The following is a 72,089-nucleotide window of genomic DNA, read 5'->3' on the forward strand; positions in this document are numbered from 1 at the left end:
CAGAAAGTAAACTAAAATCTCTCCACCAGGGGTGACGTACTGCTGAGGATTAATGTACTGAATTTTGTCCCTGAGCTTTTGACTCACAGTGGAATGACCCAGTCCTCGCCATTCCTTCAACTGGACTTTCTGACCAAATCAAGAACATGTTAGTGCCGTTCCCGTCTCCTGTTTCCCTTATTACAGCCATGTCCCTGACAATTCGCCTGGATCCACCTAAGTCGTTCATGTTTATATCCCTTACTGAGTCAATTTGGTGGGACTCACACCCATCAACAACAAGGGGTCAAGCGACAAAAACTAGATCATTGTTACACCTGTGGAGAGTCTGGAAGTCAGATGCATGTGTGCCCAAGACAACCACCACTAGAAAGACGTTGGCGCCAAGGTGAGTCCGAGGATGCCCATTATTGCTTTGTTTGGCTTATCTAGAAAAGTCTGTGTTGCTTCAGGCCTTTAATCGTGGTTCTTTAGAGATTGTTGTTCATGCCAACTTGGTAAAATTTGTTTTTCGATGGAAGATGTTCCTATTGATGATGCTCCTGTCACCTATGGTGCAGTGGAGTTGTCACTCAAGAGGTGTCCCTACTTGGTGGAGCTTTTCCATTCTTAATCTGTTATTTTTTTCGTCCTTGAAAACATGTCGACAACTGTGGTCTTGAGCATGCCATGGTAATGTAAACATAACCCAATCATTGATGGAAACCAGGGGGATAGTGTACACTGGATCCCTGAGGGTCGGGACAAATGTAATTACAGTCATATGAAAAAGTTTGGGCACCCCTATTAATGTTATCCTTTTTTCTTTATAACAATTTGGGTTTTTTTCAACAGCTATTTCAGTCTCATATATCTAATAACTGATGGACTGAGTAATATTTCTGGATTGGAATGAGCTTTATTGTACTAACAGAAAATGTGCAATCCGCATTTAAACAAAATTTGACCTGTACAAAAATATGGGCACCCTTATCAATTTCTTGATTTGAACCCTCCTAACTACTTTTTACTGACTTACTAAAGCACTAAATTGGTTTTGTAACCTCATTGAGCTTTGCACTTCATAGGCAGGTGCATCCAATCATGAGAAAAGGTATTTAAGGTGGCCACTTGCAAGTTGTTCTCCTATTTGAATCTCCTATGAAGAGTGGCATCATGGGCTCCTCAAAACAACTCTCAAATTATCTGAAAACAAAGATTATTCAGCATAGTTGTTCAGGGGAAGGTACAAAAAGTTGTCTCAGAGATTTACACTGTCAGTTTCCACTGTGAGGAACATAGTAAGGAAATGGAAGAACACAGGTACAGTTCTTGTTAAGCCCAGAAGTGGCAGGCCAAGAAAAATATCAGAAAGGCAGAGAAGAAGAATGGTGAGAACAGTCAAGCACAATCCACAGACCACCTCCAAAGACCTGCAGCATCATCTTGCTGCAGATGGTGTCAATGTGCATCGGGCAACAATACAGCGCACGTTGCACAAGGAGAAGCTGTATGGAAAAGTGATGCGAAAGAAGCCGTTTCTGCAAGCACGCCACAAACAGAGTCGCCTGAGGTGTGCAAAAGCACATTTGGACAAGCCAGTTACATTTTGGTAGAAGGTCCTGTGGACTGATGAAACAAAGACTGAGTTGTTTGGTCATACAAAAAGGCGTTCTGCATGGAGGCAAAAAAACACGGCATTCCAAGAAAAGCACTTGCTATCCACAGTAAAATTTGGTGGAGGTTCCATCATGCTTTGGGGCTGTGTGGCCAATGCCGGCACCGGGAATCTTGTTAAAGTTGAGGGTCGCATGGATGCAACTCAGTATCAGTAGATTCTTGACAATAATGTGCAAGAATCAGTGATGAAGTTGAAGTTACGCAGGGGATGGATATTTCAGCAAGACAATGATCCAAACCACCTGAATATCATTGAACATCTGTGGGATGATTTGAAGCGGCTGTCCATGCTCGGCAACCATCAAACTTACCTGAACTGGAATTGTTTTGGAATGGTCAAATCTACCTTCATCCAGGATCCAGGAACTCATTAAAAGCTACAGGAAGCCACTAGAGGCTGTTATTTCTGCAAAAGGAGGATCTACAAAATATTAATGTCACTTTTATGTTGAGGTGCCCATACTTTTGCACCGGTCAAATTTTGTTTAATTGCGGATTGCACATTTTCTGTTAGTAAAATAAACCTCATTCCAATCCAGAAATATTACTCAGTCCATCAGTTATTAGATATATGCAACTGAAATAGCAAAAACCCAAATTGTTATAAAGAAAAAAAGGTTCACATTAATAGGGGTGCCCAAACTTTTTCATATGACTGTATATGTGAATCTGGCTAAAACCACACCCTTAAGGTTTTGCAGCATTTGCAAGGGTTCTCCAATCACTAGCGTAAATTTACTGTAAAATATTCTAAGATTATAAAATAGCTCACTGACTTGACTAAAAAGGGGGCAAAATGTGAAGCATGGGGCTATCTATGCCTGCACTCGAGTTAAGTGTTGGTTCACTTAGCCTAGCATTGCTTCACCGGACCTAGCGTTGCTTCACCAGACCTAGCGTTGCTTTGCCGGACCTAGCGTTGCTTCACCGGACCTAGCGTTGCTTTGCCGGACCTAGCGTTGCTTCACCGGACCTAGCGTTGCTTCACCAGACCTAACGTTGGTGCACCGGCTCTAGCATTAGTTTACCGGACCTAGCATTGGATTACCGGCCCTAGTATTGCTTTACCAGACCTAGTATTGCTTTACCGGCCCTAGTATTGCTTTACCAGACCTAATATTGGTTTACCGGATCTAGGATTGGTTTATCAGACCTACAATTGGTTTACTGGACCTAGAACATTCTTAATTTGTGGATGTCGATGCCTCAGACATTGGAATGGGAACCGTTTTGTCACACGGATCACTGTCTCTAACTCAATTCCATCTCTTGTGTCTTCTTTTCACAAAAGCTTTCGGCTGCCGAAAGAAATGATGATATAGGCAACTGTGAATTGTTAGACGTCAAGTGAGCCTCCAATCTGCCCACCGACAGAGCCCTGTAACACAAAGTACAATCCTGCAAATGTTGATTAGGAACTACGTCACTCTGTCCGCACATAAAACCGCAAAACCTGCTCATTGGAAAGCAAAATGACCAACAAGTTGAGTAAGGCTCAAGCTGTCCCCACCATCCTCTCCTCACCCGCGAGTAGGGCCTGGTTGTGATCAGCCCCATCATCTTCAGCTACGTTTACAGCTACTGTTCTTTCATCCATATTCTGTCTTCCATTTTATGGAGATTGCTCTCCCACGTCTCCATGTTCCTACAATTGATGCCGGACCTCCTGGATTGTATTCCCCCTTGCAAAAGTATCAAATACACTCAGCCCCATTAGAAGACGTTTTTGCACAAAATCTATTTTGTTCCTTGCAGCAGTTTTTCTATGCAACTTTCTATATCATTTTCGTAAAATTTAATTTTTTTGTGTCTACATTTGAGGCTCAATTGGGACCCAGCGCAGAAAGGACAATTTTTTTATTTTTTGACAATTATTTAGAAAAAATGTCTTGGAATTCTATAATTGTAGGTTTTTTTACACAATTTTTTTTTTTCTAAATTGTAATAATTTTTGGGGCCGGTGAGTTGGCATATTCCCAAGATAACGTGTTCCTTGGTCGTGTCTGACCTCGTGAACCCTTTTGTCTCGGTGCCACCGACATTTCCTCACGTGTCTGGAACCTGTGCAGGGCAGAAGTGGGGGAAAAAATAATTTTTAATTTTTTATTTTATTTTTTTTACAAAATTGTAGCCATTTTTTGCAATTAGTGGATTGCTGTTTTAGCAGGAAAAACGTTTCTGCTTAGTTTTTCGCAGCATACAGGTGCTGTCCCCATGTCTGACCAGGAGACTCTCTGCTCCCTGCAGGGATATGTTTTGCACCTCACTATGTGAACCACCCTTGTATAAACCTCAACAAGGCAGGCATATGCTGTCCCTAAAAAAATGGATAATTTTTGGACCGTTTATACAATTTAAGTGACCTAATAAGTTTTGTACTGCCGTCTATCATTAAATAGGCTGTTATGAGGCACCGGTTACTTTTTGATTTCCCCCACCTAATAGGTTGGGGTTACTTGGACATTAAGGAGACTGCATTTGCTTTAAAGAGCTCAAAGGGGGTTCAATCCAGTCCTAGGAGACCTCTGAGTTATAAACTTACAGTATTTGTGGAGTAATTAGGAGCTTTGCAGAACCGAGTGACTAATCAATTTTTAGGTGAAAATTCTGCCAATCCAGCAAATTCGACTTTCAAGCAGGTTGACCGTTTCTCATAACCCCCTTTACCTTCAAAACGGCATCAATTTTAAAGCAATATGGGGTTTCAAGATGTGCAATTCAAGCTCTTTCGAAGAAACACTAAGGCTAGGTTCACATTTCCGTTGTTTTGCATCAGTTACATGCGTCGCTTGACGCATGTGACTGATGCGCTGTACAACGGATGACAAAGAACAGAATTCTTTGTCGGACTCCGTTGTGTGCGGGGGGCGGAGCGTGAGGGGGCGGAGTTTGGGGTGGGTGGAGCCGAGCGGGGCCGTGGCACTGAGGACATCAGTGCTGCGGGGACTACAGGGCTGGGGACAGGTGAGTGTGTGTGTGTATGCTGAGTGCGGGAGGGGGCGGAGCTGAGCGGGGAAGTGTCTGGCTCCGTGCACAGCCAGGGTAGATATCGGGTATAAGCAAAGCATTTTTTGCTTGGTTACCCGATATTTATCTTGGTTACCAGCATACATCGCTCAGCGCTGGCTCCCTGCACACGTAACCAGTGTAAATATCGGGTAACTAACCAAAGTGCATTGCTTAGCAACCCGATGTGTATCCTGGTTACGTGTGCAGGGAGCCAGAGAGAGCATGCGCAGCAAAATCCTACGGATCGCGCTGCTCAAAAAACGTTACATGCTGCGTTCCTTCCGCCCCGCGGTCAGTCGTTCCACGACTGATCAGTCGGGCGGAGGGTGCAACGCAGCATCATCAGTCACAATCCGCCACTCATACAAGTCTATGGGAACAACGGAATCCACCAAACGGATTCCATTGTTTACCAGAGCGGCGGATTGTGACTGATACAATTTAACGGAAGTGTGAACCTAGCCTTAGAAGTGGGCAACTTTTGAGGACCATAGATGCAGTAGATGGTGAAGAAAACTTGGTGCAGCAGATGAGACACGTTACTTCCCTTACATTGGAAGATGACTAGCAGCGACATCAGCTCAGAATCGGAGGGAACCAGTGGGATCCATCTACTGTTGGAGACGTTCAGGGCAAAAGTGGTCTTCATGGACGAATCGCACACATTTGACATGGATACAAGGAATTGAAGGCAACGGGTGCTCACCGGATACTTATGGGATTTAAATTTCTTCATTCACTTTTTATTTTGTGAATTGATGAAGTTAAACCATTAACGCTTCTATTTTTGGACGCTTCGCACGTTGCAGCATTGTTATCTACAGCTGCCGAAATTGTAAATTGTGCAGATGTGCAGGACACGTGGTCTGGGTTATAGAGGACATTTTGGGGGTGCAGTTCTTCACGCCTTCCTCCTTGTATTCCTCAGCGGGCACTACGTGTGCGATGTAACACGTGTGTTTGTCTTCTGTCTTCCTGGTTGTCGTGATGTGTTGAGTTCTCTGAATCCTCGTGTTTGGGAATGTGAGCAGGAAACAAGCAGAAATTAGAAGTGACAGGAGCATTGAACCGATGCGACTACGGCCTGGAGCAAAGTGGGGGTGCTGTACCAGAATGTAGGCATGATGGAGGGGTGAGGGTTTGTATCTCCCTGAAAAAAGGGAAATTAGGGGCAACTGACTTAGTCCTGGGTCCTCGAAAGCTGGAGCCATCATGGGCAGTAACATTGATATGGACTGACCACGTTCCATCCTCCACCGATGGACAAGTCTCAGCTGTGAGGACGATGAGTCAGTGTAATACTGGGAATACGTGGAGATGGTCATTGTGCTATGAGGCGAGTGGTCTTTCCCGTGTGATGGGGATGTCGTCATCCCTCCTGCACCTGGCTCGTTCCGCACTCACCATTCATCGGGGGCCTTTGAAGTGGGAGAGCATTAATAATAGCAGCTCCACCGTTACCAGGAGCGACAAAGTCATCGAGATGGAGGTATTATTGTGCGAGCCGGAGAGGTACAACCCTCAGTATAAGTGTAATCGGCCATGAAAGGGCTAGGAGAAAATAGGAAATGCAATGAAGGGCTTCTATTCATCGTGATATGAAGAATTATTGCTGGCCATGACATTGCGTGCTCGAGCCTAAGAGGAAAATCTCCTCTGCATCTGGTGATGTGTAGAATGGTATGATAGTTACTTATATCACAGGGTAACGTTGGATCCGATTCCCCCGACCGCCCAAATGGCATGTTTGAAAAACTCAGATAAGACTAATGTGTTTACGTTTTACCGGAAATTGCCGACCGGGTGCGATCGCTTGCGCCTTTTTTGTGTCTGAAAACATTTGACATAAATCCTAACAAAGAAGACGCAGGATTGTACCGGCTTCTAACACTCCAGAAGAAAAAGGAAAAACGCTCCTGGGGCAAGGCTTAATGTAAAGTAAGAGGGGGCGGAGGACGTCGGGGTTCCCCGAGGAAATCTCAGAGATGGGGCTGATCCGGTGGCTGTGCCAGATGAGGGAGAGACAATGACTTCAAGGAGGTGGATCAACAAGTGACGTCGTAGAGGGACTATAGAAGGTGGCGAGGATCACACCGAGCACAGAGACTTGTCAGACGGAGGACGCAAGGATACACAGGTGAGGAGGGCACATGGGGGATACCACTACAGAGGACCACCGGATGGCATATATCTGGGGGAAAACGGGGGACACCACTACAGAGAGACCATCGGATGGCATATATGTGGGGGCAAACGGGGGACACCACTACAGAGAGACCATCGGATGGCATATATGTGGGGGCACATGGGGGATACCACTACAGAGAGACCATTGGATGGCATATATGTGGGGGCAAACGGGGGACACCACTACAGAGAGACCATCGGATGGCATATATGTGGGGGCACATGGGGGATACCACTACAGAGAGACCATTGGATGGCATATATGTGGGGGCAAACGGCGGACACCACTACAGAGAGACCATCGGATGGCATATATGTGGGGGCAAACGGGGGACACCACTACAGAGAGACCATCGGATGGCATATATGTGGGGGCAAACGGGGGACACCACTACAGAGAGACCATCGGATGGCATATATGTGGGGGCACATGGGGGATCCACTACAGAGAGACCATCGGATGTGGGGGGCACATGGGGGGCAGCACTACAGAGAGACCATCAGATGGCATATATGTGGGGGCACATGGGGGATACCCCTACAGAGAGACCATCGGACGGCATATATGTGGGGGCACATGGGGGATACCACTACAGAGAGACCATCGGATGGCATATATGTGGGGGCACATGGGGGATACCACTACAGAGAGACCATCGGACGGCATATATGTGGGGGCACATGGGGGACATCACTACAGAGGGACCATGGAATGGCATATATGTGGGGGCACATGGGGAACAGCTCTACAGAGAGACCATCAGACGGCATATATGTGGGGATGTGGGGGCACATGGGGGACACCACTACAGAGGGACCATCAAATGGCATATATGTGGGCGCACATGGGGGATACCACTACAGAGAGACCATCGGATGGCATATATATGGAGGGCACATGGGGGGACAGTACTACAGAGAGAACATCGGATGGCATATATGTAGGGACACATAGGGGATACCACTACAGAGAGACCATCGGATGGCATATATGTGGGAGCACATGGGGGATACCATTACAGAGAGACCATCGGATGGCATATATATGGAGGGCACATGGGGGGACAGTACTACACAGAGACATTCGGATGGCATATATGTGGGGGCACATGGGGGGACACCAGTATAGAGAGACCATTGGAAGGCATATATGTGGGTGTACACGGGGAGCAGCACTATAGAGGGACCATCGGATGGCATATATCTGGGGGCACACGGGGAACACCACTACAGAGAGACCATCGGATGGTATATATATGGGGGCACATGTTTTGTTTTTCTGGTAAACTGTCCATAAAAAAAACAGAAGTCAAGTTGGCTAAACTGCAAAGAAAGAGAAAACTGTATACTGCAGGATATAGATCATTATACTACAGAGGATACAGGGTACGGGGAGAATTATACTACAGAGGATACAGGGTGCGGGGAGCGTTATACTACAGAAGATACAGGGTGCGGGGAGTGTTATACTACAGAAGATACAGGGTGCGGGGACTGTTATACTACAGGGGATACAGGGTGCGGGGAGCATTATACTACAGAGGATACAGGGTGCGGGGAGCGTTATACTACAGAGGATACAGGGTGCGGGGAGCATTATACTACAGAGGATACAGGGTGCGGGGAGTGTTATACTACAGAGGATACAGGGTGCGGGGAGCGTTATACTACAGAAGATACAGGGTGCGGGGAGCGTTATACTACAGGGGATACAGGGTGCGGGGAGCGTTATACTACAGAGGATACAGGGTGCGGGGAGTGTTATACTACAGAGGATACAGGGTGCGGGGAGCGTTATACTACAGAGGATACAGGGTACGGGGAGTGTTATACTACAGGGGATACAGGGTACGGGGAGTGTTATACTACAGAGGATACAGGGTTCGGGGAGTGTTATACTACAGGGGATACAGGGTGCGGGGAGTGTTATACTACAGAGGATACAGGGTGCGGGGAGTGTTATACTACAAAGGATACAGGGTGCGGGGAGTGTTATACTACAGAGGATACAGGGTGCGGGGAGTGTTATACTACAGAGGATACAGGGTGCAGAGAGTGTTATACTACAGAGGATACAGGGTGCGGGGAGCGTTATACTACAGAGGATACAGGGTGCGGGGAGTGTTATACTACAGAGGATACAGGGTGCGGGGAGCGTTATACTACAGGGGATACAGGGTGCGGGGAGCGTTATACTACAGAGGATACAGGGTGCGGGGAGTGTTATACTACAGAGGATACAGGGTGCGGGGAGCGTTATACTACAGAGGATACAGGGTACGGGGAGTGTTATACTACAGGGGATACAGGGTACGGGGAGTGTTATACTACAGAGGATACAGGGTTCGGGGAGTGTTATACTACAGGGGATACAGGGTGCGGGGAGTGTTATACTACAGAGGATACAGGGTGCGGGGAGTGTTATACTACAAAGGATACAGGGTGCGGGGAGTGTTATACTACAGAGGATACAGGGTGCGGGGAGTGTTATACTACAGAGGATACAGGGTGCAGAGAGTGTTATACTACAGAGGATACAGGGTGCGGGGAGCGTTATACTACAGAGGATACAGGGTGCGGGGAGTGTTATACTACAGAGGATACAGGGTGCGGGGAGTGTTATACTACAGGGGATACAGGGTGCGGGGAGCGTTATACTACAGAGGATACAGGGTGCGGGGAGTGTTATACTACAGAGGATACAGGGTGCGGGGAGAATTATACTACAGAGGATACAGGGTGCAGAGAGTGTTATACTACAGAGGATACAGGGTGCGGGGAGCGTTATACTACAGAGGATACAGGGTACGGGGAGTGTTATACTACAGGGGATACAGGGTACGGGGAGTGTTATACTACAGAGGATACAGGGTGCGGGGAGTGTTATACTACAGGGGATACAGGGTGCGGGGAGTGTTATACTACAGAGGATACAGGGTGCGGGGAGTGTTATACTACAGAGGATACACGGTGCAGAGAGTGTTATACTACAAAGGATACAGGGTGCGGGGAGTGTTATACTACAGAGGATACAGGGTGCGGGGAGTGTTATACTACAGAGGATACAGGGTGCGGGGAGCGTTATACTACAGAGGATACAGGGTGCGGGGAGTGTTATACTACAGAGGATACAGGGTGCAGAGAGTGTTATACTACAGAGGATACAGGGTGCGGGGAGCGTTATACTACAGAAGATACAGGGTGCGGGGAGTGTTATACTACAGAAGATACAGGGTGCGGGGAGCGTTATACTACAGAGGATACAGGGTGCGGGGAGTGTTATACTACAGAGGATACAGGGTGCGGGGAGCATTATACTACAGAGGATACACGGTGCAGAGAGTGTTATACTACAAAGGATACAGGGTGCGGGGAGTGTTATACTACAGAGGATACAGGGTGCGGGGAGTGTTATACTACAGAGGATACAGGGTGCAGAGAGTGTTATACTACAGAGGATACAGGGTGCGGGGAGCGTTATACTACAGAGGATACAGGGTGCGGGGAGTGTTATACTACAGAGGATACAGGGTGCAGAGAGTGTTATACTACAGAGGATACAGGGTGCGGGGAGCGTTATACTACAGAAGATACAGGGTGCGGGGAGTGTTATACTACAGAAGATACAGGGTGCGGGGAGCGTTATACTACAGGGGATACAGGGTGCGGGGAGCGTTATACTACAGAGGATACAGGGTGCGGGGAGTGTTATACTACAGAGGATACAGGGTGCGGGGAGTGTTATACTACAGGGGATACAGGGTGCGGGGAGTGTTATACTACAGAGGATACAGGGTGCGGGGAGTGTTATACTACAGAGGATACAGGGTGCGGGGAGCATTATACTACAGAGGATACACGGTGCAGAGAGTGTTATACTACAAAGGATACAGGGTGCGGGGAGTGTTATACTACAGAGGATACAGGGTGCGGGGAGTGTTATACTACAGAGGATACAGGGTGCAGAGAGTGTTATACTACAGAGGATACAGGGTGCGGGGAGTGTTATATTACAGAGGATACAGGGTGCGGGGAGTGTTATACTACAGAGGATACAGGGTGCGGGGAGCATTATACTACAGAGGATACACGGTGCAGAGAGTGTTATACTACAGAGGATACAGGGTGCGGGGAGTGTTATACTACAGAGGATACAGGGTGCGGGGAGTGTTATACTACAGAGGATACAGGGTACGGGGAGAATTATACTACAGAGGATACAGGGTGCAGAGAGTGTTATACTACAGAGGATACAGGGTGCGGGGAGTGTTATACTACAGAGGATACAGGGTACGGGGAGTGTTATACTACAGAGGATACAGGGTGCGGGGAGTGTTATACTACAGAGGATACAGGGTGCGGGGAGCGTTATACTACAGAGGATACAGGGTGCGGGGAGCGTTATACTACAGGGGATACAGGGTGCGGGGAGCGTTATACTAAAGAGGATACAGGGTGCGGGGAGCATTATACTACAGAGGATACAGGGTGCGGGGAATGTTATACTACAGAGGATACAGGGTGCGGGGAGCGTTATACTACAGAGGATACAGGGTGCGGGGAGTGTTATATTACAGAAGATACAGGGTGCGGGGAGCATTATACTACAGAGGATACAGGGTGCGGGGAGCGTTATACTACAGAGGATACAGGGTGCGGGGAGTGTTATACTACAGAGGATACAGGGTGCGGGGAGCGTTATATTACAGAGGATACAGGGTGCGGGGAGTGTTATACTACAGAGGATACAGGGTGCGGGGAGCATTATACTACAGAGGATATATGGTGCAGAGAGTGTTATACTATAGAGGATACAGGGTGCGGGGAGTGTTATACTACAGAGGATACAGGGTGCGGGGAGTGTTATACTACAGAGGATACAGGGTGTGGGGAGTGTTATACTACAGAGGATACAGGGTGCGGGGAGTGTTATACTACAGAGGATACAGGGTGCGGGGAGCGTTATACTACAGGGGATACAGGGTGCGGGGAGCGTTATACTACAGAGGATACAGGGTGCGGGGAGCATTATACTACAGAGGATACAGGGTGCGGGGAATGTTATACTACAGAGGATACAGGGTGCGGGGAGCGTTATACTACAGAGGATACAGGGTGCGGGGAGTGTTATATTACAGAAGATGCAGGGTGCGGGGAGCATTATACTACAGAGGATACAGGGTGCGGGGAGCGTTATACTACAGAGGATACAGGGTGCGGGGAGTGTTATATTACAGAAGATACAGGGTGCGGGGAGCGTTATACTACAGAGGATACAGGGTGCGGGGAGCGTTATACTATAGAGGATACAGGGTGCGGGGAGCGTTATACTACAGAGGATACAGGGTGCGGGGAGCGTTATACTACAGAGGATACAGGGTGCGGGGAGCGTTATACTACAGAGGATACAGGGTGCGGGGAGCGTTATACTACAGAGGATACAGGGTGCGGGGAGCGGTATACTACAGGGGATACAGGGTGCGGGGAGCGTTATACTACAGAGGATACAGGGTGCGGGGAGCGTTATACTACAGAGGATACAGGGTGCGGGGAGTGTTATATTACAGAAGATACAGGGTTCAGGGAGTGTTATACTACAGAGGATACAGGGTACGGGGAGCGTTATACTACAGGGGATACAGGGTGCGGGGAGCGTTATACTACAGGGGATACAGGGTGCGGGGAGTGTTATACTACAGAGGATACAGGGTGCGGGGAACGTTATACTACAGAGGATACAGGGTGCGGGGAGTGTTATACTACAGAGGATACAGGGTGCGGGGAGTGTTATACTACAGGGGATACAGGGTGCGGGGAGCGTTATACTACAGGGGATACAGGGTGCGGGGAGTGTTATATTACAGAGGATACAGGGTGCGGGGAGTGTTATACTACAGAGGATACAGGGTGCGGGGAGCGTTATACTACAGAGGATACAGGGTGCGGGGAGTGTTATACTACAGAGGATACAGGGTGCGGGGAGCGTTATACTACAGAGGATACAGGGTGCGGGGAGCGTTATACTACAGAGGATACAGGGTGCAGGGAGTGTTATACTACAGGGGATACAGGGTGCGGGGAGTGTTATACTACAGAGGATACAGGGTGCGGGGAGTGTTATATTACAGAGGATACACAGTGCGGGGAGCGTTATACTACAGGGGATACAGGGTGCGGGGAGCGTTATACTACAGGGGATACAGGGTGCGGGGAGTGTTATACTACAGGGGATACAGGGTGCGGGGAGTGTTATACTACAGGGGATACAGGGTGCGGGGAGTGTTATACTACAGAGGGTACAGGGTGTGGGGAGTGTTATACTACAGGGGATACACGGTGCAGAGAGTGTTATACTACAGGGGATACAGGGTGCGGGGAGCATTATAGTACAGAGGATACAGGGTGCGGGGAGTGTTATACTACAGAGGATACAGGGTGTGGGGAGTGTTATACTACAGAGGATACAGGGTGCGGGGAGTGTTATACTACAGAGGATACAGGGTGCGGGGAGCGTTATACTACAGAGGATACAGGGTGCGGGGAGCGTTATACTACAGAGGATACAGGGTGCGGGGAGCGTTATACTACAGAGAATACAGGGTGCGGGGAGTGTTATACTACAGGGGATACAGGGTGCGGGGAGTGTTATACTACAGAGGATACAGGGTGCGGGGAGTGTTATACTACAGGGGATACAGGGTGCGGGGAGTGTTATATTACAGAGGATACACAGTGCGGGGAGCGTTATACTACAGGGGATACAGGGTGCGGGGAGCGTTATACTACAGGGGATACAGGGTGCGGGGAGTGTTATACTACAGAGGATACAGGGTGCGGGGAGTGTTATACTACAGAGGATACAGGGTGCGGGGAGCGTTATACTACAGAGGATACAGGGTGCGGGGAGTGTTATTCTACAGAGGATACAGGGTGCGGGGAGTGTTATACTACAGAGGATACAGGGTGCGGGGAGTGTTATACTACAAGGGATACAGGGTGCGGGGAGTGTTATACTACAGAGGATACAGGGTGCGGGGAGTGTTATACTACAGAGGATACAGGGTGCGGGGAGTGTTATACTACAGAGGATACAGGGTGCGGGGAGCGTTATACTGCAGACGATACAGGGTGCGGGGAGCATTATACTACAGAGGATACAGGGTGCGGGGAGTGTTATACTGCAGAAGATACAGGGTGCGGGGAGCGTTATACTACAGAGGATACAGGGTGCGGGGAGTGTTATACTACAGAGGATACAGGGTGCGGGGAGTGTTATACTACAGAGGATACAGGGTGCGGGGAGCGTTATACTACAGAAGATACAGGGTGCAGGGAGTGTTATACTACAGAGGATACAGGGTGCGGGGAGTGTTATACTACAGAGGATACAGGGTGCGGGGAGCGTTATACTACAGAGGATACAGGGTGCAGGGAGTGTTATATTACAGAGGATACAGGGTGCGGGGAGTGTTATATTACAGAGGATACAGGGTGCGGGTAGCATTATGCTACAGAGGATACAGGGTGTGGGGAGTGTTATACTACAGAAGATACAGGGTGCAGGGAGTGTTATACTACAGAGGATACAGGGTGCGGGGAGCATTATACTACAGAGGATACAGGGTGCGGGGAGTGTTATACTACAGAGGATACAGGGTGCAGGGAGCGTTATACTACAGAGGATACAGGGTGCGGGGAGTGTTATACTACAGAAGATACAGGGTGCGGGGAGCATTATACTACAGAGGATACAGGGTGCGGGGAGTGTTATACTACAGAAGATACAGGGTGCGGGAAGTGTTATACTACAGAGGATACAGGGTGCGGGGAGTGTTATACTACAGAAGATACAGGGTGCAGGGAGTGTTATACTACAGAGGATACAGGGTGCGGGGAGCGTTATACTACAGAAGATACAGGGTGCGGGGAGTGTTATGCTACAGAGGATACACAGTGCGGGGAGCGTTATACTACAGGGGATACAGGGTGCGGGGAGCGTTATACTACAGGGGATACAGGGTGCGGGGAGTGTTATACTACAGGGGATACAGGGTGCGGGGAGTGTTATACTACAGGGGATACAGGGTGTGGGGAGTGTTATACTACACATGGTACAGGGTGCGGGGAGTGTTATACTACAGGGGATACAGGGTGTGGGGAGTGTTATACTACAGAGGATACAGGGTGCGGGGAGTGTTATACTACAGAGGATACAGGGTGCGGGGAGAGTTATACTACAGGGGATACAGGGTGCGGGGAGCATTATAGTACAGACTATACAGGGTGCGGGGAGTGTTATACTACAGAGGATACAGGGTGTGGGGAGTGTTATACTACAGAGGATACAGGGTGCGGGGAGTGTTATACTACAGAGGATACAGGGTGCGGGGAGAGTTATACTACAGAGGATACAGGGTGCGGGGAGCGTTATACTACAGAGGATACAGGGTGCGGGGAGCGTTATACTACAGAGGATACAGGGTGCGGGGAGTGTTATACTACAGGGGATACAGGGTGCGGGGAGTGTTATACTACAGAGGATACAGGGTGCGGGGAGTGTTATACTACAGGGGATACAGGGTGCGGGGAGCGTTATACTACAGGGGATACAGGGTGCGGGAAGTGTTATACTACAGGGGATACAGGGTGCGGGGAGTGTTATACTACAGGGGATACAGGTTGCGGGGAGTGTTATACTACAGAGGGTACAGGGTGCGGGGAGTGTTATACTACAGGGGATACACGGTGCAGAGAGTGTTATACTACAGGGGATACAGGGTGCGGGGAGCATTTTAGTACAGAGGATACAGGGTGCGGGGAGTGTTATACTACAGAGGATACAGGGTGTGGGGAGTGTTATACTACAGAGGATACAGGGTGCGGGGAGCGTTATACTACAGAGGATACAGGGTGCGGGGAGCGTTATACTACAGAGGATACAGGGTGCGGGGAGCGTTATACTACAGAGGATACAGGGTGCGGGGAGCGTTATACTACAGAGGATACAAGGTGCGGGGAGCGTTATACTACAGAGGATACAGGGTGCGGGGAGTGTTATACTACAGGGGATACAGGGTGCGGGGAGTGTTATACTACAGAGGATACAGGGTGCGGGGAGTGTTATACTACAGGGGATACAGGGTGCGGGGAGTGTTATATTACAGAGGATACACAGTGCGGGGAGCGTTATACTACAGGGGATACAGGGTGCGGGGAGCGTTATACTACAGAGGATACAGGGTGCGGGGAGCGTTATACTACAGAGGATACAGGGTGCGGGGAGTGTTATACTACAGGGGATACAGGGTGCGGGGAGTGTTATACTACAGAGGATACAGGGTGCGGGGAGTGTTATACTACAGAGGATACAGGGTGCGGGGAGTGTTATACTACAGGGGATACAGGGTGCGGGGAGTGTTATACTACAGGGGATACAGGGTGCGGGGAGTGTTATATTACAGAGGATACACAGTGCGGTGAGCGTTATACTACAGGGGATACAGGGTGCGGGGAGCGTTATACTACAGGGGATACAGGGTGCGGGGAGTGTTATACTACAGGGGATACAGGGTGCGGGGAGTGTTATACTACAGGGGATACAGGGTGCGGGGAGTGTTATACTACAGAGGGTACAGGGTGCGGGGAGTGTTATACTACAGGGGATACACGGTGCAGAGAGTGTTATACTACAGGGGATACAGGGTGCGGGGAGCATTATAGTACAGAGGATACAGGGTGCGGGGAGTGTTATACTACAGAGGATACAGGGTGTGGGGAGTGTTATACTACAGAGGATACAGGGTGCGGGGAGTGTTATACTACAGAGGATACAGGGTGCGGGGAGCGTTATACTACAGAGGATACAGGGTGCGGGGAGCGTTATACTACAGAGGATACAGGGTGCGGGGAGCGTTATACTACAGAGGATACAGGGTGCGTGGAGTGTTATACTACAGGGGATACAGGGTGCGGGGAGTGTTATACTACAGAGGATACAGGGTGCGGGGAGTGTTATACTACAGGGGATACAGGGTGCGGGGAGTGTTATATTACAGAGGATACACAGTGCGGGGAGCGTTATACTACAGGGGATACAGGGTGCGGGGAGCGTTATACTACAGGGGATACAGGGTGCGGGGAGTGTTATACTACAGGGGATACAGGGTGCGGGGAGTGTGTTACTACAGGGGATACAGGGTGCGGGGAGCGTTATACTACAGAGGATACAGGGTGCGGGGAGCGTTATACTACAGAGGATACAGGGTGCGGGGAGCGTTATACTACAGAGGATACAGGGTGCGGGGAGTGTTATACTACAGAGGATACAGGGTGCGGGGAGTGTTATACTACAGAGGATACAGGGTGCGGGGAGTGTTATACTACAGGGGATACAGGGTGCGGGGAGTGTTATACTACAAAGGATACAGGGTGCGGGGAGTGTTATACTACAGAGGATACAGGATGCGGGGAGCGTTATACTACAGAGGATACTGGGTGCGGGGAGTGTTATACTACAGAGGATACAGGGTGCGGGGAGTGTTATACTACAGAGGATACAGGGTGCGGGGAGTGTTATACTACAGGGGATACAGGGTGCGGGGAGTGTTATACTACAGAGGATACAGGGTGCGTGGAGTGTTATACTACAGAGGATACAGGGTGTGGGGAGTGTTATACTACAGAGGATACAAGGTGCGGGGAGCGTTATACTGCAGAGGATACAGGGTGCGGGGAGCATTATACTACAGAGGATACAGGGTGCGGGGAGTGTTATACTGCAGAAGATACAGGGTGCGGGGAGCGTTATACTACAGAGGATACAGGGTGCGGGGAGTAATATACTACAGAGGATACAGGGTGCGGGGAGTGTTATACTACAGAAGATACAGGGTGCGGGGAGTGTTATACTACAGAGGATACAGGGTGCGGGGAGCGTTATACTACAGAAGATACAGGGTGCAGGGAGTGTTATACTACAGAGGATACAGGGTGCGGGGAGTGTTATACTACAGAGGATACAGGGTGCGGGGAGCGTTATACTACAGAGGATACAGGGTGCAGGGAGTGTTATATTACAGAGGATACAGGGTGCGGGGAGTGTTATATTACAGAGGATACAGGGTGCGGGGAGCGTTATACTACAGAAGATACAGGGTGCAGGGAGTGTTATACTACAGAGGATACAGGGTGCGGGGAGCATTATACTACAGAGGATACAGGGTGCGGGGAGTGTTATACTACAGAGGATACAGGGTGCAGGGAGCGTTATACTACAGAGGATACAGGGTGCGGGGAGTGTTATACTACAGAAGATACAGGGTGCGGGGAGCGTTATACTACAGAGGATACAGGGTGCGGGGAGTGTTATACTACAGAAGATACAGGGTGCGGGGAGTGTTATACTACAGAGGATACAGGGTGCGGGGAGTGTTATACTACAGAAGATACAGGGTGCAGGGAGTGTTATACTACAGAAGATACAGGGTGCGGGGAGCGTTATACTACAGAGGATACAGGGTGCGGGGAGCGTTATACTACAGAAGATACAGGGTGCGGGGAGTGTTATGCTACAGAGGATACAGGGTGCGGGGAGTGTTATACTACAGAAGATACAGGGAGCGGGCAGTGTTATACTACAGAGGATACAGGGTGCGGGGAGCGTTATACTATAGAAGATACAGGGTGCGGGGAGTGTTATGCTACAGAGGATACAGGGTGCGGGGAGTGTTATACTACAGAAGATACAGGGAGCGGGGAGTGTTATACTACAGAGGATACAGGGTGCGGGGAGCGTTATACTACAGAAGATACAGGGTGCGGGGAGCGTTATACTACAGAAGATACAGGGTGCGGGGAGCATTATACTACATAGGATACAGGGTGCGGGGAGTGTTATACTACAGAGGATACAGGGTGCGGGGAGTGTTATACTACAGATGATACAGGGTGCGGGGAGTGTTATACTACAGAGGATACAGGGTGCGGGGAGTGTTATACTACAGAGGATACAGGGCGCGGGGAGTGTTATACTACAGAGGATACAGGGTGCGGGGAGTGTTATACTACAGAGGATACAGGGTGCAGGGAGTGTTATACTACAGAGGATACAGGGTGCGGGGAGTGTTATACTACAGAGGATACAGGATGCAGGGAGTGTTATACTACAGAGGATACAGGGTGCAGGGAGTGTTATACTACAGAGGATACAGGGTGCGGGGAGTGTTATACTACAGAGGATACAGGGTGCGGGGACTGTTATACTACAGAGGATACAGGGTGCGGGGAGTGTTATACTACAGAGGATACAGGGTGCGGGGAGTGTTATACTACAGAGGATACAGGGTGCGGGGAGTGTTATACTACAGGGGATACAGGGTGCGGGGAGTGTTATACTACAGAGGATACAGGGTGCGGGGAGTGTTATACTACAGAGGATACAGGGTGCGGGGAGTGTTATACTACAGAGGATACAGGGTGCGGGGAGTGTTATACTACAGAGGATACAGGGTGCGGGGAGTGTTATACTACAGGGGATACAGGGTGCGGGGAGCGTTATACTACAGGGGATACAGGGTGCGGGGAGTGTTATACTACAGAGGATACAGGGTGCGGGGAGTGTTATACTACAGAGGATACAGGGCGCGGGGAGTGTTATACTACAGAGGATACAGGGTGCGGGGAGTGTTATACTACAGAGGATACAGGGTGCGGGGAGTGTTATACTACAGAGGATACAGGGTGCGGGGAGTGTTATACTACAGAGGATACAGGGTGCGGGGAGCGTTATACTACAGAGGATACAGGGTGCGGGGACTGTTATACTACAGAGGATACAGGGTGCGGGGAGCGTTATACTACAGAGGATACAGGATGCAGGGAGTGTTATACTACAGAGGATACAGGGTGCAGGGAGTGTTATACTACAGAGGATACAGGGTGCGGGGAGTGTTATACTACAGAGGATACAGGGTGCGGGGACTGTTATACTACAGAGGATACAGGGTGCGGGGAGTGTTATACTACAGAGGATACAGGGTGCGGGGAGTGTTATACTACAGAGGATACAGGGTGCGGGGAGTGTTATACTACAGGGGATACAGGGTGCGGGGAGCGTTATACTACAGGGGATACAGGGTGCGGGGAGTGTTATACTACAGAGGATACAGGGTGCGGGGAGTGTTATACTACAGAGGATACAGGGTGCGGGGACTGTTATACTACAGAGGATACAGGGTGCGGGGAGCGTTATACTACAGAGGATACAGGGTGCGGGGAGTGTTATACTACAGAGGATACAGGGTGCGGGGAGCATTATACTACAGAGGATACAGGGTGTGGGGAGTGTTATACTACAGAGGATACAGGGTGCGGGGAGTGTTATACTACAGAGGATACAGGGTGCGGGGAGTGTTATACTACAGAGGATACAGGGTGTGGGGAGTGTTATACTACAGAGGATACAGGGTGCGGGGAGTGTTATACTACAGGGGATACAGGGTGTGGGGAGTGTTATACTACAGAGGATACAGGGTGCGGGGAGTGTTATACTACAGGGGATACAGGGTGCGGGGAGTGTTATACTACAGGGGATACAGGGTGTGGGGAGTGTTATACTACAGAGGATACAGGGTGCGGGGAGTGTTATACTACAGAGGATACAGGGTGCGGGGAGTGTTATACTACAGAGGATACAGGGTGCGGGGATCATTATACTACAGAGGATACAGGGTGCGGGGAGTGTTATACTACAGAGGATACAGGGTGCAGGGAGCATTATACTACAGAGGATACAGGGTGCGGGGAGTGTTATACTACAGAGGATACAGGGTGCGGGGAGCGTTATACTACAGAGGATACAGGGTGCGGGGAGTGTTATACTATAGAGGATACAGGGTGTGGGGAGTGTTATACTACAGAGGATACAGGGTGCGGGGAGTGTTATACTACAGAGGATACAGGGTGCGGGGAGTGTTATACTACAGAGGATACAGGGTGCGGGGAGTGTTATATTACAGAGGATACAGGGTGCGGGGAGTGTTATACTACAGAGGATACAGGGTGCGGGGAGTGTTATACTACAGAGGATACAGGGTGCAGGGAGTGTTATACTACAGAGGATACAGGGTGCGGGGAGTGTTATACTACAGAGGATACAGGGTGCGGGGAGTGTTATACTACAGAGGATACAGGGTGCGGGGAGTGTTATACTACAGGGGATACAGGGTGCGGGGAGTGTTATATTACAGAGGATACAGGGTGCGGGGAGTGTTATACTACAGAGGATACAGGGTGCGGGGAGTGTTATACTACAGAGGATACAGGGTGCGGGGAGCATTATACTACAGAGGATACAGGGTGCGGGGAGCATTATACTACAGAGGATACAGGGTGCGGGGAGTGTTATACTACAGGGGATACAGGGTGCGGGGAGCGTTATACTACAGGGGATACAGGGTGCGGGGAGTGTTATATTACAGAGGATACAGGGTGCGGGGAGTGTTATACTACAGAGGAAACAGGGTGCAGGGAGCGTTATACTACAGAGGAAACAGGGTGCGGGGAGTGTTATACTACAGAGGATACAGGGTGTTGGGAGTGTTATACCACAGAGGATACAGGGTGCGGGGAGTGTTATACTACAGGGGATACAGGGTGCGGGGAGTGTTATACTACAGAGGATACAGGGTGCGGGGAGTGTTATACTACAGAGGATACAGGGTGCGGGGAGTGTTATACTACAGAGGATACAGGGTGCGGGGAGTGTTATACTACATAGGATACAGGGTGCGGGGAGTGTTATATTACAGAGGATACAGGGTGCGGGGAGTGTTATACTACAGAGGATACAGGGTGCGGGGAGTGTTATACTACAGAAGATACAGGGTGCGGGGAGCATTATACTACAGAGGATACAGGGTGCGGGGAGCGTTATACTACAGAAGATACAGGGTGCGGGGAGCATTATACTACATAGGATACAGGGTGCGGGGAGTGTTATACTACAGAGGATACAGGGTGCGGGGAGTGTTATACTACAGATGATACAGGGTGCGGGGAGTGTTATACTACAGAGGATACAGGGTGCGGGGAGTTGTGAGGCAAATCCCGGGATATGAAGATGAATTATGACTCCAGTCATAATCCCTCATCACTCCCTGGCAGTGCCCCCTCCCTTCTTGTTCTCAGTGTTCCACTTACACCTCCATGGCCATGTCCTGTGATATGGAAATGAGGTGGTGTGGGAACAATGGACACAGGATGACTCCCTGCCGTCACCCTGTAACAAGAGTTGTATCTCATTAGCAAGGCTATGGAACTAGCTAGACAGAACGACTCCAGTAAAAAATGGTTCATATCTCGCAAGCCATATTTCCGATAAATACGGCAACCATAAAAATGGTGTCTCCGCATGCGGACGATGCCGGCACACCCTTTTTATGGGAGCAGGACATTGGGAAATGCCCCAGGCGTGATATCAGCCAATGGGGAACTGGCAGACAGGTCATGAGTCCCCTCGTTCTGTAGCTAAATTCATAACTGTCACAATGAGAGCATTGGCGTCCGCCTATGACGCTCCCAGGCAAAGTTATGGCCATATTCCATGTTGTGGATTTTGTCCCTAACTCCAGCCAGGGGTGGAGCAGTGCTCCCTCTGAGGTCACTAAGGTAGGAGGGGACCTGGATCTGCCCAGGTTGATAACCCTACTTCGGCCATTTTCCAGTGTTCTTTCGCTGGGGGTCACTCTGTGGGAGTTCCTGGAAACCTGGTCTACAGCGCCCCCCTGTGGCCAGACGCAACAAGGTAACTGCTGGAACTGTGTATGCCTGTTTGTAACCCATGCTTTGATTGTAACTGTACTCTGACATATGTATATTCTGTAGATTCCCTATTGTATATATTGTAGTTTCTAGTGTGCTTTAGGCTGATTAAATTATATAATTAATCTTGGGCTGTTCTGTTATCTCGATCTTGAATCCCACGTCTGTGTGTTCGGCTAATAGTTACCGTAAATCGGTTGGTGGCAGCGAATTGTGCCAAGGATTATTGTGGGGAGGCCAGTGAGATTCGGGGAGATTTTATATATTCCGCCCGCGGAGGTCGGGGGAATATATACCTTACTCTCACCGGGGACCCTTCAATAATCGGCATAAGTAGTATAGCGGCCTCCTTGCTTATGGTCGGGCAATTCCATAATTGGCCTGACTATAAGAGGGGCGCTAGAGAGCGCGTCACGTGCTCGGTCTGTCCGGGAGGTATAAAGGAGGGGTGACCCCCACTTGTTACCCCCCGATTGTGACGTACTGGTAGCCAGCGCGGGGGATTTCTGAGTGACCCCCCCGGTGGTTTGTGACATATTGGTGGCATAGCGGTGGGATCGAGATAATAGTGTGTGTGAGTGTGAGACCCATACTCCCAGACACTAAAGACTGCCTGCAGCAGCTGTGGCTGCTGGGGTCTTCAGACTAGCTCAACACTAGAGTGTCAGAGTGCAGATACTGTAAGGTGGGTGGAGGCATCAGGTGTCAGTTCTGTGTCAGTGACCAAAAGTCTGCAAGAATGGCTGATGGCACCAGGAGCAGAGCTATGCAACTGGCCAATGCTAAGGCAGGAGCCGAAGAGAGGGAGGACGGTGCTGTGGACAGCAATGAGGAGGTTGCCCACGAGTCCTCCAGGAGCTCGACGCCAGAAAACCGTTCTGCAGAGGACATTGCGCAACCTGGCACTGCTGGACAAGATGAGGAGCAGCTCACCCAAGGTTCCTCAACGAGCCAGATGCCAGCCCTCCACTCTGAAAGGGACAGTGAATCGCCTAGCTCTGCAGCGTGCCGCAGATCACCACGTGCCATTCCACCGAGCCTGGGAGGCTCGGATAGCCTTCTTCAAATGGCTATGGCCCTTCTCCAGGCTGGAGACCAGAAGGGCTACAAGGAACTCCTGGCAGAGCGCAGGGCAGAGCGGCAGGCAGCGCGTGACGCTGAGGCTGCGGAGCGGCACGCAGAGCGTGAGGCTGCGGAGCGAGAGCGGCAGGCAGCGCGTGAAGAGCGAGAGCGAGAGCGACAGGCAGACCGTGACTACCAGCTGCAGCTAGCTCAGCTCCGGCCCTCATCAGCCACACGTGACCTTCGAGACACCAAACTTCCAAAGGTCCGTGTTGAGGACTTCCCAGTGCTGGAGAAGGATGGAGACTTGGACTCTTTCTTGACTGCTTTTGAACGGACTTGCCTGCAGCACCATCTGAACAAGGACCAGTGGGCCAAATACCTGACCCCCCGTTTAAGGGGTAAGGCCCTGGATGTCCTTGGGGACTTGCCTGCTGAGGCAGATCAGGGCTACGACACCATCAAGCGGGCCCTGATCCAACAGTACAACCTCACCCCGGAGTCCTACCGCAAGAAGTTCCGGAGCCTACAGAAGGGACCAAAGGACTCCTGGGCTGACCACAGGCGGGCACTTGCCCGAGCTGCCGACCACTGGACCCAAGGCCTGCAGCTTTCCACCGGACCGGAGATCCTGGACTTGTTCATCACGGAGCAACTCTTGTGGAACTGCCCTGAGGATCTCCGCCAGTTCATCCGAGACCAGAAGCCAAAGGGGTCCACGGCTACAGCTGCCCTTGCCGATGACTACACCAACAACCGGGCCCCTGAGGCCAGGAGAGCGGCCACCAGCAGCACCTGGAGAGGGGGTAAGATGAATTCTGCGACTGCCCCACCTGCCCCTAGACTGCAGGGGGTGTCCCCCTCAACTCCCCTCTCCAGGCCCGTGGCGGAACCAAGACGGTGCCACCAGTGCAACCTACCTGGACACTTCAAGGCCATGTGCCCTCAGCGTCCCAAGGCCCCGGCTCCGTCCCCGTCCCAAGGGCCGCCCAAGGTGTATTGTGTGGGTGGGGGTGGTGGTAGGTCCCTGGACAGCTTCCAACCTGTCACCGTCGGCCGGTCTGTGACCATAGGACTGCGAGACAGCGCCTCGGAGGTGACTCTGGTGCGGCCTGAGATGGTGTCCCCCCAAGACTTGATCCCTGGAAAAACCCTCGCTGTCTCCGGGATTGGAGGCACTGACCCGGCGCTGCCTGTTGCTGACATTTATGTGGACTGGGGCGCAGGGCGAGGGGTGAGGGAGGTGGGGGTAACTGATCGGATCCCCGCAAACGTGCTACTTGGGACAGATTTGGGGCAGATAACCTCCCAGTTTGGGCCCCAACCAAGGGCTGAACCTTCAGCCAGTACTGACGTGCCTCCGGACAATGTTAATGTGTTATCTATGAATGATGTAAGGGAGGAGGGAGTGAACTCTGATATTTCTGCTTGCATAGACACCATAGACACACACTCAGCTGCAGCTGTGACAGGGGAGGGGGTCAGAGAAAGGTGTGACAATGCCTCTACAAGTAACCAGCCTGTGAGCTGGGATCTGTTGCCCTCTGCAGGGATAAGCAGAGAGCAGGGTGCTGCAGGGGGAGGACCAGTGTGTGGGGTGGGGGCTACCACAGCAAATGTGGGGTCCCCAGAGATTTCACAGCGGGGTTCTGTTGCTGCAGGAGGGGAACAGGCAGGTGAGATTGGGGCCGGTCCAGGAGCGGAAGTGCTCCCAGGTAAGATCTCGGTGCATGGTTCCCCCACAACCGGGGTGTCAGGAAGCCAGGTAGGTCTGCCTGAACCGGCGACTTGGTCAGGACCGGAGGAGGAGCAGGCACGACCCACGGTCGCAGCGGCTGTGGCCGCTGTCACCCGCAGTGGGAGTGCTGGAAGCCAAGGGGCCTCCCGGAGGTCCGATAGCTCTTCCCCTTCTGACCAAGTGGCAGCCGAGTCAGGTGGAGGCCAGGACACAGGTCCCGGGGTACTGACTGAAGATGTGACAGTCTCGTCGATTCTGGCCACATCTAGTCAGGGGTTTCAGGCAGCGTTAGAAGCTGACGACAGCCTGAAAGCTCTTAAGGAGCAGGCGGCACAGCCTCCCTCGGACTCGGACCCGGAGCGAGTGGTCTGGGACCAAGGACGGCTGTACCGGGCCACGGTCCAGCAGGGTTCACCGGAGGCGTGGCCCAGGGACCGACAGTTGGTGGTACCCTATCCGTTCCGGACGGAGTTGTTGCGGATCGCACATGAGATTCCGATGGCCGGACACCTAGGGATCGCTAAGACCAAGGCCAGGTTAAACCAGCATTTCTACTGGCCAAAAATGGGGGCCGATGTGGCTGCCTACTGCCGTTCGTGTGAAACCTGTCAGAGAGTGGGGAAGGCGGGGCCACGCCCCAAAGCCCCACTGGTATCTCTGCCCATCATCGATGAGCCTTTCAGGAGGGTGGCTGTGGATCTGGTCGGCCCGCTGGCCATCCCCAGCAGCTCCGGGAAACGCTTCATACTGACGGTAGTGGACTATGCCACCCGGTACCCAGAAGCAGTGGCCTTGTCGTCCATTCGGGCTGACAAGGTGGCCACCGCATTGCTGGAGATTTTCTCCCGAGTGGGTTTTCCCCAGGAAATGCTCACTGACCGGGGGACCCAATTCATGTCCCAGCTGATGGAGGCCCTCTGTAAGCAAGTCCAGGTGCGACATCTGGTGGCCAGCCCGTACCATCCACAGACTAATGGCCTGTGCGAGCGGTTCAATGGCACCTTAAAGCAGATGCTTAAGATGTTGGTCGACTCCCATGGGCGTGACTGGGAGCGGTATCTCCCACACCTGTTATTTGCTTACCGGGAGGTTCCACAGGCCTCAACAGGATTCTCACCGTTTGAGCTCCTGTACGGGCGACGTGTGCGGGGCCCCCTGGCTCTGGTGAAAGAGGCTTGGGAAGGGGATTTGGCCACCCCTGGAGTGTCGGTTATCGAGTATGTCATGCGCTTCCGGGACAAAATGCAGGCCTTGACGCAACTGGTACACGACAATATGGCTCAAGCCCAGGCCGATCAGAAGCGTTGGTACGACCAGAACGCTTGTGAGAGGACCTACCAAGTGGGTCAAAAGGTGTGGGTACTGGTCCCCGTACCACAGGACAAGCTTCAGGCAGCCTGGGAAGGCCCATACCTCGTGTACCAGCAGCTCAACCCTGTGACGTACCTGGTCACCCTGGACCCTGCCCGTGGAAGGCGGAAGCCCTTCCATGTGAACATGATGAAGGCACATCATGAGCGGGAGGCATGTGCGCTCCCCGTGTGCAACCTGCCCGAGGAGGGAGAAGCGGAAACCCTCTTGGATATGCTAGCCCAGGTTAGGGCAGGCGGATCCATTGAGGATGTGGAGGTTGGCCACCAGCTCTTGGAGGACCAACGGTCCCAGCTGTGGGCCACCCTACACCCCTTCCGGGGGTTGTTTACCAACCAGCCCGGAAGGACTGACTTGGCTGTCCATCACGTGGACACTGGGGATCATCCCCCGATCCGGCGTTCAGCATATCGGGTCTCCCTGGAGGTGCAGCAACACATGCGCCAGGAGATTGACGAGATGCTGAAGCTGGGGGTGATCCAGGCATCCAACAGCGCTTGGGCCTCGCCTGTAGTCCTCGTCCCTAAGAAGGACCGAACCACTCGGTTCTGCGTGGACTACAGGGGGCTCAATGCGGTCACGGTCGCCGATGCGTACCCAATGCCACGCATCGATGACCTGCTCGATCAGTTGGCCGGGGCTCAGTACCTGACCATCATGGATCTGAGCCGGGGATATTGGCAGATCCCCCTGACTCGCAAGGCCAGGGAACGCTCTACCTTTATTACCCCATTTGGACTATACGAGTCCACGGTGATGCCATTCGGGATGAGGAATGCCCCTGCCACTTTCCAGCGGATGGTCAACACCCTGCTCAAGGGACTTGAAGGGTACGCGGCCGCGTACCTGGATGACATTGCCGTCTTCAGTCCCACCTGGGAGGACCACCTAGAGCATCTAGCACAGGTGCTCAGGCGGATCCACCGGGCAGGTTTGACCATCAAACCGGGAAAGTGTCAGCTGGCCATGAGCGAGGTCCAGTACCTCGGTCACCGGGTAGGTGGGAGAACACTGAAGCCCGAGCCTGAGAAAGTGGAAGCCATCGCATCCTGGCCCACCCCCAGGACCAAGAAGCAGGTAATGTCCTTCTTGGGGACCGCTGGGTACTATAGGAGGTTTGTTCCATGCTATAGTAGCCTGGCAAAGCCCTTGACGGACCTCACCAAGAAGAAGCTGCCCTCTGCAGTCGATTGGACAATGGACTGCGAGACAGCCTTCCGGGCCCTAAAGGACGCCCTGTCCAGCCCGCCCGTGCTACAGGCAGCCGACTTCACGCGGCCGTTTGTAGTACAGACCGACGCCAGTGACTTCGGCCTCGGTGCGGTGCTCAGCCAGGTGGACTCTGCGAGCCAAGAGCACCCAGTCTTGTACCTGAGCAGGAAGCTGTTACCAAGGGAAGTTGCCTATTCCACGATGGAGAAGGAGTGCCTGGCCATAGTGTGGGCCCTGCAGCGTCTGCAACCCTATCTATACGGGCGCCACTTCATCGTGGAGACGGACCACAATCCCCTCAGCTGGTTGCACACCGTCTCTGGGACGAATGGGCGATTGTTGCGATGGAGCCTTGCGCTCCAGCAATACAACTTCACCATTCGCCACAAAAGGGGCCGTGACCACGGTAACGCAGACGGGCTGTCCCGACAAGGAGAGGTCGCGGACGGGCGCACGGGGGAACACCGGAGTGTGCTGCCCCCTAGCGCCCTCAAAAGGGGGGAGGTGTGAGGCAAATCCCGGGATATGAAGATGAATTATGACTCCAGTCATAATCGCCCTCATCACTCCCTGGCAGTGCCCCCTCCCTTCTTGTTCTCAGTGTTCCACTTACACCTCCATGGCCATGTCCTGTGATATGGAAATGAGGTGGTGTGGGAACAATGGACACAGGATGACTCCCTGCCGTCACCCTGTAACAAGAGTTGTATCTCATTAGCAAGGCTATGGAACTAGCTAGACAGAACGACTCCAGTAAAAAATGGTTCATATCTCGCAAGCCATATTTCCGATAAATACGGCAACCATAAAAATGGTGTCTCCGCATGCGGACGATGCCGGCACACCCTTTTTATGGGAGCAGGACATTGGGAAATGCCCCAGGCGTGATATCAGCCAATGGGGAACTGGCAGACAGGTCATGAGTCCCCTCGTTCTGTAGCTAAATTCATAACTGTCACAATGAGAGCATTGGCGTCCGCCTACGACGCTCCCAGGCAAAGTTATGGCCATATTCCATGTTGTGGATTTTGTCCCTAACTCCAGCCAGGGGTGGAGCAGTGCTCCCTCTGAGGTCACGAAGGTAGGAGGGGACCTGGATCTGCCCAGGTTGATAACCCTACTTCGGCCATTTTCCAGTGTTCTTTCGCTGGGGGTCACGTGTAGGAAACATCTGTGGGAGTTCCTGGAAACCTGGTCTACAGCGCCCCCCTGTGGCCAGACGCAACAAGGTAACTGCTGGAACTGTGTATGCCTGTTTGTAACCCATGCTTTGATTGTAACTGTACTCTGACATATGTATATTCTGTAGATTCCCTATTGTATATATTGTAGTTTCTAGTGTGCTTTAGGCTGATTAAATTATATAATTAATCTTGGGCTGTTCTGTTATCTCGATCTTGAATCCCACGTCTGTGTGTTCGGCTAATAGTTACCGTAAATCGGTTGGTGGCAGCGAATTGTGCCAAGGATTATTGTGGGGAGGCCAGTGAGATTCGGGGAGATTTTATATATTCCGCCCGCGGAGGTCGGGGGAATATATACCTTACTCTCACCGGGGACCCTTCAATAATCGGCATAAGTAGTATAGCGGCCTCCTTGCTTATGGTCGGGCAATTCCATAATTGGCCTGACTATAAGAGGGGCGCTAGAGAGCGCGTCACGTGCTCGGTCTGTCCGGGAGGTATAAAGGAGGGGTGACCCCCACTTGTTACCCCCCGATTGTGACGTACTGGTAGCCAGCGCGGGGGATTTCTGAGTGACCCCCCCGGTGGTTTGTGACAGGAGTGTTATACTACAGAGGATACAGGGCGCGGGGAGTGTTATACTACAGAGGATACAGGGTGCGGGGAGTGTTATACTACAGAGGATACAGGGTGCAGGGAGTGTTATACTACAGAGGATACAGGGTGCGGGGAGTGTTATACTACAGAGGATACAGGATGCAGGGAGTGTTATACTACAGAGGATACAGGGTGCAGGGAGTGTTATACTACAGAGGATACAGGGTGCGGGGAGTGTTATACTACAGAGGATACAGGGTGCGGGGACTGTTATACTACAGAGGATACAGGGTGCGGGGAGTGTTATACTACAGAGGATACAGGGTGCGGGGAGTGTTATACTACAGAGGATACAGGGTGCGGGGAGTGTTATACTACAGGGGATACAGGGTGCGGGGAGTGTTATACTACAGAGGATACAGGGTGCGGGGAGTGTTATACTACAGAGGATACAGGGTGCGGGGAGTGTTATACTACAGAGGATACAGGGTGCGGGGAGTGTTATACTACAGAGGATACAGGGTGCGGGGAGTGTTATACTACAGGGGATACAGGGTGCGGGGAGCGTTATACTACAGGGGATACAGGGTGCGGGGAGTGTTATACTACAGAGGATACAGGGTGCGGGGAGTGTTATACTACAGAGGATACAGGGCGCGGGGAGTGTTATACTACAGAGGATACAGGGTGCGGGGAGTGTTATACTACAGAGGATACAGGGTGCGGGGAGTGTTATACTACAGAGGATACAGGGTGCGGGGAGTGTTATACTACAGAGGATACAGGGTGCGGGGAGCGTTATACTACAGAGGATACAGGGTGCGGGGACTGTTATACTACAGAGGATACAGGGTGCGGGGAGCGTTATACTACAGAGGATACAGGATGCAGGGAGTGTTATACTACAGAGGATACAGGGTGCAGGGAGTGTTATACTACAGAGGATACAGGGTGCGGGGACTGTTATACTACAGAGGATACAGGGTGCGGGGAGTGTTATACTACAGAGGATACAGGGTGCGGGGAGTGTTATACTACAGAGGATACAGGGTGCGGGGAGTGTTATACCACAGGGGATACAGGGTGCGGGGAGCGTTATACTACAGGGGATACAGGGTGCGGGGAGTGTTATACTACAGAGGATACAGGGTGCGGGGAGTGTTATACTACAGAGGATACAGGGTGCGGGGACTGTTATACTACAGAGGATACAGGGTGCGGGGAGCGTTATACTACAGAGGATACAGGGTGCGGGGAGCGTTATACTACAGAGGATACAGGGTGCGGGGAGTGTTATACTACAGAGGATACAGGGTGCGGGGAGCATTATACTACAGAGGATACAGGGTGCGGGGAGTGTTATACTACAGAGGATACAGGGTGCGGGGAGTGTTATACTACAGATGATACAGGGTGCGGGGAGTGTTATACTACAGAGGATACAGGGTGCGGGGAGTGTTATACTACAGAGGATACAGGGTGCGGGGAGTGTTATACTACAGAGGATACAGGGTGCGGGGAGTGTTATACTACAGATGATACAGGGTGCGGGGAGTGTTATACTACAGAGGATACAGGGTGCGGGGAGCATTATACTACAGAGGATACAGGGTGCGGGGAGTGTTATACTACAGAGGATACAGGGTGCGGGGAGTGTTATACTACAGAGGATACAGGGTGTGGGGAGTGTTATACTACAGAGGATACAGGGTGCGGGGAGTGTTATACTACAGGGGATACAGGGTGTGGGGAGTGTTATACTACAGAGGATACAGGGTGCGGGGAGTGTTATACTACAGGGGATACAGGGTGCGGGGAGTGTTATACTACAGGGGATACAGGGTGTGGGGAGTGTTATACTACAGAGGATACAGGGTGCGGTGAGTGTTATACTACAGAGGATACAGGGTGCGGGGAGTGTTATACTACAGAGGATACAGGGTGCGGGGATCATTATACTACAGAGGATACAGGGTGCGGGGAGTGTTATACTACAGAGGATACAGGGTGCAGGGAGCATTATACTACAGAGGATACAGGGTGCGGGGAGTGTTATACTACAGAGGATACAGGGTGCGGGGAGCGTTATACTACAGAGGATACAGGGTGCGGGGAGTGTTATACTATAGAGTATACAGGGTGTGGGGAGTGTTATACTACAGAGGATACAGGGTGCGGGGAGTGTTATACTACAGAGGATACAGGGTGCGGGGAGTGTTATACTACAGAGGATACAGGGTGCGGGGAGTGTTATATTACAGAGGATACAGGGTGCGGGGAGTGTTATACTACAGAGGATACAGGGTGCGGGGAGTGTTATACTACAGAGGATACAGGGTGCAGGGAGTGTTATACTACAGAGGATACAGGGTGCGGGGAGTGTTATACTACAGAGGATACAGGGTGCGGGGAGTGTTATACTACAGAGGATACAGGGTGCGGGGAGTGTTATATTACAGAGGATACAGGGTGCGGGGAGTGTTATATTACAGAGGATACAGGGTGCGGGGAGTGTTATGCTACAGGGGATACAGGGTGCGGGGAGTGTTATACTACAGATGATACAGGGTGCGGGGAGTGTTATACTACAGAGGATACAGGGTGCGGGGAGTGTTATGCTACAGAGGATACAGGGTGCGGGGAGTGTTATGCTACAGAGGATACAGGGTGCGGGGAGTGTTATACTACAGAGGATACAGGGTGCGGGGAGTGTTATATTACAGAGGATACAGGGTGCGGGGAGTGTTATATTACAGAGGATACAGGGTGCGGGGAGTGTTATACTACAGAGGATACAGGGTGCGGGGAGTGTTATATTACAGAGGCTACAGGGTGCGGGGAGTGTTATACTACAGAGGATACAGGGTGCGGGGAGTGTTATGCTACAGAGGATACAGGGTGCGGGGAGTGTTATATTACAGAGGATACAGGGTGCGGGGAGTGTTATACTACAGGGGATACAGGGTGCGGGGAGTGTTATATTACAGAGGATACAGGGTGCGGGGAGTGTTATACTACAGAGGATACAGGGTGCGGGGAGTGTTATACTACAGAGGATACAGGGTGCGGGGAGTGTTATACTATAGAGGATACAGGGTGTGGGGAGTGTTATACTACAGAGGATACAGGGTGCGGGGAGTGTTATACTACAGAGGATACAGGGTGCGGGGAGTGTTATACTACAGAGGATACAGGGTGCGGGGAGTGTTATACTACAGAGGATACAGGGTGCGGGGAGTGTTATACTACAGAGGATACAGGGTGCGGGGAGTGTTATACTACAGAGGATACAGGGTGCGGGGAGTGTTATACTACAGAGGATACAGGGTGCGGGGAGTGTTATACTACAGAGGATACAGGGTGTGGGGAGTGTTATACTACAGAGGATACAGGGTGCGGGGAGTGTTATACTACAGAGGATACAGGGTACGGGGAGTGTTATACTACAGGGGATACAGGGTACGGGGAGTGTTATACTACAGGGGATACAGGGTACGGGGAGTGTTATACTATAGAGGATACAGGGTGCGGGGAGCGTTATACTACAGAGGATACAGGGTGCGGGGAGCGTTATACTACAGAGGATACAGGGTGCGGGGAGTGTTATACTACAGAGGATACAGGGTGCGGGGAGTGTTATACTACAGAGGATACAGGGTGCGGGGAGTGTTATACTACAGAGGATACAGGGTACGGGGAGTGTTATACTACAGGGGATACAGGGTGCGGGGAGCGTTATACTACAGAGGATACAGGGTGTGGGGAGTGTTATACTACAGAGGATACAGGGTGCGGGGAGCATTATACTACAGAGGATACAGGGTGCGGGGAGCATTATACTACAGAGGATACAGGGTGCGGGGAGCGTTATACTACAGAGGATACAGGGTGCGGGGAGTGTTATACTACAGAGGATACAGGGTGCGGGGAGCATTATACTACAGAGGATACAGGGTGCGGGGAGCGTTATACTACAGAGGATACAGGGTGCGGGGAGTGTTATACTACAGAGGATACAGGGTGCGGGGAGTGTTATACTACAGAGGATACAGGGTGCGGGGAGTGTTATACTACAGAGGATACAGGGTGCGGGGAGTGTTATACTACAGAGGATACAGGGTACGGGGAGTGTTATACTACAGGGGATACAGGGTACGGGGAGTGTTATACTACAGGGGATACAGGGTACGGGGAGTGTTATACTATAGAGGATACAGGGTGCGGGGAGCGTTATACTACAGAGGATACAGGGTGCGGGGAGCGTTATACTACAGAGGATACAGGGTGCGGGGAGTGTTATACTACAGAGGATACAGGGTGCGGGGAGTGTTATACTACAGAGGATACAGGGTGCGGGGAGTGTTATACTACAGAGGATACAGGGTACGGGGAGTGTTATACTACAGGGGATACAGGGTGCGGGGAGCGTTATACTACAGAGGATACAGGGTGTGGGGAGTGTTATACTACAGAGGATACAGGGTGCGGGGAGCATTATACTACAGAGGATACAGGGTGCGGGGAGCATTATACTACAGAGGATACAGGGTGCGGGGAGCGTTATACTACAGAGGATACAGGGTGCGGGGAGTGTTATACTACAGAGGATACAGGGTGCGGGGAGCATTATACTACAGAGGATACAGGGTGCGGGGAGCGTTATACTACAGAGGATACAGGGTGCGGGGAGTGTTATACTACAGAGGATACAGGGTGCGGGGAGTGTTATACTACAGAGGATACAGGGTGCGGGGAGTGTTATACTACAGAGGATACAGGGTGTGGGGAGCGTTATACTACAGAGGATACAGGGTGTGGGGAGTGTTATACTACAGAGGATACAGGGTGCGGGGAGTGTTATACTACAGAGGATACAGTGTACGGGGAGTGTTATACTACAGGGGATACAGGGTACGGGGAGTGTTATACTACAGGGGATACAGGGTACGGGGAGTGTTATACTATAGAGGATACAGGGTGCGGGGAGCGTTATACTACAGAGGATACAGGGTGCGGGGAGCGTTATACTACAGAGGATACAGGGTGCGGGGAGTGTTATACTACAGAGGATACAGGGTGCGGGGAGTGTTATACTACAGAGGATACAGGGTGCGGGGAGTGTTATACTACAGAGGATACAGGGTACGGGGAGTGTTATACTGCAGAGGATACAGGGTGCGGGGAGCATTATACTACAGAGGATACAGGGTGCGGGGAGCATTATACTACAGAGGATACAGGGTGCGGGGAGCGTTATACTACAGAGGATACAGGGTGCGGGGAGCATTATACTACAGAGGATACAGGGTGCGGGGAGCGTTATACTACAGAGGATACAGCGTGCGGGGAGTGTTATACTACAGAGGATACAGGGTGCGGGGAGCATTATACTACAGAGGATACAGGGTGCGGGGAGCATTATACTACAGAGGATACAGGGTGCGGGGAGCGTTATACTACAGAGGATACAGGGTGCGGGGAGTGTTATACTACAGAGGATACAGGGTGCGGGGAGTGTTATACTACAGAGGATACAGGGTGCGGGGAGTGTTATACTACAGAGGATACAGGGTACGGGGAGTGTTATACTGCAGAGGATACAGGGTGCGGGGAGCGTTATACTACAGAGGATACAGGGTGTGGGGAGTGTTATACTACAGAGGATACAGGGTGCGGGGAGCATTATACTACAGAAGATACAGGGTGCGGGGAGCATTATACTACAGAGGATACAGGGTGCGGGGAGCGTTATACTACAGAGGATACAGGGTGCGGGGAGTGTTATACTACAGAGGATACAGGGTGCGGGGAGCATTATACTACAGAGGATACAGGGTGCGGGGAGCGTTATACTACAGAGGATACAGGGTGCGGGGAGTGTTATACTACAGAGGATACAGGGTGCGGGGAGTGTTATACTACAGAGGATACAGGGTGTGGGGAGTGTTATACTACATAGGATACAGGGTGCGGGGAGTGTTATACTACAGAGGATACAGGGTGCGGGGAGCGTTATACTACAGAGGATACAGGGTGTGGGGAGTGTTATACTACAGAGGATACAGGGTGCGGGGAGTGTTATACTACAGAGGATACAGGGTGCGGGGAGTGTTATACTACAGAGGATACAGGGTGCGGGGAGCGTTATACTACAGAGGATACAGGGTGCGGGGAGCGTTATACTACAGAGGATACAGGGTGTGGGGAGTGTTATACTACAGAGGATACAGGGTGCGGGGAGTGTTATACTACAGAGGATACAGGGTGCGGGGAGTGTTATACTACAGGGGATACAGGGTGCGGGGAGTGTTATACTACAGAGGATACAGGGTGCGGGGAGTGTTATATTACAGAGGATACAGGGTGCGGGGAGTGTTATACTACAGAGGATACAGGGTGCGGGGAGTGTTATACTACAGAGGATACAGGGTGCGGGGAGTGTTATACTACAGAGGATACAGGGTGCGGGGAGTGTTATACTACAGAGGATACAGGGTGCGGGGAGTGTTATATTACAGAGGATACAGGGTGCGGGGAGTGTTATACTACAGAGGGTACAGGGTGCGGGGAGTGTTATACTACAGAGGATACAGGGTGCGGGGAGCGTTATACTACAGAGGATACAGGGTGCGGGGAGTGTTATATTACAGAGGATACAGGGTGCGGGGAGTGTTATACTACAGAGGGTACAGGGTGCGGGGAGTGTTATACTACAGAGGATACAGGGTGCGGGGAGTGTTATATTACAGAGGATACAGGGTGCGGGGAGTGTTATATTACAGAGGATACAGGGTGCGGGGAGTGTTATACTACAGAGGATACAGGGTGCGGGGAGCGTTATACTACAGAGGATACAGGGTGCGGGGAGTGTTATATTACAGAGGATACAGGGTGCGGGGAGTGTTATACTACAGAGGGTACAGGGTGCGGGGAGCATTATACTACAGAGGAAACAGGGTGCGGGGAGTGTTATACTACAGAGGGTACAGGGTGCGGGGAGTGTTATACTACAGAGGATACAGGGTGCGGGGAGTGTTATACTACAGAGGATACAGGGTGCGGGGAGTGTTATACTACAGAGGATACAGGGTTCGGGGAGTGTTATACTACAGAAGATACAGGGTGCGGGGAGCATTATACTACAGAGGATACAGGGTGCGGGGAGCGTTATACTACAGAGGATACAGGGTGTGGGGAGTGTTATACTACAGAGGATACAGGGTGCGGGGAGTGTTATACTACAGAGGATACAGGGTGCGGGGAGTGTTATACTACAGAGGATACAGGGTGCGGGGAGTGTTATACTACAGAGGATACAGGGTGCGGGGAGTGTTATACTACAGAGGATACAGGGTGCGGGGAGTGTTATACTACAGGGGATACAGGGTGCGGGGAGTGTTATACTACAGAGGATACAGGGTGCGGAGAGTGTTATATTACAGAGGATACAGGGTGCGGGGAGCATTATACTACAGAGGATGCAGGGTGCGGGGAGTGTTATACTACAGAGGATACAGGGTGCGGGGAGCGTTATACTACAGAGGATACAGGGTGTGGGGAGTGTTATACTACAGAGGATACAGGGTGCGGGGAGTGTTATACTACAGAGGATACAGGGTGCGGGGAGTGTTATACTACAGAGGATACAGGGTGCGGGGAGTGTTATACTACAGAGGATACAGGGTGCGGGGAGTGTTATACTACAGGGGATACAGGGTGCGGGGAGTGTTATACTACAGAGGATACAGGGTGCGGAGAGTGTTATATTACAGAGGATACAGGGTGCGGGGAGTGTTATACTACAGAGGATACAGGGTGCGGGGAGTGTTATACTACAGAGGATACAGGGTGCGGGGAGTGTTATACTACAGGGGATACAGGGTGCGGGGAGTGTTATACTACAGAGGATACAGGGTGCGGAGAGTGTTATATTACAGAGGATACAGGGTGCGGGGAGCATTATACTACAGAGGATGCAGGGTGCGGGGAGTGTTATACTACAGAGGATACAGGGTGCGGGGAGCGTTATACTACAGAGGATACAGGGTGTGGGGAGTGTTATACTACAGAGGATACAGGGTGTGGGGAGTGTTATACTACAGAGGATACAGGGTGCGGGGAGTGTTATACTACAGAGGATACAGGGTGCGGGGAGTGTTATACTACAGAGGATACAGGGTGCGGGGAGTGTTATACTACAGAGGATACAGGGTGCGGGGAGTGTTATACTACAGGGGATACAGGGTGCGGGGAGTGTTATACTACAGAGGATACAGGGTGCGGAGAGTGTTATATTACAGAGGATACAGGGTGCGGGGAGCATTATACTACAGAGGATGCAGGGTGCGGGGAGTGTTATACTACAGAGGATACAGGGTGCGGGGAGCGTTATACTACAGAGGATACAGGGTGTGGGGAGTGTTATACTACAGAGGATACAGGGTGCGGGGAGTGTTATACTACAGAGGATACAGGGTGCGGGGAGTGTTATACTACAGAGGATACAGGGTGCGGGGAGTGTTATACTACAGAGGATACAGGGTGCGGGGAGTGTTATACTACAGGGGATACAGGGTGCGGGGAGTGTTATACTACAGAGGATACAGGGTGCGGGGAGTGTTATACTACAGAGGATACAGGGTGCGGAGAGTGTTATATTACAGAGGATACAGGGTGCGGGGAGTGTTATACTACAGAGGATACACATCAGGGACAAAAAGAAAGATTGGTATCCGTTCACCTGTAGCCAATGGAGGGGTCACCGTATCCAGGACCCGTGCAAGGGAAAGGGTATACTGGCAATCCAGATTATAGACAGAGGGTAATCCAGCAACAAAGTCCAAGGAATATTAAAATCCAAAAATCTTATTAAATCAAATTAAAATCCATATAAAAAAAGGTCCAAACAGGGAATAAACAACTGTCAGAGAGAGTAGAGACTGACTAAGAGCCATTGGGTTGGAAATGCATCCTCTCTGACAGTTGTTTATACCCTGTTTGGACCTTTTTTTATATGGATTTTAATTTGATTTAATAAGATTTTTGGATTTTAATTTCCCTTGGACTTTGTTGCTGGATTATCCTCTGTCTACAGAGGATACACAGTATGGGCAGTGTTACAATACAGGGGATGCACAGTGCGGGGGTCATTATGCTGCGTGATATATGGAGAGCAGGGCGTGTTCACTCTTTTTGCTGAGTTTTTGGAGCAGAAACTGAGTTTTCACATTTTCATCTCCAAAGACACAAAACAGTTAATAATAAGCAGACGATTTTCCTGTTTCTTCTTCTTGGAATTCTATTTCATACTTACAAGTAAAATATACGGAAAAGCCGGAGGTGAAACCGAGGAATAAAACACCGAGAGATGCCAAAAAAATGTCCTGGCAAAATCCTCATATTCCTGGAGACGAAAGGACCTGAGGAGTCTGTGCCCCGGGAGGTGGCGTGCGCCCCTCACATGCAGCCTCTGAGCTAATTCTGGGAATTCACCGAGCAGGCTTGTGCGCCCCTTATTTCCTCCACACTATATATATATATACACATGTCCCTATGTGAACTCAATGCTACATTTGGACAAGTGAATGTGTCATCGACTTTTAATCATCTGAATAAAGATTTGCATTTTCAAGACTTCCATGGATTTGTGATCGTGCTGAAGAATTTTTTCCTTTTTCCAATATATACAGTATATATTGTGTGTGTGTGTATATACTGTATATATATATGTTGTACTTGTGTGTGGATATATATGTGTGTATGAGTGTGTGTATTTACAATATGTGTATATGTATGTTTGTGTGTATATATACAGTGCCTACAAGTAGTATTCAACCCCCTGCAGATTTAGCAGGTTTACACATTCAGAATTAACTTGGCATTGTGACATTTGGACTGTAGATCAGCCTGGAAGTGTGAAATGCAGCAAAAAAGAATGTTATTTCTTTTTTTTTAAAAATTCATTCAGAGGGTCATTTATTATTCAACCCCTCAAACCACCAGAATTCTGTTTGGTTCCCCTAAAGTATTAAGAAGTATTTCAGGCACAAAGAACAATGAGCTTCACATGTTTGGATTAATTATCTCTTTTTCCAGCCTTTTCTGACTAATTAAGACCCTCCCCAAACTTGTGAACAGCACTCATACATGGTCAACATGGGAAAGACAAAGGAGCATTCCAAGGCCATCAGAGACAAGATCGTGGAGGGTCACAAGGCTGGCAAGGGGTACAAAACCCTTTCCAAGGAGTTGGGCCTACCTGTCTCCACTGTTGGGAGCATCATCCGGAAGTGAAAGGCTTATGGAACTACTGTTAGCCTTCCACGGCCTGGGCAGCCTTTGAAAGTTTCCACCCGTGCCGAGGCCAGGCTTGTCCGAAGAGTCAAGGCTAACCCAAGGACAACAAGGAAGGAGCTCTGGGAAGATCTCATGGCAGTGGGGACATTGGTTTCAGTCAATACCATAAGTAACGTATTCCACCGCAATGGTCTCCGTTCCAGACGAGCCCGTAAGGTACCTTTACTTTCAAAGCGTCATGTCAAGGCTCGTCTACAGTTTGCTCATGATCACTTGGAGGACTCTGAGACAGACTGGTTCAAGGTTCTCTGGTCTGATGAGACCAAGATCGAGATCTTTGGTGCCAACCACACATGTGACGTTTGGAGACTGGATGGCACTGCATACGACCCCAAGAATACCATCTCTACAGTCAAGCATGGTGGTGGCAGCATCATGCTGTGGGGCTGTTTCTCAGCCAAGGGGCCTGGCTATCTGGTCCGCATCCATGGGAAGATGGATAGCACGGCCTACCTGGAGATTTTGGCCAAGAACCTCCGCTCCTCCATCAAGGATCTTAAGATGGGTCGTCATTTCATCTTCCAACAAGACAACGACCCAAAGCACACAGCCAAGAAAACCAAGGCCTGGTTCAAGAGGGAAAAAATCAAGGTGTTGCAGTGGCCTAGTCAGTCTCCTGACCTTAACCCAATTGAAAACTTGTGGAAGGAGCTCAAGATTAAAGTCCACATGAGACACCCAAAGAACCTAGATAACTTGGAGAAGATCTGCATGGAGGAGTGGGCCAAGATAACTCCAGAGACCTGTGCCGGCCTGATCAGGTCTTATAAAAGACGATTATTAGCTGTAATTGCAAACAAGGGTTATTCCACAAAATATTAAACCTAGGGGTTGAATAATAATTGACCCACACTTTTATGTTGAAAATGTATTAAAATTTAACTGAGCAACATAACTTGTTGGTTTGTAAGATTTATGCATCTGTTAATAAATCCTGCTCTTGTTTGAAGTTTGCAGGCTCTAATGTATTTGCATCTTATCAAACCTGCTAAATCTGCAGGGGGTTGAATACTACTTGTAGGCACTGTATATATATCACTAGTGATGAGCGAATGTATTTGTCACTATTCGCAGAATAATGCGGCACTTGGGTTATTCGTTATATAGCGAGTAATGGTGTATTCGCCTCGCTATATTCGGATGTCCCACCCAGCCAATTTGGTGCCTGATTTGCAGCCAATAAACATGCTGGGCTTCTTAACCAATCACAGTAATGCTGCAGCCATCTTGGTTGTGGCATTACTGTGATTGGCTGGCCGCCCAGCGTCATAGGGTCTATAAAAGACCTTCCACTGCCATTTTGCACACATTGCATCCGGAGACAGCGTCGTAGCAGCGTAGGGATAGTGAGACGCTGCTAGGGAGAATGTAGGCCTCTTAACACAAAAAGCCTTTTTCAGGGCTGCCTGCAGTGTAGGACAGTGTAGCCTTGAGAGGGACAGATTTCAGAGTAGGGACAGAGTTTAAGGCTATGTGCCCACGCTGCGGAAAATGCGCGGATTTTGCAGCGGATTTTCCAGAAATCTGCAGCACTGCTACTCCCCAGCCATTTCTATGGCATTTGGGAAATGCTGTGCCCACGCTGCGGATTTGTCCGCAGCGGAAATCGTGCGGATTTTCGTGCGGAAAAATCTGCAGCATGTCAATTATTTTTGCGGATTTCTCCGCAGGGTCCCATATACTTACCTGCCTTGATAGAGACCCGAGTCACTTCTCCGTCCGGTGTACAGCAGCGCGGTGGATCCAGCCAGGTACAGGAAGGAAGAGGTGGGCGGGGCCTGCACGAGCTCCGGTCATGTGACAGCCGGAGCTAGTTCAGGCCCGCCCACCTCCATCACAGTGAACCAGACGCTGCCTGACAGTGACCCGGCCGCCGGAAAGCGAGGTGCTGCATGACGGAGGTAAGTATGAACACCCCGATCACTCAGCACTTGTTCTGCATTGATGATGCAGTGCCGAAGCCATGGTATTGTATCCTCAATGCAGAATGCCTGCACCATATCCGCAGGACATTCCGCAGCATGGAAACAGACAAAAGTTGTGCTGTTGTTTCCTGGGAGCTCCTGCGATATGTCCTGCGGATATATCCGCAGGACACTGTCCCTGTGGGCACATAGCCTTAAGCAGTGTGTGTCACTACCTCCATCATACCGTCCAGAAACCAGAATACAATCGCTCTTCTAAGAGCTGATAGCACTGAACAAAGTCACAGCAGGGAGGGAGAGATTGTGGATGAGGTAGCGAATCGTTTCCACAATAGTTAGGGGTTTACAGCCTGACTTGTGCTGACCGTCCACATCAGCCACATTAATATGTTGCTAGTGGCTTTTACAAATAGTTACAAAGCAGGACTCTACCATTTTGTGCTGCCTCATACAAAGTATTCACTTGTACTTTCGCCACAATATTTTTGGGGTCCAAGTTTGCTTGGTTTGGGCTACTAACATCTGCAAATATGTCAGCAAAACCCAAAATGACAAAAAAAAGACAGTTGTTAAGGGACAGGGACGTTGACGTGGGTGTGGTGTTGTCAGTGGTGGGCGACAAGGCAGAGAGTCTGTGTCAGGTCAGAAGAAGCTTGAAGCATCCACTATGTTCCTTGCCAAATTTCCCTTGTCTGGAATGTAAACGTGTGGAAGCCAGAAGAGCGAGAGCAGATTCTGTCTCGGATGGCAGACAAGGCCTCTTTGCATTTGTCAAGCAGCAACCAATCTTCCACACCACACAGTCTACTGTGGATACACAAAAGGCTGGCATATCCAATCCTCAACCTGATCCTCCTTCTTCCCCCCCTTCATCAGTCACAGGAGACTTATGACCCCAAGCTTGGCCACTCTGAGGATCTGTTTTGTATGTATCCTTTGGTTGGTTCTGGCCTCTCGCTGTGCAGCATGGAAGAGGGACGTGAGGAGGTGGTGTGCGTCGATGCGCAAGTATTTGAGGACCTATGGCCAAAAGAAAGCTACTTTGAGGTACATGATTTACTGTCCCCAGAGGTGGAGGCTGAGGATGATGAGACACAGTTGCCATCAGGTCAGCCTTCAATCTCAAGTGGGAAGGAAGATGAGATGGAAGACAAGGTGGTCGATGATGAGTTCACTAATCCGACCTGGACCGTTACATGCATAGCCAGCACATGATCACAGAGGAAGATGGATATGTAGCACCAACACAAGTACCAAAGGGTAGTGGTTTGCCCAGAGTGAGAAATGGGTCAACTGTTCCGAAGGTCTCGCCCATTGTGGCCCAAGTCAGGGCAAGGGGACATTCAGCCCCTGTCTGGATGTTTTTTTTTAAGTCCTTCAGACAAAAACATTATAATCTGTAGAATCTGCCATACCAAGTTGAGCAGAGGCCAGGGCAAAGGCAACCTGAGCATCACCAGTATGTGGAACCACATGGCAGCCAAGCACTCCAGTAGGTGGGCCGAACACCAGGGTACCAAATTTGTGTCTGTGGGTCAAACCACTGCCATATCGCCTGTGCTACGTCCTTCACAATCTAATTGTCCAGGAAGAAGGCGCTCATACATCCTGCCCACAAGGTGCAATTGCACAGACACCACAAACATCAACCACATCCACTTCCTTGTCCCAGCAAAGTGTCCAGTTGTCCATGCCTGAGATCTTGGAAAGGAAGTGTAAATACCCAGCCACGCACCCACAGTCACAAAACCTAAGCTCGCACATTGCCAAATTGCTAGCCATGGAGATGTTGCCGTTTAGGCTTGTGGAAACACAGTGTTTCTGTGATCTCTTGGCTGTGGCTGCCCCACGATACAGTGTTCCCAGCCGCCACTATTTTGCCCGTTTTGCCGTCCCCGCGTTACACAAGCTAGTGTTAAATAATCTCAACCATGCTCTGACCAACGCCGTAACCGGGAAGGTCCACCTAACAACAAACACGTAGACAAGTTGTTGTGCACAGGGACAATACATATCTGTCATGGCACAATGGGTGAACCTGGTGGAGGCTGGGACAAACTGGCAAACTGTAATGTCACACATCCTACCCACGCCTAGAACAGCGGGCCCGACTTCTACCAGCGTTTCCACCTCATCATATGCCACTTCCTGTCTCCCCTCCTCCTCCTCAGCCTCATCCTCTGCTGAATTACTCTCTACGTCACTACTAAGCGGGGAGCTGTGCAGCAGCGCATCGGCAAAACGGCAACACGCTCTGCTGAAGCTGATCTGTTTAGGTCACAGACCACACACTGCACTAAGCTGTGGCAAGGTATAAAAGAACAGACCGATCAGTTACTCTTCCCGCTGCACCTCCAACCCGGCCTGGTCGTTTGTGACAATGGGTGTAACCTGGTGGCAGCTTTATTGGTTGACAAACTGGCACACGAGCCATGCATGGCTCACGTGCTGAACCTAGCTGTTCAGAAATTTATGAAAACATACCCTGACTTGCCGTACCTACTTGAGAATGTGTGCCATATTAATGGCCATTTCTGCCATTCCTCTACCACTTTTCCTGGTTTTACAGCAAAGCGCCTGAATTTGCCAAGTCACCGACTCATATGCAACCTGCTCACGTGGTGGAGGTCAACATTCTATATGTTGGCAAGGATTAGTGAGCTGCAGAGGGCTGTTGAGTGGGTGGGATTCAGGTTCGCTGACATTTGTGAGGTTCTTGAGAACTTTGAGTACTGCACCAAGCTTGTGAGCGGTGATCAGGCTACTATCAGCTTAACCATCCCACTGCTGTATCTGATGAAACAATTACTGCATAATTTCAAAGAGGAAGCTTTGAGTGCCCAGCATGTGGCTATGGAGCCAGATGTCCCCATGGGTGATACTACCCAGCCAATATTCTGAGGCAACATTGGGTGATGATGAGGAGGAAGAAGACTTGTTTTTCTGTGCTACCCAGGGGATTCCCAATGCTACACAGAGGACTCTCAACCCCAGCTTCATGTCTGTCCAGTATGGATGGGCTGGAGAGGTGGAGGAGGAGGAGGCGAGTCAGCGTCAGGAGAGGATGGGTATTGGTCCTCCTAGTGGGGATACAGAACCTTTCCCTGTTTGCAGCTCGGCCCACATGACACTGTTCATGTGTAAGTGTATGTGGCAAGACCCTCACGTGATACACATTTATCCAACAATCTTTACTGGTTGGCCACCTTTCTGGAACCACGGTACAAGGAGAAATTTCCTTCTCTCCTTTTGGAGTCACCAAAGGGTTGCACAAGGGACTCCTTCAAGTGGGTCTTTGTAGATCAGTTACTGAAAACATCATCCTCAGACAACGCTGGTGGCAGAGTTACCGGCTCTTTTCAACACCAAGCATTAATGGGGAGAGACACCAACACCAGGTCCAAAAGAGGTAGGGGGAAAATGTGCACAAACTGGTCCATTTTCAATAAACTAGGACATTAGCAAGGGTTAACAGTGCCTGTAACAATGCCAAGGATGGAGAAGTTGCACAACATGGTCAAGGGGTACTTAAGTGACCATACCTGCATCCTTTCTGATGCTTCAGTTCCCTTTTTATTATTGGGTGTCCAAGCTGAACACTTGGCCCGACCTCTCCTTATACGCCTTGGAGGTGCTGGCCTGCCCGGCTGCTAGTGTGATGTCAGAGAGTGTTGTCAGTTCTGCTGGGGCAATTATCACTGATAGGCGCTCCGGCCTCTCCACAGACAATGCAGACAGACTTAAGGGGGCTTTACACGCTATGACATCGCTAATGCGAACTCGTTGGGGTCACGGAATTGGTGACGCAGATCCGGCCGCATTAGCGATGCCGTTGCATGTGACACCTATGAGCGATTTTGCATCGTCGCAAAAACGTGCAAAATCGCTCATCAGTGACATGGGGGTCCATTCTCTAATATCGTTACTGCAGCAGCACACATCGCTCCGTGTGACGCCGCAGGAACGAGAAAGCTCCCCTTACCTGCCTCCTGGCCACAATGCGGAAGGAAGGAGGTGGGCGGGATGTTACGTTCCGCTCATCTCCGCCCCTCCGCTTCTATTGGGCGGCGGTTCAGTGACGCAGCTGTGACGTCGCTGTGACGCTGAACGAACCGCTCCCTTAGAAAGGAGGCGGTTCGCCGGTCACAGCGACGTCGCCGGGCAGGTAAGTAGTGTGACAGGTCCGGGCGATGTTGTGCGCCACGGGCAGCGATTTGCCCGTGTCGCACAACAGATGGGGGCGGGTACCCACACTAGCGATATCGGGACCGATATCACAGCGTGTAAAGCGGCCTTTACTCTGATTACATTCAACAAGGACTGGATTTCTCCTCAGTTTCTAATCCCTCCAGATGTAAGGAAGGCAACTAAATTCCCCAAAATGTTCATCTTGGCCGCTGCTGTTAACGTCCATCCTTTACCGTAGAAAGCCGTTTCTTTCCTGCGTCAACCATGACTCAGGCCATACGGCTAAGTTTAGTAAACACTATGTACATTGTGCAGTGGACAAACCCGGACAGTTCTCCTGCTCCAGCGTTACTACTATTTGTCATTGGAGGCCCTTGTGATGGTGACTCCCTGCGTGAACCGGACTCAGGCAATTGGGCTAATTTTTTTAAACAATGCACATCCATGTGACAACCGCATCCATTCCATTCTGTATACGGTCCATTTTACATCCGTGTGCTTTCCGTTTTGTTTTTTTTCAGACCACAAAAAAATTGAAAGGAGGGTACATTCAAAAGCTGGAAGAATAGATAGCTAGATAGATAGAATGTCCCACTACGCTGCATTTTGTAATCTGGCGCCCTTTAGTGCCTTTCATCTAGCACTAAAGGGCGTTTAATTTTGTTTTTAGCCACAAATTAATTATTTTCCCCCAAAAAAACGACATGGGGCCCCTCCCATTTTTGTACACAGCTGAGATTATGCAGACAGTGGAAGCCTGCAGACCACGGCTGGCAGCTCCACCTTGGCTATTAATCCAAAACAGAGGGCACCCCACTCTGTTATTTTAAATTAAATAAATAATTTAAAACAAAAAACATGGGCTCCCCCCAAATTGGATCACCAGCTAAGGTACAGCGGACAGCTGTGGTCTGGTATTCTCAGACTAGGGAGGTCCATGGTTATTGGAAACTCCCCAGCCTAAAAATAGCAGGAAGCAGCTGCTCCAGAAGTGGCGCATCTATTAGATGCGCCAATCCTAGCGCTTCAACCCAGCTCATCCCCTTGCCCTGGTGCGATGGCAAACAGGGTAATATATGGGGTTGATACTAGCGGTGTAATGTCACCTGACATCAATCCCTGATGTTAGTAATGTCACTGCATCTATCAGATACCCGACATCACAACAAAGTCAGTAATAAAAAAAAATAAACAACAAAAATATTTTTATTTGAAAAAACATTCAAAACATTCCCTCTTTCACCAATTTATTGAAAAGAAAAAATAAATCCTGGTCTGGCGTAATCCAAAAGGGGGGGTCCCACGATGATCCATACCATACTCACTGTCCCAGTCAATGAGGAACAGAACGTTCCATATTGGCTGGGAGAGCAGTGCAGTGACCTGAGCTGATATCATTAGGTCAGGGCAAGGTCACTGCAGGGCAAAACGAGCACCGATGTCATGAGGTTAGTCACATCATTACCTGCAGTGATGAACTCTGCTGAACTCGTGACATCAGCACTCGTCACTGTGGTCCATGGCCGCTGCGTTCTCATATGAACTGTCCTGTGAGCCCGTGACTCGCCGCTAGTCACAGTCTAGGGACATCCGCGAAACTTGATGTGAGAACGCGGCGTCATGGAAGTCAGTGATGAGCGCTGATGTCAAGCGCTGACGTCACGAGTTCAGCTGCGTTCATCACAGCCGGTAATGATCTGAGCTAACCTCCTGATATCGGCGCTCGTCATCCCCGCAGCTGCTTGCACACGGCTGTGTTTGTCACTGCTGGGCTGGCTAGGGCAGTGCGACATACACTGCAGAGGTACCGATAGACTGAAGCCACATGGAACTTCTTCTGTGTGGCTTCAGGGGATTCCAGAAACAACATGTGAGTCAGAAATGCATGCAGGCATCTTCTCTAGGCTCTCCCCATTCAGTTTCATCACTTTCCCATCCATTGCAGCCTTTTCCTCAGGCCCCCAGACCTCTTTGTTGGGTCCAGCAGAAAATTACTCGCATTTCCCATTGACTTGTATTGTACTCGCTATTCGGAACGAATACACGAATATTACAAAGTACTCATTACGAGTATAGCGAATAGAAATATTACGGTACTCGCTCCTCTCTAAATATCACCCATACATCGCTCTTTTATAGTACGTATACATTTATGACTTTATAGAACCCGGCTCTCCCGTAAGAAGCTCTGAAAGCTCAGACATTAAAATTTCCCTCAAGTGTACATTGTTTTTTCCTGATCCTTTTCACTACCTTCTAAGGATTAATCCGGTTTTAAGTGGCCAAAGCATTAAAAGAAGCCATATGCATATTGCCTTGCATATGGAAGATGTTTTTAGCACTCGTATATGTCACTTTCAGTAAATCATGTCTTTTTTCTCACTTTCAGGGCCGACTTCCTTCAGTAAAAGTCAAGAAACTCAGATGTTTTGTTCGAAGAAGAAGCTTCTGCCGTCATGTCCGAATATTCTCACCCCTGAGAAAATTCCTACATTTTTTATACCTCCTAAATTATCCTCTCTCCCGGATGGAGGCGGTAATGTCGGAAAGTGGCTACAGAAGAAAACTTTAGATACTGTATCTAGATCTTCGCCAAGAGCCTTGCGTAGATCGGCAAGCCGACATGTTATCCAGGTGGAAGATCTGGAGCAGGAGGTGGAGACTTCAGGAGAAGAAAACCATCGGACCATGGCCACCAGTATTCTGGGAAGTCCGTACCTGTCCGAGAGTCCGCACACAAGGAGGAGAGAGTCTCTTTTCCATCAGATGTGTCACACACATGGTCCTTGTGACCTAAAGCCATTGTCCCCACTAGACCCAGACCATATTTTGAACTGGAAACCATCTACCCATGATCCACGTCACCAGAGGTTTCCTTGTGGAGTCTTGGATAGCGACACAACATCCTCCGCAGAGTCTTCTCCCTTTAGTTCTCCCCTGTTAAATCGAAATCCAGTTATTCCTGATCTTGGCAATCGTTGTAATTATTACCGTACTGTGACTGTTAATACCCTAACTCGGGCCAACTCCTTGTCCACTGAGGAAACCAGCTCAACAGACACCAGTCCGAACCTTCCCACCAAGGAAAACCACTCCAGCCAAAGAGTCTCCATGATGCACCTCGTTCCTCCGCCAATTTTTCACCTGGACTTCATCTGCTGTCAGGAGCGTTTGACCAAGGAGACTGAGGTGGTGCTCAGTAAAGGTGGCCTCCTCCGCTTATCTTTTGAGTATGTAAAAGAGTTGGGACGTCTGAGGGTGAAACTAGTCAATGTCGAGAACCTGTATTCATCATATCAAGACCCTCGTAGCATCAGCTGTTGTGTGGTGATGTACCTAATGCCTGGAAAACTACAGAAGCAAAGAAGCACCGTGATCCGTCGGAGCAAAAACCCCATTTTCAACGAGGACTTTTACTTTGAAGGTGTGGAAAAAGGAGTAGACAATCTCAGGCTGAAGATGAAAGTCATAAACAGAGGAACGGGCATGAAGCTCGATCATGTACTGGGAAGCGGTGAACTCCGACTGTCTGCCGTTATACCCTTGTAGAGTCATTGTAGTGTTGGGTTTCTATGGTAAAAGCGTAAACAAGAGAATGGACCCTGACTTAGTTATCTAAGGTGCCTTGCCATCAGGTTGTCAGCTAGATGACCGCTTCCATTCCTGGTTCCCCTAACAGTGGCGTGAGCCTTAAGCCCTCCATTCACATTAGGCAAATCAGTATTGACAGGTTGGACCGACAGTCTAATGTGTACGGGGGTACCGGTCAACAGATGGTCAAGAGAGATCTCAATCGGACATGTCCTATTTCAGACTGGTAGCATTGTTCTCCCTATTATAATGCGTCAGTCGGTGGCTTTCTCATAGGCCAGAATCACACTTGCTAGTGCCTCGCGTGTAACTCGCGCGAGTCTCTCATGGTAGAACCCGGCTTGGCCGCACACTCCCCTGACAGGAGCGGGTCGGTTGCATGTATCTCTATGCAGCTTAGACGCTCCTGTATGCATAGTGTGCGGCCATGCCGGGTTCTACCATGAGAGACTCACGCGAGTTACACGCGAGGCACTAGCAAGTGTGATTCCAGCCATAGACAGGAGAACTCGGCCGAGAGGATTGGGTGAGATGACTGGTGGCCAAATGATCAATCAAGGTATGGTTCAGTCGATAGCCATCTAATATGGTCGGCTTTATTTGCCCCCAGAATAGAAGTATCAGGGAACAGAATTCCAAACTCTAGATCCTCATCTCTCAAACAGTCGGTAGCCCCCAATCACATTAGGTGGTCGGCAATTCCAGATGGATTTGGCCTTCTGTTATCTGATGGGTGAGATTCACTTCCTAAAAAGCTCAAGCATATAGCAATGGTGAGGCGGTAAAATCAAAAAAGGAGGTAACCCTGTAGCTGATAACTAAGGAAACTCCTCTAGGACTGTTTAATTTCAAGGGAACCCTTCACATAATTATTGCTGCCCCCAAACCATGGGCCATACAAATTCAAACCAGGCTGTCATGTATATCTCTGGTGTTTCCAGGCAAAGACTATAGAGAAAGACGAGACTAGCCTGGCTTCTCCGTGGACCACTACACTTCATTTGTGGGTCTCCCCGATGCAAACACGAGACCTATCAAACACTTAGAGGGGTGGCACTTCCGGCTCTTCCAGAGGCGGCCATTCCTGGCTGTGATCACGCACCCAGCCTCTGATCCATACGGCCTGTGCTCTGGACAGCATGAAATAAGGGACAGGTTTCCTTTAAAACACACAAAATCCAACCCCGGAGCGGAGATAATGGTTCACGTGATTATTATACGTATGTATTATTTGCCATATAAGATAGTCAAGGGGAGAGGTATTTTTTTTTTCATTTTTAATTAATCTGTTATTTCATTGGAATTTGTATTTCGTAGATGTTTATAATTAAAATGAAAAAATAAAAAATACAAGTGGAAGTAATTGTATCAGTGCACGTGATAAATAAAATGAGGTTTCTATACCAAGCCATCTGTGGATGTAATTCTCTGTAATGTCTGTACGTACATATGAGTAACAGATTATACTGCTATACAATGTCTGTCCTGGATGCTCATCTGAATATTTCATATTGGGTTTTTTATTTTTTTTTAATCTGCCATACAGCTCCAGAGATATGGTCAATTTTATTAGGTCTTTGCTCCTCAGGGGCGTGTCTACACTGTATTATAATTAAGCCACGCCCCCTTGATAAAAACTATAAAAATGAACACTAAATAAAAGGACCATATCTTTGGAACCATATGGTGGATTTATAGAAAATAAAAAATAAAATACTCGAGAGATGAGCAGGAATAAAATAAGTGTTCTTAAATGCATATTTAGTTTCTTTGCTTTACTTATACTATACACAAAAGCATGTCACTTACGGACCTATTACATAAGGATAAAGCTGCACATCAAAGTTAGATAATAGTATAATGCTGTAAGCACCGAAAAACATTGAAGCATACAATGAAAAATGCCACTTGCTAACTTGAAAGTGTGAATAATGAATTGCATACCTGCCATGAATATTAGGAAAAAGCATTAGCAATCGCATTGATCAATGTAACTGAGCCCCAAAACCTCGCCAAGGTATCTCTCTATATTGGGGTCCCTAGCTCTGTGACCCTAACTGTGTGTCATCTCATTGCAATTAAAAACTGCTGTGGGTGGAGAGGAGTAACTAAGGACTTTCTTATATAGGAGATGGAAAAAAACATGGCCGAAAGGGGCGGAGCTGTGTTCACATTCAGAAAAAAAAACCCTTCATAATACTAAATAGGATAACTGAAGTGAGCACTAATATATTATATTACACATAGCCCATAATCTCGCACCTGCGCAACACGTCACCAACGGTCACACTGTGCACATTGAACAGTCCCGCGAGAGTGGCAAGGCGCATGCGCGAGATTATGGGCGGGGCTGTGATTTTCATCAGCAAGTACCCGCCCATAATCTCGTGCTCGCGCTTTCACCGCCGCCTCCACCGTTCTGCGCAAGCGCTGGCCAGCTTACCTCATGTCCCCTCTTTGAAATTGCGCGATGGGGGACAGCCTAAAGCGGCAGGAGGCAGAATAACGGCCACCAGAGAGCCCGCCCCCGTGTCCCATTATCAAGATTTGAATACAAAAAGGTACCACTTTATAAAGTCTTTATTTTGGTCAGAAAGGGGCGACAAGAACAACAGGAACATTGCTAGAATGCAGCCCAGGCGCTGCAGAGGGGGAATCTTTTATGTTTAGTGCAAAATTTCTGATGACAGGTTCCCTTTAATATCAGTTTCTTTAGCGAGGCAGTGGTCACCTTGGAGATGAGTTTGCGGTTGATATGTTGGAATCCTGCCCTTCGGCACAGGTTCTGAAGGGAGGAGATCCTGCTCTGCTTCAGTATGTCACACTACATGATGGCATTCATGGTTCCTTCAATGACCTGTAGCCCCCACAGCCGGAAGCACTCGTGCAGCCCCAAACCGTGACCCTCCACCACCATGCCTGACTGTAGGCAGGACTCACTTGTCTTTATACTAGTCACCTGGAGCCACCACAGGCACTGACACCATCTGAACAGAACGAGTTTATTGTGGTCTTATAAGACCACAAGACGGTTCCAGTAATCCATATCCTTAGTCTGCTTGTCTTCAACAAACTGTTTACGGCTTTCTTGTGCATCATCTTTAGAAGAGGCTTCCTTCTGGGACGACAGCCATGCAGATCAATGTGCTGCAGTGTGTGGTGTATGGTCTGACCACTGACAGGTGGACCCCCCACCCCTGTAATCTCTACAGTTTGTGGCGTTATGGTCTGAGCACATACAGGTGGACCCCCCCACCCCTGTAACCTCAGCGACAATGCTGGCAGCACTCATATGTATATTCTGAACAGACGATCTCTGGATATGACACTGCGCTCGAGCACTCCGCTTCTGTGGTCGGCCATGGCGAGGCTTGTGCTGAGTGGATCCTGTCTGGTTACACCGCTGTATGGTCTTGGCCGTGGTGCTGCAGCTCAGGTTCAGGATGGTGACAATCTTCTTATAGGCTCGGCCATCTTTATGTAGAACAACAATTCTTTTTTTTTCAGATCCTCAGAGAAGTCTTTGCCATGAGGAGCCATGCTGAGCCTCCAGTGACCAGTACAAGAGAGTGTGTGATAGATAACACCAAATGTAGCACAATTTGGGCATTTTCACCTAGGGGTGTACTCACTTTTGTTGCCACCAATTTAGACATTAATGCCTGTGTGTTGAGTTATTTAGAGGGCACCAAATTTACACTATTATACAAGCTGCACACTGACACTGTACATTGTATACAAGCTGCACACTGACACTGTACGTTGTATACAAGCTGCACACTGACACTGCACATTGTATACAAGCTACACACTGACACTGTACATTGTGTATAAGCTGCACACTGACACTGCACATTGTATACAAGCTACACAATGACACTGTACATTGTGTACAAGCTACACACTGACACTGTACATTGTGTATAAGCTGTACACTAACACTGCACATTGTATACAAGCTACACAATGACACTGTACATTGTATACAAGCTGCACACTGACACTGTACATTGTGTATAAGCTGCACACTGACACTGCACATTGTATACAAGCTACACAATGACACTGTACATTGTATACAAGCTGCACACTGACACTGTACATTGTGTATAAGCTGCACACTGACACTGCACATTGTATACAAGCTACACACTGACACTGTACATTGTGTACAAGCTGCACATTGTATCACAGGATCAGATCTTCAGATATAAACTAGTTACAGAAATATGGGGTGTACTCACTTTTGTGATATACTGTATATACAGGGAGCTATGAAATCTAGGAGCTATTATACACATATGGGGAGCATTATATAAAGCAGGGTAATAAAATAGGGGGAGTCATATAATACAGGGTGTGTTCTATACAGGGTGTGTTATGTACAGGGGGAGTTATATACAGGGGGAGTAAGCTAATAAGGGATATTATATATGGAGGAATTATATACCGGTGCTGGAGGATTATATATGAGTCGGGGTATTCTATACAGGGGAGGATTATATATGAGGCGGGGTATTCTATACAGGGGAGTATTATATATGAGGCGGGGTATTCTATACAGGGGAGGATTATATATGAGGCGGGGTATTCTATACAGGGGAGAATTATATATGAGGCGGGGTATTCTATACAGGGGAGGATTATATATGAGGCGGGGTATTCTATACAGGGGAGTATTATATCTGAGGCGGGGTATTCTATACAGGGGAGGATTATATATGAGGCGGGGTATTCTATACAGGGGAGTATTATATCTGAGGCGGGGTATTCTATACAGGGGAGGATTATATATGAGGCGGGGTATTCTAAACAGGGGAGTATTATATCTGAGGCGGGGTATTCTATACAGGGGAGGATTATATATGAGGCGGGGTATTCTATACAGGGAAGGATTATATATGAGGCGGGGTATTCTATACAGGGGAGGATTATATATGAGTCGGGGTATTCTATACAGGGGAGGATTATATATGAGTCGGGGTATTCTATACAGGGAAGGATTATATATGAGTCGGGGTATTCTATACAGGGGAGGATTATATATGAGGCGGGGTATTCTATACAGGGGAGTATTATATCTGAGGCGGGGTATTCTATACAGGGGAGGATTATATATGAGTCGGGGTATTCTATACAGGGGAGGATTATATATGAGGCGGGGTATTCTATACAGGGGAGGATTATATCTGAGGCGGGGTATTCTATACAGGGGAGGATTATATATGAGGCGGGGTATTCTATACAGGGAAGGATTATATATGAGTCGGGGTATTCTATACAGGGGAGGATTATATATGAGTCGGGGTATTCTATACAGGGGAGGATTATATATGAGTCGGGGTATTCTATACAGGGGAGGATTATATATGAGTCGGGGTATTCTATACAGGGAAGGATTATATATGAGTCGGGGTATTCTATACAGGGGAGTATTATATATGAGTCGGGGTATTCTATACAGGGGAGTATTATATATGAGGCGGGGTATTCTATACAGGGGAGTATTATATATGAGGCGGGGTATTCTATACAGGGGAGTATTATATATGAGGCAGGGTATTCTATACAGGGGAGTATTATATATGAGGTGGGGTATTCTATACAGGGAAGGATTATATATGAGTCGGAGTATTCTATACAGGGGAGGATTATATATGAGGCGGGGTATTCTATACAGGGGAGGATTATATATGAGGCGGGGTATTCTATACAGGGGAGGATTATATATGAGGCGGGGTATTCTATACAGGGGAGGATTATATATGAGGCGGGGTATTCTATACAGGGAAGGATTATATATGAGTCGGGGTATTCTATACAGGGGAGGATTATATATGAGTCGGGGTATTCTATACAGGGAAGGATTATATATGAGGCGGGGTATTCTATACAGGGAAGGATTATATATGAGTCGGGGAATTCTATACAGGGGAGGATTATATATGAGTCGGGGTATTCTATACAGGGGAGGATTATATATGAGTCGGGGTATTCTATACAGGGAAGGATTATATATGAGTCGGGGTATTCTATACAGGGGAGGATTATATATGAGGCGGGGTATTCTATACAGGGGAGTATTATATCTGAGGCGGGGTATTCTATACAGGGGAGGATTATATATGAGTCGGGGTATTCTATACAGGGGAGGATTATATATGAGGCGGGGTATTCTATACAGGGGAGGATTATATCTGAGGCGGGGTATTCTATACAGGGGAGGATTATATATGAGGCGGGGTATTCTATACAGGGAAGGATTATATATGAGTCGGGGTATTCTATACAGGGGAGGATTATATATGAGTCGGGGTATTCTATACAGGGGAGGATTATATATGAGTCGGGGTATTCTATACAGGGGAGGATTATATATGAGTCGGGGTATTCTATACAGGGAAGGATTATATATGAGTCGGGGTATTCTATACAGGGGAGTATTATATATGAGTCGGGGTATTCTATACAGGGGAGTATTATATATGAGGCGGGGTATTCTATACAGGGGAGTATTATATATGAGGCGGGGTATTCTATACAGGGGAGTATTATATATGAGGCGGGGTATTCTATACAGGGGAGTATTATATATGAGGTGGGGTATTCTATACAGGGAAGGATTATATATGAGTCGGAGTATTCTATACAGGGGAGGATTATATATGAGGCGGGGTATTCTATACAGGGGAGGATTATATATGAGGCGGGGTATTCTATACAGGGGAGGATTATATATGAGGCGGGGTATTCTATACAGGGGAGGATTATATATGAGGCGGGGTATTCTATACAGGGAAGGATTATATATGAGTCGGGGTATTCTATACAGGGGAGGATTATATATGAGTCGGGGTATTCTATACAGGGAAGGATTATATATGAGGCGGGGTATTCTATACAGGGAAGGATTATATATGAGTCGGGGAATTCTATACAGGGGAGGATTATATATGAGTCGGGGTATTCTATACAGGGGAGGATTATATATGAGTCGGGGTATTCTATACAGGGAAGGATTATATATGAGTCGGGGTATTCTATACAGGGGAGGATTATATATGAGGCGGGGTATTCTATACAGGGGAGTATTATATATGAGTCGGGGTATTCTATACAGGGGAGTATTATATATGAGGCGGGGTATTCTATACAGGGAAGGATTATATATGAGTCGGGGAATTCTATACAGGGGAGTATTATATATGAGGCGGGGTATTCTATACAGGGGAGTATTATATATGAGTCGGGGTATTCTATACAGGGGAGTATTATATATGAGTCGGGGTATTCTATACAGGGGAGTATTATATATGAGGCGGGGTATTCTATACAGGGGAGGATTATATATGAGGCGGGGTATTCTATACAGGGAAGGATTATATATGAGGCGGGGTATTCTATACAGGGGAGTATTATATATGAGGCGGGGTATTCTATACAGGGGAGTATTATATATGAGGTGGGGTATTCTATACAGGGGAGTATTATATATGAGTCGGGGTATTCTATACAGGGGAGTATTATATATGAGGCGGGGTATTCTATACAGGGGAGGATTATATATGAGGCGGGGTATTCTATACAGGGGAGGATTATATGTGAGGCGGGGTATTCTATACAGGGGAGTATTATATATGAGGCGGGGTATTCTATACAGGGGAGTATTATATATGAGGCGGGGTATTCTATACAGGGAAGGATTATATATGAGTCGGGGTATTCTATACAGGGGAGTATTATATATGAGGCGGGGTATTCTATACAGGGAAGGATTATATATGAGGCGGGGTATTCTATACAGGGGAGTATTATATATGAGTCGGGGTATTCTATACAGGGGAGGATTATATATGAGGCGGGGTAGTCTATACAGGGAAGGATTATATATGAGTCGGGGAATTCTATACAGGGGAGTATTATATATGAGGCGGGGTATTCTATACAGGGGAGGATTATATATGAGTCGGGGTATTCTATACAGGGGAGTATTATATATGAGGCGGGGTATTCTATACAGCGGAGTATTATATATGAGGCGGGGTATTCTATACAGGGGAGTATTATATATGAGGCGGGGTATTCTATACAGGGAAGGATTATATATGAGTCGGGGTATTCTATACAGGGGAGTATTATATATGAGGCGGGGTATTCTATACAGGGGAGGATTATATATGAGTCGGGGTATTCTATACAGGGGAGGATTATATATGAGGCGGGGTATTCTATACAGGGGAGGATTATATATGAGTCGGGGTATTCTATACAGGGGAGGATTATATATGAGTCGGGGTATTCTATACAGCGGAGTATTATATATGAGGCGGGGTATTCTATACAGCGGAGTATTATATATGAGGCGGGGTATTCTATACAGGGGAGTATTATATATGAGTCGGGGTATTCTATACAGGGGAGGATTATATATGAGGCGGGGTATTCTATACAGGGGAGGATTATATATGAGTCGGGGTATTCTATACAGGGGAGGATTATATATGAGTCGGGGTATTCTATACAGGGGAGTATTATATATGAGGCGGGGTATTCTATACAGCGGAGTATTATATATGAGGCGGGGTATTCTATACAGGGGAGTATTATATATGAGGCGGGGTATTCTATACAGGGGAGGATTATATATGAGGCGGGGTATTCTATACAGGGAAGGATTATATATGAGTCGGGGTATTCTATACAGGGGAGGATTATATATGAGGCGGGGTATTCTATACAGGGGAGGATTATATATGAGTCGGGGTATTCTATACAGGGGAGGATTATATATGAGTCGGGGTATTCTATACAGGGGAGGATTATATATGAGTCGGGGTATTCTATACAGGGGAGTATTATATATGAGTCGGGGTATTCTATACAGGGGAGGATTATATATGAGTCGGGGTATTCTATACAGGGGAGTATTATATATGAGTCGGGGTATTCTATACAGGGGGGGATTATATATGAGGCGGGGTATTCTATACAGGGGAGTATTATATATGAGTCGGGGTATTCTATACAGGGAAGGATTATATATGAGGCGGGGTATTCTATACAGGGGAGTATTATATATGAGTCGGGGTATTCTATACAGGGGAGGATTATATATGAGTCGGGGTATTCTATACAGGGGAGTATTATATATGAGTCGGGGTATTCTATACAGGGGGGGATTATATATGAGGCGGGGTATTCTATACAGGGGAGTATTATATATGAGTCGGGGTATTCTATACAGGGGAGGATTATATATGAGTCGGGGTATTCTATACAGGGGAGGATTATATATGAGTCGGGGTATTCTATACAGCGGAGTATTATATATGAGGCGGGGTATTCTATACAGGGGAGGATTATATCTGAGGCGGGGTATTCTATACAGGGGAGGATTATATATGAGGCGGGGTATTCTATACAGGGAAGGATTATATATGAGTCGGGGTATTCTATACAGGGGAGGATTATATATGAGGCGGGGTATTCTATACAGGGGAGGATTACATATGAGTCGGGGTATTCTATACAGGGGAGGATTATATATGAGTCGGGGTATTCTATACAGGGGAGGATTATATATGAGTCGGGGTATTCTATACAGGGGAGTATTATATATGAGTCGGGGTATTCTATACAGGGGAGGATTATATATGAGGCGGGGTATTCTATACAGGGGAGTATTATATATGAGGCGGGGTATTCTATACAGGGGAGTATTATATATGAGGTGGGGTATTCTATACAGGGAAGGATTATATATGAGTCGGGGTATTCTATACAGGGGAGGATTATATATGAGTCGGGGTATTCTATACAGGGGAGGATTATATATGAGGCGGGGTATTCTATACAGGGGAGTATTATATATGAGGCGGGGTATTCTATACAGGGGAGTATTATATATGAGTCGGGGTATTCTATACAGGGGAGTATTATATATGAGGCGGGGTATTCTATACAGGGGAGTATTATATATGAGGCGGGGTATTCTATACAGGGGAGTATTATATATGAGGCGGGGTATTCTATACAGGGGAGTATTATATATGAGGTGGGGTATTCTATACAGGGAAGGATTATATATGAGTCGGAGTATTCTATACAGGGAAGGATTATATATGAGGCGGGGTATTCTATACAGGGGAGGATTATATATGAGTCGGGGTATTCTATACAGGGGAGGATTATATATGAGTCGGGGTATTCTATACAGGGAAGGATTATATATGAGTCGGGGTATTCTATACAGGGGAGGATTATATATGAGTCGGGGTATTCTATACAGGGAAGGATTATATATGAGGCGGGGTATTCTATACAGGGAAGGATTATATATGAGTCGGGGAATTCTATACAGGGGAGGATTATATATGAGTCGGGGTATTCTATACAGGGGAGGATTATATATGAGTCGGGGTATTCTATACAGGGAAGGATTATATATGAGTCGGGGTATTCTATACAGGGGAGGATTATATATGAGGCGGGGTATTCTATACAGGGGAGTATTATATATGAGGCGGGGTATTCTATACAGGGGAGTATTATATATGAGGCGGGGTATTCTATACAGGGAAGGATTATATATGAGTCGGGGAATTCTATACAGGGAAGGATTATATATGAGTCGGGGTATTCTATACAGGGGAGGATTATATATGAGGCGGGGTATTCTATACAGGGGAGTATTATATATGAGGCGGGGTATTCTATACAGGGGAGTATTATATATGAGGCGGGGTATTCTATACAGGGGAGGATTATATATGAGTCGGGGTATTCTATACAGGGAAGGATTATATATGAGTCGGGGTATTCTATACAGGGGAGGATTATATATGAGTCGGGGTATTCTATACAGGGGAGTATTATATATGAGGCGGGGTATTCTATACAGGGGAGGATTATATATGAGTCGGGGTATTCTATACAGGGGAGTATTATATATGAGGCGGGGTATTCTATACAGCGGAGTATTATATATGAGGCGGGGTATTCTATACAGGGGAGTATTATATATGAGGCGGGGTATTCTATACAGGGAAGGATTATATATGAGTCGGGGTATTCTATACAGGGGAGTATTATATATGAGGCGGGGTATTCTATACAGGGGAGGATTATATATGAGTCGGGGTATTCTATACAGGGGAGTATTATATATGAGTCGGGGTATTCTATACAGGGGAGTATTATATATGAGGCGGGGTATTCTATACAGGGGAGGATTATATATGAGGTGGGGTATTCTATACAGGGAAGGATTATATATGAGGCGGGGTATTCTATACAGGGGAGTATTATATATGAGGCGGGGTATTCTATACAGGGGAGTATTATATATGAGGCGGGGTATTCTATACAGGGGAGTATTATATATGAGTCGGGGTATTCTATACAGGGGAGTATTATATATGAGGCGGGGTATTCTATACAGGGGAGGATTATATATGAGGCGGGGTATTCTATACAGGGGAGGATTATATGTGAGGCGGGGTATTCTATACAGGGGAGGATTATATATGAGGCGGGGTATTCTATACAGGGGAGTATTATATATGAGGCGGGGTATTCTATACAGGGGAGTATTATATATGAGTCGGGGTATTCTATACAGGGGAGTATTATATATGAGTCGGGGTATTCTATACAGGGGAGGATTATATATGAGGCGGGGTATTCTATACAGGGGAGGATTATATATGAGGCGGGGTATTCTATACAGGGGAGTATTATATATGAGGCGGGGTATTCTATACAGGGGAGTATTATATATGAGTCGGGGTATTCTATACAGGGGAGGATTATATATGAGGCGGGGTATTCTATACAGGGGAGGATTATATATGAGGCGGGGTGTTCTATACAGGGGAGGATTATATATGAGGCGGGATATTCTATACAGGGGAGGATTATATATGAGGCGGGGTATTCTATACAGGGGAGGATTATATATGAGGCGGGGTATTCTATACAGGGGAGTATTATATATGAGGCGGGCTATTCTATACAGGGGAGGATTATATATGAGGCGGGGTATTCTATACAGGGGAGGATTATATATGAGGCGGGGTATTCTATACAGGGGAGTATTATATATGAGTCGGGGTATTCTATACAGGGGAGGATTATATATGAGGCGGGGTCTTCTATACAGGGGAGTATTATATATGAGGCGGGGTATTCTATACAGGGGAGGATTATATATGAGGCGGGGTATTCTATACAGGGGAGCATTATATATGAGTCGGGGTATTCTATACAGGGGAGGATTATATATGAGGCGGGGTATTCTATACAGGGGAGTATTATATATGAGTCGGGGTATTCTATACAGGGGAGGATTATATATGAGGCGGGGTATTCTATACAGGGGAGGATTATATATGAGGCGGGGTATTCTATACAGGGGAGGATTATATATGAGTCGGGGTATTCTATACAGGGGAGGATTATATATGAGGTGGGGTATTCTGGTATTCTATACAGGGGAGTATTATATATGAGTCGGGGTATTCTATACAGGGAAGGATTATATATGAGGCGGGGTATTCTATACAGGGGAGGATTATATATGAGGCGGGGTATTCTATACAGGGGAGTATTATATATGAGTCGGGGTATTCTATACAGGGGAGGATTATATATGAGGCGGGGTCTTCTATACAGGGGAGTATTATATATGAGGCGGGGTATTCTATACAGGGGAGGATTATATATGAGGCGGGGTATTCTATACAGGGGAGCATTATATATGAGTCGGGGTATTCTATACAGGGGAGGATTATATATGAGGCGGGGTATTCTATACAGGGGAGTATTATATATGAGTCGGGGTATTCTATACAGGGGAGGATTATATATGAGGCGGGGTATTCTATACAGGGGAGGATTATATATGAGGCGGGGTAGTCTATACAGGGGAGGATTATATATGAGTCGGGGTATTCTATACAGGGGAGTATTATATATGAGTCGGGGTATTCTATACAGGGGAGGATTATATATGAGGCGGGGTATTCTATACAGGGGAGGATTATATATGAGGTGGGGTATTCTATACAGGGGAGGATTATATATGAGGCGGGGTATTCTATACAGGGGAGGATTATATATGAGGCGGGGTATTCTATACAGGGGAGGATTATATATGAGTCGGGGTATTCTATACAGGGAAGGATTATATATGAGTCGGGGTATTCTATACAGGGGAGGATTATATATGAGTCGGGGTATTCTATACAGGGGAGGATTATATATGAGGTGGGGTATTCTGGTATTCTATACAGGGGAGTATTATATATGAGTCGGGGTATTCTATACAGGGAAGGATTATATATGAGGCGGGGTATTCTATACAGGGGAGGATTATATATGAGGCGGGGTATTCTATACAGGGGAGGATTATATATGAGGCGGGGTATTCTATACAGGGGAGGATTATATATGAGGTGGGGTATTCTATACAGGGGAGGATTATATATGAGCTGGGGTATTCTATACAGGGGAGGATTATATATGAGTCGGGGTATTCTATACAGGGGAGGATTATATATGAGGCGGGGTATTCTATACAGGGGAGGATTATATATGAGGCGGGGTATTCTATTCAGGGGAGGATTATATGTGAGGCGGGGTATTCTATACAGGGGAGGATTATATATGAGGCGGGGTATTCTATACAGGGGAGGATTATATATGAGGCGGGGTATTCTATACAGGGGAGGATTATATATGAGGTGGGGTATTCTATACAGGGGAGGATTATATATGAGGTGGGGTATTCTATACAGGGGAGGATTATATATGAGTCGGGGTATTCTATACAGGGGAGGATTATATATGAGGCGGGGTATTCTATTCAGGGGAGGATTATATGTGAGGCGGGGTATTCTATACAGGGGGGGATTATATATGAGGCGGGGAATTCTATACAGGGGAGTATTATATATGAGGCGGGGTATTCTATACAGGGGAGGATTATATATGAGGCGGGGTATTCTATACAGGGGAGGATTATATATGAGGCGGGGTATTCTATACAGGGGAGGATTATATATGAGGCGGGGTATTCTATACAGGGGAGGATTATATATGAGGCGGGGTATTCTATACAGGGGAGGATTATATATGAGGTGGGGTATTCTATACAGGGGAGGATTATATATGAGGCGGGGTATTCTATACAGGGGAGGATTATATATGAGTCGGGGTATTCTATACAGGGGAGGATTATATATGAGGCGGGGTATTCTATACAGGGGAGGATTATATATGAGGCGGGGTATTCTATTCAGGGGAGGATTATATGTGAGGCGGGGTATTCTATACAGGGGAGGATTATATATGAGGCGGGGTATTCTATTCAGGGGAGGATTATATGTGAGGTGGGGTATTCTATTCAGGGGAGGATTATATATGAGGCGGGGTATTCTATACAGGGGAGGATTATATATGAGGCGGGGTATTCTATACAGGGGAGGATTATATATGAGGCGGGGTATTCTATACAGGGGAGGATTATATATGAGGCGGGGTATTCTATACAGGGGAGGATTATATATGAGTCGGGGTATTCTATACAGGGGAGGATTATATATGAGGCGGGGTATTCTATACAGGGGAGTATTATATATGAGGCGGGGTATTCTATACAGGGGAGTATTATATATGAGGCGGGGTATTCTATACAGGGGAGTATTATATATGAGGCGGGGTATTCTATACAGGGGAGTATTATATATGAGGCGGGGTATTCTATACAGGGCAGTATTATATATGAGGCGGGGTATTCTATACAGGGGAGTATTATATATGAGGCGGGGTATTCTATACAGGGGAGTATTATATATGAGTCGGGGTATTCTATACAGGGGAGGATTATATATGAGGCGGGGTATTCTATACAGGGGAGTATTATATATGAGGCGGGGTATTCTATACAGGGGAGTATTATATATGAGGCGGGGTATTCTATACAGGGGAGTATTATATATGAGGCGGGGTATTCTATACAGGGGAGTATTATATATGAGGCGGGGTATTCTATACAGGGCAGTATTATATATGAGGCGGGGTATTCTATACAGGGGAGTATTATATATGAGGCGGGGTATTCTATACAGGGAAGCAGATGAGGCACGAATTATTACAAAACACATTTTATTTGGTTAAAAACAAGTAGAAAATGTAGTTACAGAACACACTAATAAGATAGGTTAGCAATGGATGTCTGTGAGGTAAATCCTGGGATATGAAGAGGAATTATGACTAGAAGTCATAATTGCTCTCATCACTCCCTGGCAGTGCCCCCCTCCCTTCTTGTGCTCAAATGTCCAGCATCTGTGAAGGTGTCACATCCCACTTACACCTCCAACAGCCATCTCCTCTGATATGGAGATGAGATGTTGTGCGGACAATGGACCCAGGATGACTCCCTGCCGTCACCCTGTAACAAGAGTTGTATCTCATTAGCAAGGCTTGGAAGTAGCCAGACAGAACGACTCCAGTAAAAAATGGTTCATATCTCGCAAGCCATATCTCCGATAAATATGGCAACCATAAAAATGGTGTTTGCGCAGGCGGACGATGCCGGCACACCTTTTTTATGGAAGGGGGAGCTTGGGAAATACCCCAGGCGTGATATCAGCCATATGGGAACTCGTAGACAGGTCATGAGTCCCCTCGTTCTGTAGCTAAATTCATAACTGTCACAATGAGAGCATTGGCGTCCGCCTACGACGCTCCCAGGCAAAGTTATGGCCCATATTCCATGTTGTGAATTTGTCCATAACTCCAGCCAGGGGTGGAGCAGTGCTCCCTGTGAGGTCACTAAGGTAGGAGGGGACCTGGATCTGCCCAGGTTGATAACCCTACTTCGGCCATTTTCCAGGGTTCTTCTCGCTGGGGGCACGTGTAGGAAACATCTGTGGGAGTTCCTGGAAACCTGGTCTACAGCGCCCCCCTGTGGCCAGACGCACAAGGTAACTGCTGGAACTGTGTATGCCTGTTTGTAACCCATGCTTTATCTGTAACTGTACTCTGACATATGTATATTCTGTAGATTCCCTATTGTATATATTGTAGTTTCTAGTGTGCTTTAGGCGATTAAATTATATAATTAATCTTGGGCTGTTCTGTTATCTCGATCTTGAATCCCACGTCTGTGTGTTCGGCTAATAGTTACCGTGAAGCGGTTGGTGGCAGCGAGTTGTGCCAAGGATTATTGTGGGGAGGCCAGTGAGATTCGGGAAGATATTATATATTCCGCCCGCGGAGGTCGGGGGAATATATACCTTACTCTCACCGGGGACCCTTCAATAATCGGCATAAGTAGTATAGCGGCCTCCTTGCTTATTGTCGGGCAATTCCATAATTGGCCTGACTATAAGAGGGGCGCTAGAGAGCGCGTCACGTGCTCTGTCTGTCGGTCGGGAGGTATAAAGGAGGGGTGACCCCCACTTGTTACCCCCCCGATTGTGACGTACTGGTAGCCAGCGCGGGGGATTTCTGAGTGACCCCCCCGGTGGTTTGTGACATATTGGTGGCAAGCGGTGGGATCGAGATAATAGTGTGTGTGAGTGTGAGACCCATACTCCCAGACACTAAAGACTGCCTGCAGCAGCTGTGGCTGCTGGGGTCTTCAGACTAGCTCAACACTAGAGTGTCAGAGTGCAGATACTGTGAGGTGTGTGGAGGCATCAGGTGTCAGTTCTGTGTCAGTGACCAAAAGTCTGCAAGAATGGCTGAGAGCACCAGGAGCAAAGCCAAAGGAATGGCCGATGCTCAGGCCAGAGACGATGAGGAGGTTGTCCACGAGTCCTCCAGGAGCTCGACGCCAGAAAACAGCTCTGCAGAGGACATTGCACAACCGGGCACTGCTGGACAAGATGAGGAGCAGCTCGCCCAAGGGTCCTCAACGAGCCAGACGCCAGCCCTCCGCTCTGCAATGGACAGTGAAGCACCAGGCTCCGCAGCGGGCCGCAGATCACCACGTGCCATTCCACCGAGCCTGGGAGGCTCGGATAGCCTTCTTCAAATGGCTATGGCCCTACGCCAGACTGGAGACCGGGAGGGCTACAAGGAACTCATGGCCGAGCGTGAGCGGCAAGCAGCGCGTGAAGAGCGCCAGGCAGAGCGTAACTACCAGCTGCAGCTAGCTCAGCTCCGGCCCTCATCAGCCACCCGTGACCTTCCAGACACCAAACTTCCAAAGGTCCGTGTTGAGGACTTCCCAGTGCTGGAGAAGGATGGAGACTTGGACTCTTTCTTGACTGCTTTTGAACGGACTTGCTTGCAGCATCATCTGAACAAGGACCAGTGGGCCAAATACCTGACCCCCCGTTTAAGGGGTAAGGCCCTGGATATCCTTGGGGACTTGCCTGCTGAGGCAGATCAGGGCTACGACACCATCAAGCGGGCCCTGATCCAACAGTACAACCTCACCCCGGAGTCCTACCGCAAGAAGTTCCGGAGCCTACAGAAGGGACCAAAGGACTCCTGGGCTGACCACAGGCGGGCACTTGCCCGAGCTGCCGACCACTGGACCCAAGGCCTGCAGCTTTCCACCGGACCGGAGATCCTGGACTTGTTCATCACGGAGCAACTCTTGTGGAACTGCCCTGAGGATCTCCGCCAGTTCATCCGAGACCAGAAGCCAAAGGGGTCCACGGCTACAGCTGCCCTGGCCGATGACTACACCAACAATCGGGCTCCTGAAGCCAGGAGAGCAGCCACCAGCAGCACCTGGAGAGGGGGTAAGATGAACTCTGCGACTGCCCCACCTGCCCCTAGACTGCAGGGGGTGTCCCCCTCAACTCCCCTCTCCAGGCCCGTGGCGGAACCAAGACGGTGCCACCAGTGCAACCTACCTGGACACTTCAAGGCCATGTGCCCTCAGCGTCCCAAGGCCCCGGCTCCGTCCCCGTCCCAAGGGCCGCCCAAGGTGTATAGTGTGGGTGGGGGTGGTGGTAGGTCCCTGGACAGCTTCCAACCTGTCACCGTCGGCCAGTCTGTGACCATAGGACTGCGAGACAGCGCCTCGGAGGTGACTCTGGTGCGGCCTGAGATGGTGTCCCCCCAAGACTTGATCCCTGGAAAAACCCTCGCTGTCTCCGGGATTGGAGGCACTGACCCGGCGCTGCCTGTTGCTGACATTTATGTGGACTGGGGCGCAGGGCGAGGGGTGAGGGAGGTGGGGGTAACTGATCGGATCCCTGCAAACGTGCTACTTGGGACAGATTTGGGGCAAATAACCTCCCAGTTTGGCCCCGCCCCAAAGGCTGAACCTTCAGCCAGTGCTGACGTGCCTCCGGACAATGTTAATGTGTTATCTATGAATGATGTAAGGGAGGAGGGAGTGAACTCTGATATTTCTGCTTGCATAGACACCATAGACACACACTCAGCTGCAGCTGTGACAGGGGAGGGGGTCAGAGGAAGGTGTGACCATGCCTCTACAAGTAACCAGCCTGTGAGCTGGGATCTGTTGCCCTCTGCAGGGATAAGCAGAGAGCAGGGTGCTGCAGGGGGAGGACCAGTGTGTGGGGTGGGGGCTACCACAGCAAATGTGGGGTCCCCAGAGATTTCACAGCGGGGTTCTGTTGCTGCAGAGGGGGAACAGGCAGGTGAGATTGGGGCCGGTCCAGGAGCGGAAGTGCTCCCAGGTAAGATCTCGGTGCAGGGTTCCCCCACAACCGGGGTGTCAGGAAGCCAGGTAGGTCTGCCTGAACCGGCGACTTGGTCAGGAACGGAGGAGGAGCAGGCACGACCCACGGTCGCAGCGGCTGTGGCCGCTGTCACCCGCAGTGGGAGTGCTGGAAGCCAAGGGGCCTCCCGGAGGTCCGATAGCTCTTCCCCTTCTGACCAAGTGGCAGCCGAGTCAGGTGGAGGCCAGGACACAGGTCCCGGGGTACTGACCGAAGATGTGACAGTCTCGTCGATTCTGGCCACATCTGGTCAGGGGTTTCAGGCAGCGTTAGAAGCTGACGACAGCCTGAAAGCTCTAAAGGAGCAGGCGGCACAGCCTCCCTCGGACTCGGACCCGGAGCGAGTGGTCTGGGACCAAGGACGGCTGTACCGGGCCACGGTCCAGCAGGGTTCACCGGAGGCGTGGCCCAGGGACCGACAGTTGGTGGTACCCTATCCGTTCCGGACGGAGTTGTTGCGGATCGCACATGAGATTCCGATGGCCGGACACCTAGGGATCGCTAAGACCAAGGCCAGGTTAAACCAGCATTTCTACTGGCCAAAAATGGGGGCCGATGTGGCTGCCTACTGCCGTTCGTGTGAAACCTGTCAGAGAGTGGGGAAGGCGGGGCCACACCCCAAAGCCCCACTAGTATCTCTGCCAATCATCGATGAGCCTTTCAGGAGGGTGGCTGTGGATCTGGTCGGCCCGCTGGCCATCCCCAGCAGCTCCGGGAAACGCTTCATACTGACGGTAGTTGACTATGCCACCCGGTACCCAGAAGCAGTGGCCTTGTCGTCCATTCGGGCTGACAAGGTGGCCACCGCATTGCTGGAGATTTTCTCCCGAGTGGGTTTTCCCCAGGAAATGCTCACCGACCGGGGGACCCAATTCATGTCCCAGCTGATGGAGGCCCTCTGTAAGCAAGTCCAGGTGCGACATCTGGTGGCCAGCCCGTACCATCCACAGACTAATGGCCTGTGCGAGCGGTTCAATGGCACCTTAAAGCAGATGCTTAAGATGTTGGTCGACTCCCATGGGCGTGACTGGGAGCGGTATCTCCCACACCTGTTATTTGCTTACCGGGAGGTTCCACAGGCCTCAACAGGATTCTCACCGTTTGAGCTCCTGTACGGGCGACGTGTGCGGGGCCCCCTGGCTCTGGTGAAAGAGGCTTGGGAAGGGGATTTGGCCACCCCTGGAGTGTCGGTTATCGAGTATGTCATGCGCTTCCGGGACAAAATGCAGGCCTTGACGCAACTGGTACACGACAATATGGCTCAAGCCCAGGCTGATCAGAAGCGTTGGTACGACCAGAACGCTTGTGAGAGGACCTACCAAGTGGGTCAAGAGGTGTGGGTACTGGTCCCCGTACCACAGGACAAGCTTCAGGCAGCCTGGGAGGGCCCATACCTCGTGTACCAGCAGCTCAACCCTGTGACGTACCTGGTCACCCTGGACCCTGCCCGTGGAAGGCGGAAGCCCTTCCATGTGAACATGATGAAGGCACATCATGAGCGGGAGGCATGTGCGCTCCCCGTGTGCAACCTGCCCGAGGAGGGAGAAGCGGAAACCCTCTTGGATATGCTAGCCCAGGTTAGGGCAGGCGGATCCATTGAGGATGTGGAGGTTGGCCACCAGCTCTTGGAGGACCAACGGTCCCAGCTGTGGGCCACCCTACACCCCTTCCGGGGGTTGTTTACCAACCAGCCCGGAAGGACTGACTTGGCTGTCCATCACGTGGACACTGGGGATCATCCCCCGATCCGGCGTTCAGCATATCGGGTCTCCCTGGAGGTGCAGCAACACATGCGCCAGGAGATTGACGAGATGCTGGAGCTGGGGGTGATCCAGGCATCCAACAGCGCTTGGGCCTCGCCTGTAGTCCTCGTCCCTAAGAAGGACCGAACCACTCGGTTCTGCGTGGACTACAGGGGGCTCAATGCGGTCACGGTCGCCGATGCGTACCCAATGCCACGCATCGATGACCTGCTCGATCAGTTGGCCGGGGCTCAGTACCTGACCATCATGGATCTGAGCCGGGGATATTGGCAGATCCCCCTGACTCGCAAGGCCAGGGAACGCTCTGCCTTTATTACCCCATTTGGACTGTACGAGTCCACGGTGATGCCATTCGGGATGAGGAATGCCCCTGCCACTTTCCAGCGGATGGTCAACACCCTGCTCAAGGGACTTGAAGGGTACGCGGCCGCGTACCTAGATGACATTGCCGTCTTCAGTCCCACCTGGGAGGACCACCTAGAGCATCTAGCACAGGTGCTCAGGCGGATCCACCGGGCAGGTTTGACCATCAAGCCGGGAAAGTGTCAGCTGGCCATGAGCGAGGTCCAGTACCTCGGTCACCGGGTAGGTGGGGGAACGCTGAAGCCCGAGCCTGAGAAAGTGGAGGCCATCGCATCCTGGCCCACCCCCAGGACCAAGAAGCAGGTGATGTCCTTCTTGGGGACCGCTGGGTACTATAGGAGGTTTGTTCCATGCTATAGTAGCCTGGCAAAGCCCTTGACGGACCTCACCAAGAAGAAGCTGCCCTCTGCAGTCGATTGGACAGTGGACTGCGAGACAGCCTTCCGGGCCCTAAAGGACGCCCTGTCCAGCCCGCCCGTGCTACAGGCAGCCGACTTCACGCGGCCGTTTGTAGTACAGACCGACGCCAGTGACTTCGGCCTCGGTGCGGTGCTCAGCCAGGTGGACTCTGCGAGCCAAGAGCACCCAGTCTTGTACCTGAGCAGGAAGCTGTTACCAAGGGAAGTGGCCTATTCTACAATGGAGAAGGAGTGCCTGGCCATAGTGTGGGCCCTGCAGCGTCTGCAACCCTATCTATACGGGCGCCACTTCATCGTGGAGACGGACCACAATCCCCTCAGCTGGTTGCACACCGTCTCTGGGACGAATGGGCGATTGTTGCGATGGAGCCTTGCGCTCCAGCACTACGACTTCACCATTCGCCACAAAAGGGGCCGTGACCACGGTAACGCAGACGGGCTGTCCCGACAAGGAGAGGTCGCGGACGGGCGCACGGGGGAACACCGGAGTGTGCTGCCCCCTAGCGCCCTCAAAAGGGGGGGAGGTGTGAGGTAAATCCTGGGATATGAAGAGGAATTATGACTAGAAGTCATAATTGCTCTCATCACTCCCTGGCAGTGCCCCCCCTCCCTTCTTGTGCTCAAATGTCCAGCATCTGTGAAGGTGTCACATCCCACTTACACCTCCAACAGCCATCTCCTCTGATATGGAGATGAGATGTTGTGCGGACAATGGACCCAGGATGACTCCCTGCCGTCACCCTGTAACAAGAGTTGTATCTCATTAGCAAGGCTTGGAAGTAGCCAGACAGAACGACTCCAGTAAAAAATGGTTCATATCTCGCAAGCCATATCTCCGATAAATATGGCAACCATAAAAATGGTGTTTGCGCAGGCGGACGATGCTGGCACACCTTTTTTATGGAAGGGGGGAGCTTGGGAAATACCCCAGGCGTG

At 49.5% G+C, this 72,089-nt stretch overlaps 1 protein-coding gene across 1 annotated transcript; it reads left to right on the plus strand.

Annotated features, from left to right (window-relative positions):
* Positions 1 to 5,985: 5,985 nt before the first annotated feature.
* Positions 5,986 to 50,208, plus strand: LOC142257460 (C2 calcium-dependent domain-containing protein 4D-like). Its single transcript, XM_075329582.1, has 2 exons — positions 5,986 to 6,805; positions 48,697 to 50,208. Exon 2 carries the CDS (start codon positions 48,732 to 48,734, stop codon positions 49,854 to 49,856), a length of 1,125 nt encoding a protein of 374 aa, XP_075185697.1. The 5' UTR covers positions 5,986 to 6,805; positions 48,697 to 48,731; the 3' UTR covers positions 49,857 to 50,208.
* The last annotated feature ends 21,881 nt before the right edge of the window (positions 50,209 to 72,089 follow it).

This window comes from Anomaloglossus baeobatrachus, chromosome 12 (genome assembly GCF_048569485.1).
Source record: "Anomaloglossus baeobatrachus isolate aAnoBae1 chromosome 12, aAnoBae1.hap1, whole genome shotgun sequence".
Taxonomy (NCBI): domain Eukaryota; kingdom Metazoa; phylum Chordata; class Amphibia; order Anura; family Aromobatidae; genus Anomaloglossus; species Anomaloglossus baeobatrachus.

Excerpts from the sequence above, each read along its gene's own strand:
- LOC142257460 (XM_075329582.1), top strand. The coding sequence starts at position 48,732 with ATGTTTTGTTCGAAGAAGAAGCTTCTGCCGTCATGTCCGAATATTCTC.